A 72,089-nucleotide genomic window follows, 5' to 3' on the forward strand; every position below is an offset into this window, starting at 1 on the left:
CTGGGCTGCATTAGGAAGAGTATTGCTAGCAGGTCGAGGGAGGTGATCCTTCCCCTCTGCTCAGCACTAGTGAGGCCACACCTGGAGTCCTGTGTCCAATACTGCTCCACAGTACAAGAGAGAATCCAATGAAGGGCCATGAAGATGATTAAGAGACTGGAGCATCTCTCCTATGAGGAAAGGCTGAGAGCTGGGACTGTTTAGCCTAGAGAATAGAAGGGTCAGGAGGGATTTTATCAATGTATATAAATAGCTGAAGGGAGGGTACAAAGAGGACGGAACCAGGTTTGTTTCAGTGGCGCCTAGTGACAGGACAAGAGACAATGGGCACACAGTGAAACACAGGAGGTTCCATCTGAATATCAGGAAACATGTTTTTACTGCGAGGGGTGACTGAGCCCTGGAACAGGTTGCCCAGAGAGGTTGTGGAGTCTCCTTCCTTGGAGTTATTCAAAAGCCGTCTGGACATGGTCCTGGGCAACCGGCTCTAGGTGTGTCTGCTTGCACAGGGTGGTGGACCAGAAGACCTCCAGAGGTCCCTTCCAACTTCAACTATTCTGTGATTTTGTGAGAGGGGAGTGAGTGAGAGGCTGGGTGGGTGCCAGCTGGGGTCAACCCACCACAGTCCTTTTCGGTGCTCAACATGGGGAACGAGAAAATTATAGTTTTGATTGAGCGTGCTATAGCTATTGTAGTTGTTAATTGGCAGGCTTCTGTGCAGTTCACCAGTTGGTGAGGCGACAAAGGAACGTGCCCCAAGGCAGTCGATCCCAGGGTGGCAGGGTGTGTGGAAGGATTTGGGCAGGTGCCTAGGGCAGTTAACACCTCCAATAGCCTGGGATTTTACACCTGAACAGGCATATAATTCCATTGAAATGGAGCACCACTTAATGAAAGGGATATCCCTCGCAGCAGGATAGCAGAGAATCAGAAGGGTGAAAGTGTGGAAATTCATGAATTGTCATAAAGACAGTTAAATAGGTAAAGCAAAGCAAAATAAGGAATCCATTCATTACTTCGCATTGGCAGGCAGATGTTTAGCCATTTCCAGGAAAGCAGGGCTTCATCACACATAACGGTTACTTGGGAAGACAAACACCATAACTTCAAATGTCCCACACCGTTTATGTCATTCTCAGGTCCCACACCACACACTATCAAGTACATCCTCATTAATCACCACCCCCCTTCCCATCCTTTGATATATACACAGATATCATTCCCTTAGTCTATGGACCACCCCTGTAAAATGTCCATAAAATGTCCATTGAGTTCATTTAGACCATGTCTTTGGGCTCCATCTCTTATGGTGGACACTCAGGACAGGAGAGGTGGTGTGTTGCATAGAGTTATTTGGCACCAAAGCCAGCTCAGGTCGGGTCATTGCTGCACTTGCACTGCTTCTTGTGAAGGTCGTCCTCTGTTGGTTTGGGTGGTTCCTGCTATAGTACTTCCTATAAAATGCAACTCAAATCATGGGTTTCAACAATTTAAAGGTATATCCATTACAATCTCCACCCCTGGTCCCTTTGGACCAGGCCATAGGGTTTAACATTGTGATGAACTCCTCCCCTTGCCACTGCTCCAGTGTGGCCTTATAAATCGGCAACATTCTCTTAGGGGTATACCTGCTGCAGCGTGGACTTATCTATGGCAACAGATGCTTTGAGGTCTTCTGGCATGGCTTACCCATGGCCACAGACGTTTCAAGGTGTACCTGCTGCGGCATGGGCGTATCGGAGCAGATATCCATCCTCCAGCCAGTGGAGGTCCCCATGCAGGAGCAGGTGGATGTGCCCTGAAGGAAGCTGCAGCCCATGGAGAGCCCATGCTGGAGCAGACTCCTGGCAGGACCTGTGGACCCATGGAGAGAGAGGAGCCCACGCTGGAGCAGGTTTGCTGGCAGGACCTGTGGCCCCGTGGGGGAGCCATGCTGGAGCGGTCCGTTTCTGAAGGACTGCACCCTGTGGAAAGGACCTATGCTGGAGCAGTTCGTGAAGGACTGTCTCCTGTGGGAGGGGCCCCACAATGGAGCAGGGGAAGAGTGTGAGGAGGAAGGAGAGGCAGAGATGAAGTGTTATGAACTGACTGCAACCCCCATTCCTCATATGCCTGTGCCACTCAGGGGGAGGAGGTAGAAGAGTTGGGAGTGAAGCTGAGCCTGGGAAGAAGGGAGGGGTGGGGGGAAGGTGTTTTTAGATTTGTTCTTATTTCTCATTATCCTACTCTGTTATTAATTGTCAATAAATTAAACTAATTTCCTGAAGTTGAGTCTGTTTTGCCCATGATGGTAATTGTCGAGTGATCTCCCTGTCCGTATCTCGACCCACAAGCTTTTCGTCATATTTTCTCCCCCTGTCCTGTTGAGGAGGGGGACTTTGCATCCTAGCCTCGCTCCTTGGTCAGCACGGACCAGTTGCAAATTTCTGTAACTGTGTGCCTTCACTAGTGAACTTTTATCTCTACCAGCCAAAGAGAAGGAAGGGGACTTGGCTGTCTATGTTTATGTTTTATGCAAGTCCTATATGTAGGTTCTGTTGAAAGCAGCGCCTTGTATGTGGAAGTCTATTTAAAGGGCCATGTCAGTGTCCTGTGTGCGTGTCTCTAGGATACATGCTCAGCTTCCCTAGTGGTTGAACCTGCAAACAGGAAAGCGGCAGCCGTGTCCCTTAGCCTGGGCAGAGACCCCGGGTCCCTGGGTGCACCGGGCTGGGCTCCAGTGGCAGGGTGAGAGGGAATCCTGGGCCGGAGCTCCTGGAGGAAGTGGCCGCTCTTAACATCATTTAACATCTGGCATACTCGCTGGATCTGGTTGAGTTGTCAGTATTCCCAAGATTACATGTATATAATCCATATGTGATGGGGGGACTGATCGTTTGCTGATGTGCCTATAATGTTAAATTTGCAACCAACCTTCTAGAGCTTTATGCAGGCACCCAAATGGGACCTGTGCTAGTAGATTCTTGGGTTAATTGGAACAATTGGATTGAAAAAAAGATGTTTACAGAACGTTAGAAGAACAATAAGAGGTGTAAATGGCTCAAACTGCAGGCCTAGTGACTGGGATTTGTAGTTTGGGGAATGAAGAGAGACTTACCATAGTATTTATACGTAACAGATCACTTCCAACTATCAAATTGGCTATAAAGCAGGAGGAAACCTGAGAGAATCAGGCTAAGGCTGAGCTCTCTACAACTTGAACTTTCAAATCTGTGAAGAATCAGGTAGAAAAGGAAAATGCACAGTTGCAAAGGAAGAGCCACAACTTACAGAGATTTCAACCTAATGGAGCCAAGGAGTAGAGCTGATTATTACAGAGGAAATTGGTGAACTGCGGGGGAACAAACATCACTTAACTCTGCAAATAGTGTACCTACTGTAAGTGCAAATCTCTTGTAGCTACTGTCATTAGACAAACACGTGCCATCCTGCTTATAAACAAGAGATGGCTGGACAGGACAACCCAGGGTCAGCCACAAGAGCTTGTGTCCAAGGATGCTCAGATAAGCCCCTAATCCAAGGGGATATATGCTTTTTGGTCAGAACACAATTAAATGTATGACCCTGTTAACCCAATTCTGGATAGCAAGACTTGTAGCTTCTCCATCAAGGAAGATGGTATGCATTAGTGTGCAACAAATAGCCTGAAACACTACGTTCTATACTTCTTACTCTGTAACTAACCTGTTGTACAACTACAAGAAGTCACTTTCTTTCCTTTCATTAACTCACTTGAAAAACAAAGATGAAACCCTCATATTAGAGAGAAAACAATTAAAACAGCTTCCATCCAGCTGAGACATTTGTAAATTGCCTGTACAGTTATACAAATACATAGGCGAGGTAACTCTCCAAATGGAAGCTGTAGGATCCTTTGGGCATTCACTGGCTCCTCCTAATATGCCAACAAGATGTGCACTACACTGAAAAAATAACTCTGCAGCCACTTTACATTCCTGAAACCTCAAGGCCCCACTAAAACAAGAAGGACCTTCTCCACTCTTTTTGATACACTTCCACTGGGAAAGGCAAGATGCTAACTGCAATACAACTTGCTTAGAATAATGAACACTACCTGAGACTATGAGCTTTTACCTCAGGGTTGATGTGACCCAAAGACCCAACCTAAGCCAGCTCTTACCAGCTGAGAACATCCCATAACCGACGATAAAACAAGATTTACCCTTCAATGAAACCAGGCATATAACCACAGCCAGAACAGCAATCAACCAGAATCCAGTATAAACCCCACACACACCTGCACGGGACATTGGTTTAGAACAATGAAGATCAACACACCACTGACCATACGTCCACACCACCTGCATGGGACAAGTACATACTGAATACAACTGTACTGTAACATATATAAACCCTGCTTTCCTCTATATTGGGGTCCTCCATGCATTAAGCTGGGGCACTGCTATGCACAATACTAAAATAAGAGAATAAATTGGACTAGATGATTGTTGTAGGTCCCTTCCAACTGAGCTATTCTATTCTAGATTAGATATAAGGAAGAAATTTTTCACTATGAGGGTGGCGAGACATTGGAACAGGCTGCCCACAGAAGTTGTGGATGCCCCATCCCTGGAAGTGTTCAAGGTCAGGTTGGAAGGGGCTCTGAGCAACGTGATCTAGTGAAAGATGTCCCTGCCCATGGCAGGGGGGTTGGACTAGATGATCTTTGAAGGTCCCTCCGAACCTAACTCCTCTCCTATTGTTATTGTTATTATCATTACTATATTGTTATTATTATAATTACTATTTTACTTTATTTCAATTATTAAACTGTTCTTATCTCAACCCAGGAGTGTTTCTCACTCTTACTCCTCTGATTCTCTCCCCCATGCCATTGGGGTAGGGGGAGTGAGCGAGCGGCTGCGTGGTGCTTAGTTGCTGGCTGGGGCTAAACCACTACATTTCTGTACAGATGTAAAAAAAACCCAACCAACAAATAAAAAAAAAAACCCAGCTTTAAAGGATACTAAATACATCAGGGAAGTTTATTATTCGCTATATTGGGTGTACATGGCAAGGTTTTGATAGCAGTGGGGCTGCAGGGATGGCCTCTGTGAGAAGAGGCCAGGGGCTGCCCTATGCTGGACACAGCTGGTTCCAGCCAGCCCAGCAAAAGACTCACCGCTGGCCAAAGCTGAGCCAATCAGAGATGCTGGTGGCACCTCTGTGAAAACATATTTAAGAAAGGGGAGAAAATACCACATGGCAATGTGAAGTGAGGGGGAGGAAGGTGAGAAACAGCAGTGCTAACACCAAGGTCAGTGAAGAAGGAGGGGGAGGAGGTACTCCAGGTGCTGGAACAGAGATTCCCCTGAAGCCTGTGGAAGAGACCGTAGTGGAGCAGATAGCTCTGTAGCCCATGGAGGACCCTATGCCAGAGCAGGTGGATGTTTCCTAAAGGAACTGTGGCCTGTTGAGAGTCCACACAGGAGCAAGTTCTCCTGACAGAAACTGCAGCCTATGGAGAGGACCCACACTGGAACAGGGGAAAATGTGAGGAGGAAGGAGCAGCAGAGATGAAGTGTTATGAACCAACCGTAACCCCCCATCCCCTCTGTGCTGCTCTTGGAGTAGGCGGGGAGTTAAAAGAGTTGGGAATGGAGGAGTGAAGCTGAGCCTGGGAAGAAGGGTGGGGGGAAGGTGTTTTAGTTTTTGTCTTTGTTTCTCACCATCCTGTTCTATCTTTAATTGGCAATAAATTAAATTATTTTTCCCCAAGTTGAGTCTGTTTTGCCCATGACAGTAACTGGTAAGGGATCTCCCTGTCTTTATCTTGACCCATGAGCTCTTCCATCTTATTTTCTCCCCCTGTCCTGTTGAGGTGGGGGAATTAGAGCAGCTGAGTGCACATCTGAGAGCTGGCCAAGGTCAACTCTCCAAACCTGCTTGCTTTCTTTTTTTCTGTTGTCACCTTCAAGTCTTCATCCTCATTACCACATGCTACTGGAATATATTATTGTGCTTCATGCATTTTTTCTAAAAGCGAGCCACTGTGAAAAATTCTCTCAGTCATATCTAGAAGTCATTAAACTTTAGTAGGAAGCCTAGTAGGTTAGCATCCATACACAAATAACACTTCAATGGTCATACACCTTCAGAAATTACTTTTCAACTCATTTAAATAATAGAATTTGAATCTTCAGAAGATAAAGTATTTGGAAGCATCAAAGGCATGCAAGCAATGTTAGTCAACCTTGGCAATTACATCTGTCTTTTCCTCTCACTTCTCATTTCAAGTTAAACTTGGACAGCAAATACTTGGGGGAAGGGGACAGGGAGGAAATAGAAGAAAAAAAAATCTCATCCCTGAGCATTCATAGGAAATACTTTATTTTCTTATGATCTACAAAAAAAAGTGTGGCAACAACAACACTGCCCTGGGGATTCTAGTTTTCCTGAAGAAAACAGAAAACCCAAACAAAATATTTAGGTAATTCAGAACTAAAAAAAAAAAATTCCATAGCCTTTATATCAGAGTATTTTCACGGATTTAAATAAGAAGTACACTTCAGAAGTCTTCCTTAGAATCAGAATAAAGCACAAGCATCTACTAAGTTATCCAGCACCTTTTGCAAACTGGATAGTATTAAATCTAATGATAGCAGTCCAGATCAAGATTTAATTTCAGAAGAGAAGCAGGGTGAGAACACTGCAACCTCCAACACCAGCTAAGTGGCCCTAAGCAGTTTACAGATCCTCCCCAATGAGATGCTGCATAGAGGGTAACTCTGAGGTTCAGGTGCTCAGAAAGCAGACCAACTAGGGAAGTAGCAGGGCATTCAGATTATCTCTCATTCTTGCAGGACCTCTAAGTGGTACAAATCCACACTGTTTTGGCAGTTCACAGCTGTATCAATGCAAGCAGGTTAACAAAAGGTTATCAAGTGTTTAATATAATAGCTGTTGATATTGGGGAGAAGGGGGGACTGAATCATAACAACAGCAAAGACACTATAGGCAGACAGGAGGGAGGGGGAGAGAGCCACCACCACTGAAGTCAGCAGGGCTTGAGAAGGAACCAAACATTTATAAAGCTGCCAACTCTCACTCACTTGTTGAGAGAGGCTTCTCCTCTTTATCTGACTCTGGACGAATTGATAGTGGAGGCTAAAAGAGACACAAAAACCTCATCGTATCGCACCTCTCCATCACAGCTCGCACACATTGAGTCCACCACCTCCTCCCCGAGGCGGCACATTGTTGGGACTGCACAAAACCCACCTTCAAGAGCCTAGATGAAGAGGGCGGGCTTTGTCTCCAGGCGCCCGCTCTTGCAGGTGCGCTGGTAATGGCCACCCACTCGGCTTCCTGTGGCAGCTGGGGCCACTCCCATTGCAGTGGTAACGTCCAACCGGGAGACCTGAGCCCTACTATTCCAAGTAGGGTTGAATGATGCTGCAACAAGGCGACTCAGAAATATCAAAAGAGACTTTATGTCCCTTGGAACAGTGTTAAAGGGATCAGGATCACAGGTGGTGTTCTCCTCTATCCTCCCAGTTGGAGAAGGGGGTTTGAGAAAAAGGAGATGAATTGAACAGGTGAATGACAGGCTGCATAGCTGGTGCCATGCTCAAGGTCTCAGCTTTTACGATCTTGGGCATACCTTTGAGAAAATGGGCCTGTTGACAGCTGACAGGGCTCAACTGACCAAGTGGGGCAAGAATGTCCTGGGCAACAAGCTGGCTGGACTTATAAACAAAGCTTTAAACTAGATTTAGTGGGGGAAGGGGATGGAGTTCTAAGCACTAGAGAAGAGCCAGGGGCTGCTGAGGCATTAGGAAGCAACAGGGAAACACCTGTGAATTGCCTCAAGGGAATTAGGGCAAACTCCTCTAAAAAGGTTATGTGACCAGTAGGCCAGCTGAAGTGCCTCTACACCAATGCATGCAGTGTGGGAAACAAGCAGGAGGAGCTGGTAGCCGCTGCCCAGAGGGAAAACTATGACCTCATTGCTATCACAGAAACTTGGTGGGATGAATTGCACAATTGGAGTGTTGTGATTGATGGCTATAAGATATTCAGAGGGGGCGGGCAAGGAAGGAGAGGTGGAGGAGTTGCCCTCTATGCCAAAAATGGGATTGATTGCACAGATCTATCTTTGAAGAACAGCATTGTGCAGGTTGAGAGTTTATGGGTGAAAATTAGAGACCAAGCCAACACAGGAAATTTTGTGGTTGGTGTCTACTACAGGCCACCTGATCAAGGAGAGGAGGTTGATGAAGAGTTCTTTCTTCAACTGCAGGAAGCATCGCGCTCACAGGCCCTGATTCTGATAGGGGACATCAACCACCTGGACATCTGCTGGAAAAGCAGCACAGCGAACTGCAAGCAGCCCAGGAAACTACTGGAGTGCGTTGAGGACAACTTCCTAGTACAGGTGATGGAGAGCCTGACCAAAGGAGAGGCACTGCTGGACCTGCTGCTCACTAATGCAGAAGAACTTATTGGAGAGGTCAAGATTGGACATAGCCTGGGCTGCAGTGATCATGCCCTGGTGGAATTCTCAATCTTTAGGGGTACAGGACAGGTAAAATTAGAGTCAGGACCCTAAACTTCAGAAAGGCAAACCTTTGGATGTTTAGGGCGCTAGTGCATGGGATCCCCTGGGAACCTGCCCTCAGAGGCAAAGGAGCGAATGAGAGCTGGGAGATATTTACAGACATTTTTCTTAGGGCGCAAGAGCTCTCAATCCCAATGTGCAAGAAGACGGGCAGGGGAGGCAGGAGGCCAGCTTGGCTAAGTCAAGACCTCTTAGCCAAAGCAAAACACAGAAACAAAATGCATAGGCAGTGGAGGCAGGGATACACATCCTGTGGAGATTATAGGGACATGGCCTGGGAGTGCAGGGAGGGGATCAGGAAAGCCAAGGCACAGCTGGAGCTGAACTTGGCTAGGGACATAAAAAATAACAACAAGGGTTTCTTCAGGTACATAGGACAACAAAGGAAGATGAAAGAAACTGTACCTGCCCTGATGAGCAAAACGGGAGACCTGACTGCAACCGACATGGAGAAGGCTGAGGTACTCAAGAACATTTTTGCCTTGCTCTTCACTGGCAAGTGCTCTAGCCACACTGCCCAACTCACAGAATCCAAAGGCAGGGACTGGGACAATGAAGTACTGCCCACCATAGGAGAAGATCAGGTTTGAGACCATCTAAGGAACCTGAATGTGCGCAAGTCCATGGGGCCTGATGAGATGCATCCAAGGGTCCTGAGGGAACTGGCAGATGAAGTTGCTAAGCCACTCTCCATCATATTTGAAAAGTCATGGCAGACTGGTGAAGTTTCCAGTGACTGGGAAAGGGGAAACGTAACCTCCATTTTTAAAAAGGGAAAAAAGGAAGACCCGGGGAACGACAGGCCAATCAGTCTCACCTCTGTGTCCAGCAAGGTCATGGAGTAGATCCTCCTGGAAACTGTGCTAAGGCACATGGAAAACAGAGAGGTGATTGGTGACAGCCAACATGGCTTCACTAAGGGCAAATTGTGCCTGACAAATTTGGTGGCCTTCTACGACAGGGTTACAGCATTGGTGGATAAGGGAAGAGTGACTGATGTCATCTACCTGGACTTGTGCAAAGCATTTGATACTGTCCCACACAACGTCCTTGTCTCTAAAATGGAGAGGCATGGATTCAATGCGTGGACCACTCAGTGGATAAGGAATTGGCTGGGTGGTCGCACTCAAAGTGTTGTGGTCAATGGCTCGTTGTCTGGGTGGAGACCAGTGACGAGTGATGTGCCTCAGGGGTCCATATTGGGACCAGTATTATTTAACATCTTTGTTGGGGACATGGACAGTGGGATTGAGTGCACCCTCAGCAAGTTTGCAGATGACACCTGTCACGAATGCAGGTTTGTGAATCCTGCTGATTATGTTAATTTATTGTGAATGAGTGACTTTACACTGTTTGATTTAGTAGCAGTTTAGAATTTACTTGTAGCAAATCGCAGGATTTGATTGTAATATTTTAATAGCACTCAGTCATCAGCGATTAACAAAGTGATTAGACAAAATTGATCAAAAAAGTGACTTAGTTACAGATTCGAAGATGGCAAGGTTCACTCTATTGCTACATGGAAGTGCATAAAGGAAAATTAAGTTACACTGAGTTAGAATGATTCACAGAGGGATCGTGGATGCAGGGGATAAGGAGGATTCTCCCATTGAGTCACGAGGTTCAGAATAGACCCCCTTGCTTTCTAAAATCCTTTTCAGAGGGGAGTCTAGGTGCAGCTAGGTCCAATCTTAGTCTCAGACTTGGTCAACAGTTTATAGGAATAAGGATAAGGCAGCAGTATAAGACTCCCTTTGTAATTAAATCGTACATCTACAGACTACTTAACCCAATTCATACATGCATACACACAAACATGAATACATATATATATACACAAATAAAAATGGTATACCTGTTAAAAATTCAGTGAAATACTCACGTTGAATGTCTTGGCATTTCTCAACGGGTGATGGTTGAGCCTCAAGGAGTGAAGGGTTTCAGCCCAGGCTCCACTGTCGGTCTTCAGCAATGGACCTCCAATTTTAGCAAACTTTGAGAGTTTGCTAGCTCTGAGAGGAGTCCCGCTCAAAGGGAGATGCTGGTGCAGCCTGCTGCAGTCCAGGAGAGCTCAAAGGGCCTCACTTAGGACTGCTGTTTTATAGGATCGTGAGATGATTGGCTTTAGTCATTGTAAATCTCCATCCGAGCCACAATCCGGGTCGGTAATTACTGCTCTGTTTCAAATCTGTCAGGGGTAACTTGATTGTTCTCACTTCCCACTTCAACCATGTAAGAGTTTCTGGTACAGTTAAGGGGCACCTAACAGACGAACTCACTACACAAGGTCGCGGTCTGGCAGGAATCCCTGAGGTCGTAAAGCGGTTGAAGAGAGAAAAAGGGGGGGATGCACCACCGCAGACCATCTTGACAGATGGAGCCCAAGTCATCAACTGTTCTTATGGACATTTCGCAGAGAGAGCATGGAATGGGGGAATATTATCTGTGTATATTGTCCTTGTTTCGGCTGGAATAGAGTTAATTTTTTTTTTCCTAGTAGCTGGCATAGTGCTGTGTTTTGGATTTAGGATGAGAAGAATGCTGAGAACACACTGATGGTTTAGTTGTTGCTAAGTACTGCTTACGCTAGTCAAGGCCTTTTCAGTTTCTCAGGTCCTGCCAGCAAGAAACTGGGAGGTGGCACAGCCAGATTAGTTGATCCAAACTGGCCAAAGGGCTATTCCATAGTATATGACGTCATGCTCAGTATATAAACTGGGGGGAGTTGGCTGGGTGGGTGTACCGCTGCTCATGAACTGTCTGGGTATCGGTTGGCGGGTGGTGAGCAATTGCATTGTGCATCGCTTTTTTTGTATATTCTATTATTATTATTGTCCCTTCATTTTCTGTCCTATGAAACTGCCTTTATCTCAACCCACGTATTTTACTTTTTTTTTTTACTTTTTTTCTTCCAGTTCTCTCCCCCATCCCACTGGGGAGGGGGGGGAGTGAGCAAATGGCTGTGTGGTGTTTAGCTGCCTGCCAGGTTAAACCACAACATATATGTTAAGGGACGGGGGATGGTAGTTAATGAGGATGTATAAACCCAAGTTTGGATGTAAAGATGGTTTAACTATGTAGTATAAGTTGTAAATGTTGGTAAGAGGGGATTTCAGGAATGAGAAATAGATAGAATGAGATAGTCAGAGGATACTTAGATGTATCAGATAATGTAGGACCTGAACATGACACAAATGGTATGGAATAAGGGGTGGTGATTGTATTGGGTCTGGCTGGGATTGAGTTAACTTCCTTCATAGTAGCCTGTATGGTGCTGTGCTTTGCATTTGTGGCCAAAAAAGTGATCAAGTGGCTGTGTAGGTGCTTTGCTGCTTATCAGGGTCAACTCACCACATACACCCATCTTCAGTGTTAGGGCAGGCCTGGAGTTTCCACCTTCTGTCATTTATTGCATGACATGCCTATAGGCAAGCATTTTAAAGCAATGTTTAAAGTCACTCATAGTCTGCTTGTATTGTGTATTCAGTCTATCACTATTGTGTATACTCCTTTATTGGAAAAAAGTACATGACTCTACAACAAAGGATGAGAAAATGCTATTTATTGCTCTCCATTCCCACTTTTCCTGTGACCTTGCACCTCAACAAATAGTCTATCCAAGACAGTCTGAACGGATTTTAGGGATTGCTATAATATCAGTCCCTTCCATTAGCCGTCACACTTTGTACAGATCCTCCTGCCTTCTTTTGGGATAAAACCTCACCATTATGAGGCGAGACAGGTGCAGCATTGGGGTCCCCAGCTGGCACTACCTTCCGTAGTCCAGAGCACAACCCTATTCATTTACCTGTGATAAGACACCTAAGTCACTTGGAAATCATTTTATGCATAACAGACAATGCAGTCTGGTAGTATGAAAGGATGAAATTCTACTATGAAATGATGAAATAAACCAGCATCAAAAAAGCAGCTCACAGTTCTCTGTGAAGCAAAGAAGAAAATACAGACATGTTAAAGTGCCTGCTATTTTTTCACCAGTAACAGATACTTTCACAATTGGTAAGTGATAGATCTTCTAAAGACTAAATAGGATCCAAATAGCAGTGTTTGATTGCCCATTTATGCAATAAATTACCAGTGAAAGGAGCTCAAGAAAACAGTCCTGATATTATATAATGAATTAGGATGAGGAGGCACATTAGCTTCAACTTCAATACCATGGACTGGTGAAATAATATTCACCTGTACCATGTTTTTGTTAAAGTTTCATGTGATCTAATGATTTAACACATAGAAAAATTGGGATAACCAATTGTTGTTCTAAGGGAATGTAACCTTATTAATACTGTGGCCTAGTCAGAGGGTATTGTTTTTTTTCTTGTGTCCTTATTGACTCTTGGCCAATTATTTTTATTTTACTAAAATGGAGGAAGGAAAATGACAGTCGTATTATTCTAATCCTTTCTGGGCCTTGTAATTGCATTTGTTGATCTACTCAGAAGCAAAAAGCCCTCCCTTTCACAGTCTTTGTGCATTAGCCTGGTGTATTGGGTTTACCTGGTAAGGTTTTGGTAGCGGAGGGGATGCAGGGGTGGCTTCTGTGAGAAGACACGAGACGCTGCCCCCATGTCTAACAGAGCCAGTTCCAGCTGGCTCCAAGGCAGACCCACCGCTAGCCAAAGCTGAGCCAATCAGCGACATTGGTAGCGCCTCTGTGATAACATATTTAAGAAGGGGTAAAAAATGCTGTGCAATAGCAGCTGGGAGAGAGGAGTAACAATATGTGAGAGGAACAACTATATGGACACCAAGGCCAGTGAAGAAGGAAGGGGAGGAGGTGCTCCAGGCACCGGAGCAAAGATTCCCCTGCAGCCCATGGTGAAGACCATGGTGACACAAGTTGTCCCCCTGCAGCCCATGGAGGTCCATGGTGGAGCAGATATCCACCCTGCAGCCTGTGTAGGATGTGCAGGGGGATGTGCCCTGAAGGAAGCTGTGACCCTGTGGGAAGCCCACACCGGAGCAGGCTCCTGGCAGTAACTGTGGCCTGTGGAGAGGAGCCCATGAAGGAGCAGGTTTTCTGGCAGGACCTGTGACCCTGTGGGGGACCCATACTGGAGCAATCCATTACTTGAAGGACTGCACCTCGTGGAAAAGACCCATTCTGGAGCAGTTCGTGAAGAACTGTAGCCCGTGGGAAGGAGGTGGGGGAGTGATAGAGAGGCTCGGTGAGCACCTGGCGGCCAGCCAAGTTCAACCCACCACACCTGGCCAACAATTTCTGTAGGATGCTCCCATCTTCCTTCAGCTTTCTGAGCATCAACTGAGTCTGAATTTGGTCAGGGGCCATTGCAAGAAAATACACCCTCACTAAATCTTGCAGGTACAAGGGAGACCCTTCTGTACTTCAGTGTTGTGGCCCCTCTCCCCTTTTCCCCAGCGTTTCAGGGGAGTGCTGCCAGCTCAGCTCCTGCACCAGAGCAAGCTGAGAAAAATCCTGAGGTGATACTGAGGAACAAATTCTCAGGGCAGATTGCTTCATCTCTGGCAAAAATTACAGATGTAGAGGACAACCCGTTCCTCCTGGGTTATCCCTCCCTTCTCAGTAGAATTTGCAAAAATCTTTGCAAGGTCAACTGCCTTCACCGAGGTTCAGTGTTTCACACAGAAGGAAACAACATAGGACAATGTCATTATTTAAAAGGTTTGCATTCTTTTTCCCTTAATTTTGCCAGTTCGTCCTCTGTCCACTTCTGGAATTTGCTGTTAATACTTGGCCAGCTTACAAGTGCTTTGTGACAAACAGTTGTAGCAGGGACTTCAGTGGGAATTGGTCTTCCTAACAGCTAGCTAGAAATCTACTTAGGGAAAAAGACAAATAGTGATTTAAAGGTAAAATATGAATGTGTTTAAATCCTGATAAATCATGATGGGTTTTTTGTCCACATAATTAACACTTGTTTTGATGTTTTGGACCAAGCAAATTAAGAAATCACACAAGAGATTTTTCACTGTGGCTTGCAGTCAACCCTGATGACTTACAGCAAATAGTGTGTAAAGACTTAAAGACAGTTTTGGACCCCTGATTAACAATAATTTGAGTCTGATTGAACTTATGTATATTCCTTGATTAAAAAAAAATACATAGCTGTCAGTAATGTATGGAGTAGCCAAAACAGCCTGCCCATACCTCCTGTCCCTGGCAGTCCTTGTGTGACATATGGGCCTCTATACTTCCACCTTCCTCCTTTCCTCAAACCTCCATTTGACCTTTATGGGGACCAGAATTCTTGAATTACCAAATGCAATATAGATACCCAGTCAACAGGCATGTTTGTTGTGCTTTTTTCATAATCTGAATGGAGGTAAGACATGTTCTTATACTCACATAACACCAAAATGTATCCACTGACCAGAACTAATCCACAATATAAATTAATTAATGAGAAGTAAAAGCTAGAGAAGGAGAAACGCAACATGATTTTTCACCCATTATTGTATATCACTCTTCCCTGTTCTAAGAACAGCTCAAAAGATGTTGCAGGAACTGTGATTTGTGTTGCTCTTGTTTATACTTGCTGTTAAAATGCTTTCAGTGCTGGTTTAGTTACAATGATACCATTATGAATGCAGGATTTCATGAGGTATTGTAGAAAATGCAGTCTTACGTACTAGGGCTTGTGCCATAGCTAACAGAACAGCTCATATCACAGTGAGCTGTTTACTTCCATCTTTCTTTTCATAGATTTCAAGGATTAAAGATGATTGATCATTCAATCTCACCCTTTGTATCACAGAAGTGAGAGAATTTCAGCCGAGGATTCCTGCAGCTAGTGCAAATGAAAAGCAGTACAATTTTTCCTGGCGCACAGTACAGGTCATCTTATTTGAAGACAAAATAAAAATGGCAATTGTCTCCTCCAGGTTCAAATTGAAATATTGTGTTTTATGGTGTGGGAAGCTTGTCCAGCTGGTATTCAAAGTGCCTGTAATTGTTTGTCATGCTACTGCTTTGAAGTAGAGGATGTCAGGTTTTCATGATTATCTAACACCATTCACAGTCACATAGTCACATACAAATATATACACACTCCCCTCATGCAAGATTGCTATTCATCTCTGATATAAAGTCTCTTACTTTCTGTCGTGGTTTAACCCCAGCCAGCAACTAAGCAACATGCAGCCGCTCGCTCACTCCCCCTGCCCCAATGGGATGGGGGAGAGAATCGGAAGAGTAAGAGTGAAAAAAACCCACTCCTGGGTTGAGATAAGAACAATTTAATAATTGAAATAAAGTAAAATAGTAATGCTAATAGTAACAATATAATAATGATAATAATAATAATGATATACAAAGCAAGTGATGCACAATGCAATTGCTCACCACCCGCCGACCAATACCCAGACAGTTCCCGAGCAGCGATCCCTGCCCCCTGGACAACTCCCCCCCAGTTTATATACTTAGCATCATGTCAGATGGTATGGAATAGCCCTTTGGTCAGTTTGGATCAACTATTCTGGCTGTGCCCCCTCCCAGTTTCTTGTGCACCTGACAGAGCATGGGAAGCTGAAAAGTCCTTGACTAGCATAAGCAGTACTTAGCAACAACTAAACCATCAGTGTGTTCTCAGCATTCTTCTCATCCTAAATCCAAAACACAGCACTATGCCAGCTACTAGGAAGAAAATTAACTCTATCCCAGCCGAAACCAGGACACTTTCAAAGTGCCAGAAAGCACAATAAATCCTGTACTGGTATATATAGCCTTGTAAATAAAAAAGGATTGCATACAGTAAAATAATGCACCACAGAGCTCAAGGGAATGAAGGTTTGATTGTTGTTTTTTCCTTCCCTGCCATGGAGCCTGTAAGTCTGAAAACCAAACACATGTGGGAATCAAACAGATTTCCTATATGCATGGTAATTCTGCAAGAGCATTTAACGGCAGTGCTGCCCCAAGTGCTAAGGTATTTTCAGGATGTCAGTAGCATGTGATCTGTTTAAACTGAGGGGTGATTGACTAATGACCAACTGTCTGTTCTCTGTTTCTCAGATCCTTCCACAGCAGAGCTGCAGTATTACAAGCCAACATACTCATTTGTTGTTGAGCTTACCGATAAGCTTAGGCAGCTTAGCCCAGTCAAAATAATGGAATTAACTTGTCACAATTCTGTTCACTGTGGTCAGTGCCCTCAGCCTCTATTTGGAAAATAATTTTCCTGAAAGCAACTGTTTTCAAAGCTTCGTAATACCAGCTCTTGCCTTCTGCTAGTCTTTGTAGTAATAAAAGCCCTTATTTCCTTTTTCATTAAATAAAGTATTTCACAAAGCCAAGATGTCAATGCTTTAATAATATTAGAAAGAAAGAACAATATGTTTGGCTCTAACCTCACAGACAAAAATACCAATCAGACTTCAGAGTGTAGGAAGGAGCACTGATAACTCTTTAGGCATAAAGCTGTTATAGACCCTCGATCACTTGCTGAACCCAGACACAATCACATCTTCCCTAGTGGAAACATTATCACACTCCTAAGCTGTGTCATTGCTAGCCGTGCTGGCTATCTTCTGGCACACAAAATACAATGCATTCCTCCCCAGGGAGTTTATAATCTAAGAGAAGTTCCCCCCCAAACATTCACACACATGAGGCTATGAAGAGCTTGGTGACAATCCAAACTTAAGGCAGCTCTGCTCCTTGGTCTCTCCCCTGAAACTGGATGTTCATTCCTGGTCCCTCCACAGTGCTGTGCTCTCTTTTAGGTGTGTTGTTCTCTTTGTACAGGGTTCCTTTTTTTAAAGCCAGGGCATTTCCTTGGGCAGCTTGCAGCAAGGCTGCCAGAGTGGTTTCCTCTCACAGAGCAAGCAGCAGGTAGGCAAGGGGAACAAGAACACCTTCAAGCAGTATTGTCACAAAAATGCTTTGTATCATGAAACTACAGCCCAAGTAATTATACTTTTGTCAAAACTTCTGTTAATTTCATGGATTAGTACAAGGAAGACAGGCCATACTAGAAAGATCAAGGGTTTGTGATGACTAATAAGTTATTTAAGGAAGTCTGAAGCTCTCAGTACCTTCCTGGTTCCTGTTAGACCTGCTGCTGCTGTACAGATGTGAGAAGGGCAGTATGGAGAAGGCCAGAAGGTGAAGCTGGGTGTGAAATCAGTGCCCTGCTGATGCTGTGGCATTCAGGGCCCAGAAAGCTGCTACCTGAAGACTTTCTTGGAAAGTCAAAGTCTGCTTTTGCAAGACTATGTTCCTCCAACAGCCCTTTTGCTTCACCCTGCTGACTCTGCTGTCCTCTTTATGCATTCCTGGGTACCTTTTACCTGCTCTGCAAGGGCTTGGGTGGCTTCTTATCAAACTAATTTCCCATCTTTCAGAATTTGCTATTCATTAGTAATGCAGAAAAGCTTCCCATGTGCTACAGCCTTGTAAATGGATTTGATGCTGACAGCAGTAAATGCCTTATAATGTTCCCTTCCCAGGTAGCTGTTGTGTTGATCCACTTTAAATTTTCAAAAACATTTTCATTTCCCAAGTGAAATGTTATAGTAGGAAGATGTAGACTGGGCACAGAAATCAATGTCTGCTGCTAAGTATGCTGCTTATTTGGGAACTTTTTGGCATGAACCAGCACAATAATAAATGACGTGATGTGAGCAGCCATAAAGGTGGCCTGGTTAGAAAGGGAAAATTACTGAACAGAAGAAATGTCTGCTGAAAAATACCAACAGAAAAATTGCCTGTCAGCCTGGGAGCTAGGCCCTGGAACCAGAAACATCCTTGAAAAGTGCAGCTGGCCTCTTTGAAGTATAGCTGAGGTACCTAAAAACCAGAGACATCCTGAGATACCACCGATAAGCGAAAAACCAAGGGACTGTAATGGCAACTTATTGTCTGAAAAAGTGGAAACCATCTAGGAAAATAAAATGGGTCCGAAGGAACAGAAAGCATCATTATCTATTGGCTGTTACAGGTGAAAAATTGAAATTAACAGCATCTATTGGCTGCTTGAAGTAGTAGGTCCTACACCCTCTTATGTCTCTATGATATAAAAAGGACTCAATTTTTATCCAAAACGAAGCCTTTCTCTGAGAACTTCCCATGCTGCATGTACTTTTCCTTTCCTAAACAGGTTGAATTCTCCACACAAACTTTCTACGAGATCTTGGACTCCCACCAGGGATGCCTGGCTGACTCCAGACTCTGTGATGCGGATCATCTTTGAGGTGAGACTCTGTTATCTTATTGGCCCCCCTTTGGACCCACTTTTGGGGTCGGTTCTGTTTGTCCTCCCCTCTTTTGGGGATGGTTGGGTTCCCCTCTGGGATTGGTTTGTCCTCCCCTTTGGGATGGTTTGGCCCTTTCTGAAATCTGTCTAATTTGCTTGATACCAGTATTAGATATCCATATAAGTAATCTATCAAGCATATCTGCTGTTACATTGTTGATAAGTTGCTTCACTAATGATAAGTTTGTAGTAACCTGTAATAGTATATACCTACTTGGTTGTTGCTGTTATTGGTTATTGCTATATGATTGATTACTGCCATGCTATTGATTGTTACTATATTATTGATTGCTGGTAGTAATTTGTAATAACTTGATATATATATATCGTTAATACATAAATATTATATATTTATTAATCATAGGTATACTTGCTAGTGGTGATTTTTGTGGTGTTTGTGGTAATCTGTAATAAAGTAGAGAAATTTAGAGGATAAAGCCTCCGTGTCCTTGTGTATTACGGAATCCTATGAACCTACAGTTGTGATCTCTACACACCCACAGGCCAGGTAACCTTTTATGTCATGACAAAATGTTATCAGTTTTTGTAGAAAGCAGTTACATTATGATATTATTTACTATTTATGCAGCAGCATAAAATGGTAGGAATAACTTGTCCCCACCCAAAGTATTTTGGTATAATTTAATTGTACACAGCATGCATGTGTGAACAATTGCTGCTTGAACCAGAATTAACATTGCAGAAATCTCTTTTTATTGCTGTGCTGTTACAGTGGAGGCTAAAATATTTGCTATCCCAGTTTATTTATAAACATTCTTGATTCTTGCTGCTCAAAGAGGGATAAAGTTCTTACTTCAAGTAAGCATTTTGCATTACTGCATCTTCATTTACTTTATACAATGTCAAGCTTCCATTGCACACATGCATGCAAACATAAAGTAACTCCAAGCCCAACTCCTCAGTCCCCACTGGGTTAGCAATGCAAATTGCTAGTAAATGGTAAGAAGCCAAAAAGTGCTTTAACCCTCCAGGAGAAGGTACATGAAATTTGCATTCCATATGAATAAATAATTATATTTTTAATTTGTTACATGCTTAATTAGTCTAATGTCAGTTACAGAGGAGGAAAATATTTTTATGAGAAGCTTAAACTGTTAAAGAAGGCTACATGAAAATGTATCAAAAGCAAAGAGGGGGTTGAAGTGCTGAGCACAGCCACTGGTAAGACAAAATGGATACAAAACCTGGCAAAAATCCAGGGAGATTTCCTATACTGAATTGACCAAACCAAACACCCTGAGGCTAAGGAAGCTTCTGTCATCCTGACAAATTATAAATCCACAAATATCATAGCAAAGATATTGTATTAACTTCTGCTAATAAGTATAAACATGAGTATAATCACTGGAAAATACAGTTGGTGTTTAAAACCCAACAAAAAACAGAAGTGAAACTCAAAAAGTCTCCTGTCCCTTTGCAGGACCTGTCTAGACAGGCTACCAAATCCCCACCTGCAGTGGGTTCCTGCTGGGCGACAGAAGGAAGGGAAAGGAGCCCTGATTCTACACTGCACTCTTCCACTCTCCCTCAAAGGTGGGAGCAGGCACCAGGGTCTACTCAGGGCTCAGAAACTCCCAGTGGGGCCCTGTTGTCTTTAGCTTCCCTCTCTGCCACCACCTGAGATGCAGGTGAATGCTTGAGGGAGGATCAGGAGTATTTTTTCTCTCCCTGGTATCTGCTTCTTGGGTGATTTAGCACATTCTTCTTTTTTGGTCTCTCATGGATGTTAGCCCTGCTCTCCTCTAAAGGATATTCTTTACTCCTGCCTCCAAATCCTCTTTGTTGCCTATCCTTGTCATTACTGTTATACCCTGGGTTTGCCTGGGACTTTTTTGTCCCGCATTCTGAGCGTTTTCTTTTTGTGCACTGAATACCCCTTGCCCAACAGTTTACTCGCTGTCCCCACAACTGCCTGGAGTTTGCTCTCCAGGATAATGCCAGTTGTCCCTCTCTCCAAAGCAGTTATGTAGATACTTGCACGGTCCTTACAAGGGCACTGTGTGACCGATCAACAAACCCCTACAATGGAAGAAGGCTCGGAGGAGATGGGCACAGGGGATATGCTCATGAAGCTCAGGGAAAAATGTAGGAAGTGACTGACTGTTGCAAACTAAACTTATCTCAACATAAAGGGTGGGCTTTATTTTAGATAAAATGCTGTATCAGTTGAGTGGGTCAACTGACACTGTAAATGGTTTTCCCTGATTTAATCAAAACAGTGTGAATGTCTTCCTGAGCCAGACAGACTAGCATGGGGGAAGTGTCTATGTGGCTCAGCCCAAAACAGAGTATAAAACCTGAACAACCAACAAAACGAACTTTGAAGAGAGCAATGGCCTTGAGCTGACTTCAACCCACATATTCCTTCCCTGCAACTGGGGATGCCCGGCATTGTGACAACGTGTATAGAGACACCAGTAACGGGAATCATGTTTGCATTGTGATCCAACTGTATGTTGCAATTGCTATATTGTACTAACTGTACTTGTATTGTGATTTCAGTATATTGCTGTATCACTCTGCTAAATCAAAATCCCATGTAACATCAAATATCTACAAATAAGTGAATTTGGCATTAACCATTAAGACTCCTTGTGTGGAAAATCTAAAAGAACCTGGTCAGAGAGTATTGGACTCTTGACACATTGTGACCTTTTTTTCCTTTTTTTGTCATTTTCCCCATGATATGGCAAGAAATTTAAGGAACATTATTTTTGTTTCCTTCTTCATCTATCATAATGACTCATATAGTCCCTGTGTCTGTAGATGTTGCATTTTTCATCCCCTACAATAAGACATGTTTGCAACCCTTTTCCTTCTGACAACAGACTATTGTGCTAAGCAGCAATTTGTCATCTGCTGCTTTGGGCAGCAGTCCTGAAGAAGTGCTCTTGCACATGCTTAGAGCAATGCTGGGGGTGTGCAACTGTTGGGCCATATCCTATGTAGGGTCTGTTTCATGTTCAGAGCCCTTCTGCACATGCACATTTCTGATATGTCTGGGATGTGACGGGCTTGCTGTGGAGATGCAGTAAGTCTGGTGTGGGGCATGTTAGAAATACTGCTTTCAGACCTGTGGTAGGTCTGTCAGGGAGATGTGACTAGTATGGATAGGAAATGAAACACATGAGCCAAATGATGTGCCAAACTGCTCAGCAAGTCCATCCCAAAGAATAGGAAGTCGGACAAAAATGCCAGGAGGACTGCACGGATGAACAAGGAGCTCCTGGCCAAACTCAAATACAAAAAGGAAGCATACAGAAGATGGAAGTAGGGACAGGTAACAGGAGGAATCCTTTCACGTATTTGTACACATTGATGAGAACCCCCCTGAGCCTTCTCTTTTCTAGTCTAAACAGTCCCAGCTCTCTCAGCCTTGCCTCATAGGAGAGATGCTCCAGTCCCTTCATCATCTTAGTGGCCCTTTTCTGGACTCTCTCCAGTATGTCCATGTCTCTCCTCTACTGGGGAGCCCAGAACTGGACACAGGACTCCATGTGTGGCCTCACCAGTGCTGAGGAGAGGGAAAGGATCACGTCCCTCGACCTGCTGGCAATACTCCTCCTAATGCAGCCCAGGATACTGTTAGCCTTCTTTGCCTCAAGGGTGTATTTCTGGCTCATGTTTCAACCTGGTGTCCACCAGGACCCCCAGGTCCTTTTTTGCAAAGCTGCTTTCCAGCTGGGTGGCCCCCAGCATATACTGATGCATGAGGTTGTTCCTCCCCAGGTGCAGGATTTGGCATTTCCCTTTGCTGAACTTCCTGAGGTTGCTGTCAGGCCATTTCTCCAGTCTGTCCAGGTCCCTCTAGTGTATCAGACACTCCTCCCAGTTTTGTGTCATCTGCAAGCTCTTTGAGGGTATGCTCTGCCCCATGATCCAGATCATTCATGAAGATGAACAGGATTGAACCCAGTATTGATCCCTGGGGTACACCACTAGTTACTGGCCTCCAGCTAGACTTTGTGCCACTGATCACCACCCTCTGGGCCTGGCCATTCAGCCAGTTTTCAATCCACCTTACTGTCTGCTTATCTAACCTGTACTTTGTCAGTTTGTCTATGAGAATGTTATGGGAGACAGTGTGGAAAGCCTTAGTGAAGTCTAGGTGGACAATATCCACTGCTCTCCCCTCATCTACCAAGCCCATCATTTCATTGTAGAAAATTATCAGGTTGGTCAGTCATGACTTCCTGGATATGCAGGACCCTGGGATATGCTTTATGTTGAATAAATTACAGGATCCAGGGAATGTTCTGTTGTGCAAATAGTGCTATGCTGTTAAAATGCAGCCTCAAGTCTGCAAAGAGACCCTAAAATATTTTGTTTCTGTTTCTCTGAATGAGAAAGCAGAACAAAAATCTTCACAATATTTACTTATTTTATTTTATTCAAGCCACAACATTTATTCTTGATTTCCTGAATGCTGATGTAAGGTCTGTGTCTTGCAAGTGGAGTATTTACAGTGTCAGCCAGCTATGCAGGCAGGGGTACAGATGTGCAGGCGATTAATTTACCAAGGAAATCTGGGGGGAGGGGTATTGTGGAGTTTCTCTAGGGAGTGGAGTGACTCTAGTAGGAGTGCAGTGACCCCTGAAAAAGGCTGGTACCTCCGTGTGTGCAGGGGGGAACTGGTGCAAGCAGAGATGGAAGGAAGAGTAGAAGAGGAGCACCTGGTGGCTAGCCAAGGTCAACCCACCACACACACATCCTTTGCAGAGTAAAGAAACAATTAAATTTGAGTTCCAAAATTTTAAGCTCTTATATAACAAATATCTAAAGTATTTTGCTTTAAGTAGCTAGTATGAGGAGGTCACACTAAATGATAACATGTACTTTTTAATTTTCTGGCATAAGCATTTCTTACAGAAGCAGGTAGATTTTTGTTTCTTTTTTTTAACACTTGGCTATTTAGGAGAGAGATATATTGGGCTTGAGAGAGTCCTGCTCAGAGACTCTGCTGCCTAATGGTTAGGGGATGCAGCTGGGACAGGGGAAAATTACATTCTGGTCCCTGTACCAAGGACGAATGTCTTTCACTTAAGGCTTGTTTATTATCAACTAAATTAGTGATCCTCAGAGCAGGTGTCAGGGGCCAGGTATAAATCATAGTTGATGTAGCTAATGTTGTTGGTGTGTATACTGAATTTTTAATCATCAATAAGAGCATCTACCAGTGCTACTGTGCTGTATATTCAGGGTCATATGCAAAATGATAGGCATCAGAGAGGTTTTGGGTATCTACATTTTCTGAAAATCATGTCATACACAAGTCCTGGATGATAACTGATTACAACACATACTTCAAGTGATGGCTCCCTGCCACCCTCCCTCCTTCTGTATACCCATCTGTCCCATCCCCACCCCCCCCATGACAGATGAACACCTAATGTGTAGAGGGAAACCTGTGATTTATGTGTTTGGTCCAAAATCCCATAGTTGGTGACTGAGATATAGGGCTACATGGGAAAATGACAAGGAATTACAGATAGGAACAAGAGACGGCTAAAATGTAAAAAGCAACAGACAAATAATGAAAACTTAGGCAGTTGACATACACATATTTTAATGAAATTAGCTAAAACCATCCCAGTGAATATCGGGATGAACTGACTAAAACTCCTCAGTAGTAAACTCTGACAGCCAAGACTAATAGTCATACTATAGCAATTTCATAATACCAGTTGGCTTTCTGCTAATCAACACTAAACTGCATCTAAATGTCAGGATCTATTTCTACATGTTTATCAACAGCCATAATTTTCTTTTTGTAACCTTATGCATCAAACAACATAACTGAATTTCACTTTATGGGAGGCATTTATGCCACACTTCTCACTATGGTATTTTGAACATTCAGTTAACAAGACTTCGGAGAGGAAATAAGAGCTTCTAGATGCTGTTGCACAGTAGCTTAATTAATTTACCTCTTGACATCTAAAGAAAACGTCTCTGTCTTCGATGAGTGAAATGGAAAGAGTAAATGTGTTAATTTTTTAGCTTTAAGCTGATTCTTATTTTACTGTCACAAAGATGGGATGATACAAATGTTCTGATTTGATGTGGCTTGTGATCAGGGAAAACCGGCATCTGCAGAGGTGTCCTGGTGAATAACTGAAGTCAGTAAAACTTTTTGCTATTCTTACTTTTCTGTTTGTTTTAAAGGAAAGGGTCAGGATAAACTAACCCCTTCCTCATCAGACCTGTTTAGATATAAGCCAGTCTCATAGAGGTTGGGTTGGTTGGTTGGTTGGTTGGTTTGTTTATTTAAAGGCAGGAAAATGCAGTTGGAGAAATGCAGAGAAACAGATTTAAGATTGTATTTGGTTTATGTGGCAAGGTTTTGGTAGCAGGGGGGCTGCAGGGGTGGCTTCTGTGAGAAGCTGCTAGAAGTTTCCCCTGTGTCCGATAGAGCCAATGCCAGCCAGCTCCAAGATGGACCCGCCACTGGCCAAAGCTGAGACAATCAGCAACATTGGTAGTGCCTATGTGATAACATAGAATCATAGAATCATAGAATCGTTTAGGTTGGAAAAGACCTTTAAGATCATCCAGTCCAACCATTAACCTAACATTACCAAGTCCACACTAAACCAATCAAGGGTAGACTAGACTAAACCATGTCCCAAAGTGCCACATTACCCATTTTTTGAATGCTTCCAGGGATGGTGACTCCACCACCTCTCTGGGCAGCCTGTTCCAATGCTTGACTACCCTTTCCGTGAAGAAATTTTTCCTAATATCCAATCTAAACCTCCCCTGGCGCAACTTGAGCTGATTTCCTCTCGTATTTAAGAAAGGGTTAAAAATGCTGCACAACAGCAGCTGGGAGAGAGGAGTGAAACAATTTGAGAGAAACAACTATGCAGGCACCAAGGCCAGTGAAGAAGGAGGGGGAGGAAGAGCTCCAGACGCTGGAGCAGATTCTCCTGCAGCCTGTAGTGAAGATCATGTGGAACAGTTCTTGAAGAATTGCAGCCTGTGGGAAGGACCCACGTTGGAGGTTGTGAAGGACTGTATCCCATGGGTGGGACCCCACAATGGAACAGGGGAAGAGTGTGAGGAGGAAGGAGCAGTAGAGACAAAGCATTATGAACTGATCGAAGTCCCCATTCCCCATTCCCCTGCGCTGCTCGGGGGGGAGGAGATAGAAGAGTAGGGAGTGAAGTTGGGCCTGTGAAGAAGGCAGGGGTGGGGGGAAGGTGTTTTTAGCTTTGTTCTTATTTCTCATTATCCTACTGTCTTGGTAATTGTCAATAAATTAAATTAATTTCCCCAAGTCAAGCCTGTTTTGCCTGTGATGGTAATTAGTAAGTGATGTCCCTGTCCTTATCTTGACCCATGAACTTTTCGTTGTATTTTCTCCCCCTGTCCTGTTGAGGAGGGGGAGTGATAGAGCGGCTTGGTGGGCACCTGGCAGCCAGCCAAGGTCAGCCTACCACAAAGATATAATTGACCATCAGAGTTTTCATTCTCAAGTTGCCCAATTTGTTTCACCTACAACAGAAGACACAGAAGAATTAATGAAGGATCAGCTTATTTTGCTCAGTTTGGCACATCTCTGCAATAAAAGTTCAGTCTTACACTGAGATACGAGAGGCACTTGACACAGGGCAACACTTCTGCTGCCTTTGTGAATTACATGTCTTCATGCTGCAGAATTACCCAGTGAAATTAATAGTTCTGTTAGCATCTGGGATAAGGAAAGACAGAATCACAGAATGGTTGAGGTTGGAAGGGACCTCTGGAGGTCATCTGGTCCAACCCCTTTGCTCAGGCAGGGTCACCTAGAACAGGTTGCCCAGGACCATGTCCAAATGGCTTTTGAATATCTCCAAGGAGGGAGACTCCACAACCTCTCTGGGCAACCTGTTCCAGAGATGGAACCTCCTGTATTTCACTGTGTGCCCATTGCCTCTTGTCCTGTCACTGGGCACCACTGAAAAGAGCCTGGCTCTGTCCTCTTTGCAGCCTCCCTTCAGGTATTTATATACATTGATGAGATCCCTGCCAAGCTTTCTCTTCTCTAGGCTGAACAGTCCAAACACTCTCAGCCTTGCCTCATAGGAGAGATACTCCAGCCCCTTAATCATCTTTGTGGGCCTTTGCTGGACTCTCTCCAGTAGCTCCATATCTTGTACTGGGGAGCCCAGAACTGGACACAGTACTGTGTTCTTTTATTATAACATAAAGACAACTGTTTAGAGATTTTAAGCATTTGATTTTTAGCTTTCATTGGCATCTCTAAGAAAATGCAATATACAGCATAATAAAAATTAGACCCTTTAACTTTATGCTGATCAAGTTATATTAATCTGTTTAAAAATTCCCTTTGGCATCTCATGGAGCCATCAACACCGGGAAAGCTTATGTCGCCATTCAAAGTAGACTTATAATATCATCTGATTGGGCTGGAGAGCTAACAAAACAAGACTCTCTTTTTCAGTAGATTTAATCTACTGAAAAAGAGGGGCCCCTGCGCAAAAAAATTAATTGATATGGCAGAAAAAATATGCCAAGGAACTAAGGTAAGTGCAGATGAAAAACAGTTATACCACAAGAAATTCCCAGTTTTATTTGTAACTGAGTCTCACTTGAGACTATTATCGGCAGAGGCCAGAGGACCCCAGTACTGAATGGATGAAGGCTTGGAACTTGAGATTTTTGATGCTTGGATTCACCCCTGTTTTTCTGGCTTGAATTATTAGCAAAAATTTTTCAAAAGAAAGTGTAATAAATGGAATTACAGAATGACATAAATCAACAAAGGTGAAATCCTCAATGCATTATGTTGCTGCAAACAACTAGAAAATGTCCAGATCAAACCAGTCTGGCCTGAATCTGTGCTCTTATGGGTTATCCTTCTCTGCTTAGATCTGATACCAGCCCCTCATCATTTTTTCTTATTTTGCTCTTCTACAATTGGGATGAAAACAGGCCCTCTTCAAAAAAACCCCAAGGAATCTCAGAGTTAATTTGACTGATTAGTACTACTAGGCAGCTTTTCCACAACTGAATTAAAACTAAACTGATGATAGTACTAAACTAACAACAGAAGCTGTATTCTTAATACTTGTGGTGGGTTAACCTTGGCTGGCTGCCAGATGCCCACCTCTTCCTCCCTGCCTTGAGCAGCTCAGGGGGATGGGGAATGGGGGTTGCAGACAATTCATAACACTTCATCTCCAGCATGGGTCCTTTCCATGGGATACAGTCCTTCAGGAACAGACTGCTCCAGCGTGGGTCCCCCACGGAGTCACAGGTCCTGCCAGAAAACCTGCTCCAGCATGGGCTCCTCTCCACAGGCCACAGTTCCTGCCAGGAGCCTGCTGCAGTGTGGGCTCTCCACAGGGTCACAGCTTCCTTCGGGGCACATCCACTTGCTGTGGTGTGGGGTCCTCCACTGGCTGCAGGGTGCATATCTGCTCCACCATGGTCCTCCATGGGCTGCAGTGGGACAACCTGCCTTCACTATGGTCTTCACCATGGGCTGCAGGGGAATCTCTATTCTGACACCTGCAGCATCTCCTCCCCATCCTTTTTCCCTGACCTTGGTGTCTGCAGGGCTTTTTCTCTCATGTTTTTTCTCACTCCTCTCTCCCAGCTGCTGTTGCACAGTGGTTTTTACCCTTTCTTAAATATGTTATCACAGAGGCGCCACTAGCTTCACTGATTGGTTCAGGATTGGCCAGTGGTAGGTCCATCTTGGAGCCGGCTGAAACTGGCTCTGTCTGACATGGGGGCAGTCTCTGGTCTTTTCTCACAGAGGCCTCCCCTGCACCACCCACCTGCTACCAAAACCTTGCCACGTACACCTGATACAATACTAAGCACTTAGATCTGTCTCTTTAGCTTTGGTCGCTGCTTTGCTTTTTGATTTCAAGCCTTACAATGTACATTGTGGTTTTTTTGCTTTTTAAATTTTTTTGGAGTGGCACACTACATTGGGTCTCTTGAGAGCATTATTTGGTGTAGTATTGACATTTTGAAGATAAGCATGAAAAGAAAAAAAATGTATCCATCAGTAACTCCATGAGTGACTTTCTCAGTGTAAAGAGTTGGGCAGGAGATGAATGTCTTGTTTAGAATATGAAACCCAAATACACAATGCTATATTAAAGACATTATACATTACTATCTTTAATTGAGGCATCACATAGGTAGATAAATGCAGTACAGGAATCTAAGCAGCTGTGTAAATAAATCACTTATGAAGAGGAAAAAGTGCTTGAAGTTGCTGAATACTCCTGTTTAATTTTGTCAGTGAAGGCAGATCCCCTGTGGAAAATAGCACTGTGTTTTGGGGCAAGAAGGGGATGAAGGAGGCATTTCAACCAACCAATTTCAAGAATAGTCGCTCATGTCCTGATCCCAAACTTCCATTTGTATTGACTGGCTGATGCTTTTAGGTGATGCCTGATTACAAGATGTCATAGACAGTGATGTCTGTTTCCAGTACCAAGTAAGGGTGACTCTGTATCTGAAGCAAAGTAAGGCAGAATATGCAGATACCCTCCACTATGAATTGCTGGGTGCAGTATTTCTCCCCTTCCCTTGGCCTCTGCTATACTTGGCTCTTCCTCCAAGAGGGCTCTCACTCACTTCAAATATGTGTTTTCAAAAGTAGCTCTTTCAACCTCCCACCTATATAAAAGGAAAGCATTGACTAATAATAGCAATCCTCAGTAAAACCTCTAAAGCAATCTTTTCTAATAGCAGGAGATAAACACTCATCTATTTTTAGAAAGATGCTTCTCTATTATTAGATCAACATTTCTGGTTTCTTGCTTTTATTTTAAGAATAGCATCTGCAGGAGGAAAAAATGTATTAACAGTGTGGATTCAACAACACTTACAAACAAACTCTTTTGGATATTTGATGCAGTGTGCCATTGTCTATACAAAACTTCAAACAGCCACAAATTAATGGAAGGTGCTTTTTTCCTTTTGTCATGGCTTAACCCGGCAGGCAGCTAAACACCACACAGCCATTCTCTCACTCCCCCTCAGTGGGATGGGGGAGAGAATCAAAAAAAAAAAAAAGGTAAAACTCATGGGTTGAGATAAAGAGAATTTAATAAGACAGAAAAGGAAGGGATAGTAATAATAATGATAAAAGAATATACAAAACAAGTGATGCACAGTGCAATTGCTCACCACCTGCTGACTGATGCCCAGCCAGTTCCTGAGCAGCAGACCCTTGGCCAGCTTTTCCCCTAGTTTATATACTGAGCATGACATCATATGGTATGGAATATCCTTTTGGTCAGTTTGGGTCAGCTGTCCCAGCTGTGTCCCCTCCCAACTTCTTGTGCACTCCCAGCCTACTGGCTGGTGGGGCAAAAGTCTTAGTCCATTTTTTTTTAAAGTTAAATATCTCTGCTGTCTATAGATCTTGGACCTTTGATCTTGGCAGCTGGCATTTCTGTGGCTAAAGTGTATGAACAGAGGGAGCTGTCTCTCTTACTAGACACAGAGATCAGCAACATGTGTATCAGGTTCAGCTCACCTCTCTTTCTCAAGTGGAAGGAAATAATACAAAGATTGGGTGACCTATTGGTCTGATGGGAAACACAGAGACAGCCTGAGCTTAGCTTGAGGATTTGTAGAGGAAGCCTACCGGGAATACAAGTCTACTCCCTAAAACTTCTAGGTTTTGTAGAGGGATGTGGGTTGTTTTGGGTTTTTTTATTTTTGTTTTTATTTTTATTTTGTGAGATACAGTATCTGGAGAAAGAAGCTTGTTGGGTGAGGATAACAGGTCTGCAAAGGTGGAGGACTGGAACATGAAGAGGTGAAGCTCTGATAGATTCATAAATACTTGAGTTTGGGGTGTACTCCATCTAAACTGAAAGGGCTAGTAAATCTTAGTAAAAAGGGTCTTTCACATGGAAAGTCCAGATACATAACATACGTCAGGAAAGCACCAGAAAGGCTGAGGCCTGGGCTAGCAGTTATACTTGCTTGCTTGCCTGCCTTTTCTGATATGTAAGGTTTCTGTCTCCTCTCACTTAAGCCAAATGGTGGTGTCTGCATCTGCTGCTATTAATTTGGAGATGCAGTATTTTCCCTCACTTAATTGTGACAAAATCATGTTCATTATCCAACTATACAGGGGTGTAATCTATCTGTAGTTGTAGCTGTTATGTTTTATGAGGTTACTTGCTTTTGTTGTGATTGAATGGGTTATTATTTCCCTGTTGGTCTTCATCTGACTTCTTTATAAGATTCATTGGCTGTTCTAAGAGCTTTCTTCATGCAGGAAATATTAGTGACTATTTAAAAAAAATAATCTTTAAAAACATTAGGAACATGAAAATAAGAACTGAATCTAGGTGTCATATGTCAGTGAGTTAGTCATTATTTTTTGTAGAAGTAATATTTTATACACCCACCAGAGGTCACGGGTCTTACCTTAAATGCTGTGTTTTGCTGAGATGTGTTTGGTGATGTGCTCAGGGTGACAGTAAACAAAGGCTTGTAGGCTAGCCTTTTCATGCTACAGAAAACATGTTTAAGTGGCACTAGCATTATATTAATGCTGTCAAATGTAGTGGCAAAATCCACTTATTCATGTCCAAGTATTGTTGCCAAGTGATGTTCCCACCTTGATCTATAGGATAGCTTCAAGCACTCAACAACTGATCCACCAGAGACGTCACCTATCAGCTTTCCATCAAATGGATAGATTGCACTAAACTGTATTTATAAAATTAAATTTTGATGTTCAGTATTTGGCTCATAAGTATACTGAAGACATTTAAGTCAACCTAAGTGTGCTCAAGTGCCCCATCATAATGGAGGATGTAACTTCTACTTTCAGATGAAAACACTCGGCACCCTTATTCTAGTGTTTGCAGTCAGTAATGATGAAGAATGAAAAGGATGGCTGTGTCCAAAGAGTTACAGTCAATGGCTCAGTGTCCAAGTGGAAATCAGTAACAAGTGGTGTCCCTCAAGGGTCTGTACTGGAACCAATACTATTTAATATCTTCATCAATGACATAGACAGTGGGATTGAGTGCACCCTCAGCAAGTTTGCAGATGACTCCAAGCTGAGTGGTGCAGTTGATTCGCTTGAGGGAAGGGATGTCATCCAGAGGGACCTGGACAAGCTTGAGAAGTGAGACCATGTGAACCTCATGAGGTTCAACAAGGCCAAATGCAAGGTCCTGCACCTGGGTTAGGGCAATCCCCAGTATCAATACAGCCTGGGGGATGAAGGGATTGAGAGCAGTCCTGTAGAGAAGGACTTGGGGGTACTGGTGGATGAAAAATTGGACATGAGCTGGGAATGCGCATTTGCAGCCCAGAAAGCTAATTGTATCCTGGGCTGCATCAAAAGCAGCGTGGCCAGCAGGTCGAGGGAGGTGATTTTGCCCCTCTACTCTGCTCTGGTGACACCCCGCCTAGAGTACTGCATCCAGTTCTGGCATCCTCAGCACAGGAATGACATGGACCTGTTGGAGCGGGTCCAGAGGAGACCCACAGAAATGATCAGAGGGATGGAACACCTCTCCTACGAGGAAAGGCTGAGAGAGTTGGGGTTGTTCAGCCTGGAGAAGAGAAGGCTCCGGGGAGACCTTATTGCAGCCTTTCAATACTTAAAGGGGGCTTATAAGAAAGATGGGGACATACTTTTTAATAGGGTCTGTTGCGATAGGACAAGGGGCAACGGTTTTAAACTGAAAGAGGGTAGATTTAAATTGGAAATAAGGAAGAATTTTTTTACGATGAGGGTGGCTAGACACTGGAACAGGTTTCCCAGAGAAGTTGTGGATGCCCCATCCTTGGGAAGTGTTCAAGGTCAGGTTGGATGGGGCTCTGAGCAACCTGATCTAGTTGCAGATGTCCCTGCTCATTGCAGGGGGGGTGGACTAGATGATCTTTAAAGGTACCTTCCAACTCAAACCATTCTATGATTCTATGATGTCTGTTCTCTTTTTTTTTTCATGGATGTATTAAAAACAAGAGAAAATGACCAAGAAAATGAGCAGTGGAGCCCGGCCTACATTTAAGATGGAGTTTGTTCATTAGACATCAAAGGCATCATGTCAGCAGAGCTGACATCTTCAAAACTGGAGAGGTGTGGTGGGTTAGACTCGGCTAACAGCCAAATTCCCACCCAGCTGCTCAGTTGTTCCCCCTCCCTGGCGAGATGGGGTAAAGACAGGAAGAATACGAAGGAGAAAGCTTGTGGGTTGAGATAAGGACAGGGAGATTGCTTGCCAATTACTGTTACGGGCAAAACAGACTCGACTTGGGGAAAATTAACTTGATGTATTGCCAATTAAAATAAATATTTAATTACTGATTCGGGTAGTGGGAAACAAAAAGACAAATGTTAAAACAACACCTTTCCTTCCCCCTTTCCCAGGCTGTCACGGTCCATTTGGATCTCTCAAATTTACAGGGCAACATAGTCTGTAAATTAAATTTTAGTTTATGAGCTCATTAGAAAAAATAAAACCAGACATATCAAACAAGGGCTCAGTCCCCTTTGTACAGACTAGTCTAACACATGAATTCACTAATTCATTACTTCATTAATTCATGAAGTTTCTAAGTCACAAGTTCTTTAATTCCTAACTTCTAACTTGTGCACCTATGAACAAAATAATTACCTAGTCAACGGCAAGAGTGCTCATTCTTCCTCCTCCGTCACAGTGCAGGGCATCCGGTGCAGGTGTTCCCTGTATCACACTGGGAAGCACAAAAGCCTCAGCAGTCCAGCTGCTGTTGGATCTGCCTCAAAAGCTTTTTGGGTAAGCTGATGTATTTATACCTTCCAGCTTGGAAGTGTGGTCTATACTATTTCCATAAGTTAGTGGATTCTGAAGAAGCTGCCAGACAAGTACTATGCAAGAAGAAGGAGATGATAGATACAGGAGAGCAAACTGCAGGTGATAATGGCTGCATAATGACCTTTACCCCTTCCTGTCAATTTGTGTTCTATGAACATGTTGCTTTCACCTTGACCTAATGGCACTCCTCCCAGTATACATCAGGCCTTAGCATGAACTGTGTGTTAGTCCAAAACCTGAGCAGGAGCTGAGTGAACAGTCACACAGGCTCAGCTTCACTCTTTCACTCCAGACTCCTCTACCCACCCCCAAGCAGTGCAGGGGAGGAGGGGGCGTGGGGGGGGTTACAGGCAATACAGAGCCATTTCTCTCTGCCACTCCTTCCTTCTCACACTTTTCCTCTGCTGCAGCATGGGTTGTCCACGGACTGCAGTCCTGTCAGGAATATCCATCTGCTTCAGCATGGGTCCTCCATGGAGCACAGCCTCCTTCTCCTCCTCTAACCTTGGTGTTCCTTCTGTTGTTTCTCACTCTTTTTGTTCCTTCCTCTTCTCTCCATCCAGCGTTTTCTCACCTTTCTTGAATATGTTTTCACAGAGGCACTACAAATTTCTCTGATTGGCTCAGCTTTGGCCTGCAGTAGGGCCATTGCAGAGCCAGCTGGAACCATCTGTGTCTGGCACAGGGCAGCCCCTGGCCTCTTCTCACAGAGGCCACCCCTGCAGCCTCCCCCCCCCTCCACTACCAAAACCTTGGCACATTGTGGTGGTGCATCCCACCTCCCCCTTTTCTTTCTTCAACTGCTTTATGATTTCAGGAATTCCAGACCGCGGCCTTGTGTAGTGAGTTGGTCAGTTAAGCGCCCCTTAATTGTACCAGAAACTCCTACATGGCTGAAGCAGAGAGCGGCCCTGTCCTTATCAGAAACTCCGTATTATGGTTAACGAGGGGAGCGAGAACAAACAGCTACCCCTGACAGCCTTGAAACAGAGTGGTATCATCATTACTGGAATTCCAGCGATTACTGACCCGGATTGTGGCTCGGATGGAAATTTACTGATGACTAAAGCCAATCATCTCACAATCCTATAAAACAGCAGTCCTAAGTGAGGCCCTTTGAGCTCTCCTGGACTGCAGCGGGATGCACCAGCATCTCCCTTTGAGCGGGACGCCTCTCAGAGCTAGCAAACTCTCAAAGTTTGCAAAAATCGGAGGTCCATTGCCGAAGACCGACAGTAGAGCCTGGGCTGAAACCCTTCACTCCTCGAGGCTCAACCCTTGCCCGCTGAGAAATGCCAAGACATTTGATGTATTTCACTGAACTCGAGGGGAATTTTTAACAGGTACACCTTTTTATATATATATATATATATATGCACATTTGTGTCTGTGTGTGTATGCATGTGTGAATCAGTTTAAGTAGTCTGTAGATGTATGATTTAATTACAAAGTGAGTCTTGTACTGCTGCCTTATCCTTATTCCTATAAACTGTTGACCAAGTCTGAGACTAAGATTGGACCTAGCCGCACCTAGACTCTCCTCTGAAAAGGAGTTTAGAAAGCAAGGGGGTCTATTCTGAACCTCGTGACTCAACGGGAGGGTCCTCCTTATCCCCTACATCCACGATCTCTCTGTGAATCATTCTAACTCAGTGTAACTTAATTTTCCTTTATGCACTTCCATGTAGTAATAGAGTGAACCTACATTTAAAGTAACTTTCATTCCACTGTAATGGAAAACTCATTGAAGTCATAGTTGTAATCAGCATCTTTCAAAGTACTGAATCAGTTCCAGATTTTCCACCTAGTTCATTGTACATTGAAGCTGCAGTACATCATAAATTAAACCCTTCGATAGTTCTAACATGTACTGTTTAATGTGGCTAGCCCAATTCAATGAGAGACCTGAAGCTGCCATTTACCACTAAAGCTATTCTTCTGCATTCCTTCCCATTTATATATTTGGGGGGGAGAGGGACGAGGCAGACATATTCTACTAGTTTTGGCTAGGATAGAGTTAAATTTCTTCATAGTAGCTGGCTAAACCACCACACTGGTAGGGAGCTACCTTTTGGATTTGTGCTGAAAACAGTGTTGATAACACAGGGATGTTTTAGTTATTGCTGAGCAGTGCTTACACAGAGTCAAGGCCGCCTCTGTTTCTCAAACTGCCCCACCAGCAAGTAGGCTGGGGGTGCACAAGAAGTTGGGAGGGGATACAGCCAGGACAGCTGACCCCAACTGACCAAAGGGATATTCCATACCATATGACGCTGTGCTCATCAATAAAAGCTGCGGGGAAGAATGAGGAAGGGGGGATGTTCGGAGTTACAGCGTCTGTCTTCCCAAGTAACTGTTATGTGTGATGGAGCCTGGCTTTCCTGGAGATGGCTAAACACCTGCCTGCCGATGGGAAGTAGTGAATGAATTCCTTATTTTGCTTTGCTTGTGCGCACAGCTTTTGCTTTACCTGTTAAACTCTCTTTATCTCAACCCACAAGTTTTCTCACTTTTACCCTTCTGATTCTCTCCCCCATCCCACTGTGGTAGGCATGAGCATGCGGCTGTGTGGGGCTTAGCTGCCTACTGGGGTTAAGCCACAATATATATAAAGCTATTTTTACTTCTTGAGAATGAACTGTGTGCGCACTATGTACACTATGCTTCATTCTAATAAGTGGAAACAATTGCTATTTCATAAATACAGACCTGAAGATTATTTTCTGAAAACTTCTCACACATTTTTAACAGTAAATTAACTGAGAACTTATGCCCTGCTCAAGGAAATTCAATGTAGCAAATTTTTGATGTAGGATTACAAGTCAAGAATGTGTATGCACATTAGTGCATGAGGGCCCCCAGGGCCTTTTCCACAGAGCTGCTCCCCAACCCAGCAGTCACCAGCCTGTGTCACTGCAAGGGGCTCTTCCTTTCCAGGAGCAGGACCTTGCACCTATCTTTGCTGAAATCAAATCAATATTCCTTTTTTTTTGCTGCAGTATTTGGATTTACAGTTCTAAGTCTCGAAAATAATTTGTTATAATTACTTTTCACTAGCTACAACAATGGAGAGACTCAGTATTAAGTTTCTCCCATCTTTTCAACAGTCAACAGAGTAACGTAGGTAAATCATATACTGCAAAAAGTCCCATATCCACTGAAATGGGTAGTATTTGCAACTGACATAAAACTAGTTTGTGCTTTTAAAAAAGGCAATGCATACTTACAAATATGGCATATTGGGTATTTAATGTTTAAATTCAGACCTCTTCAGAAAAAGCTTTTTATCATTACTTGATGAAACAGTGTTTAAATCATGAAGCCACAAGGTCACTCAATCCCACTCTCACCCTGATTCCCATTCTCCTAGAACAGGTTTGTATTTTCTCCCATACAGATTTATCCCCTTTACTATAGCAAGCATAAAAGAGTTGAGTAAATATAAAACGTTCTGAGAATTTGCTTCAAGAGCAGCACACAATGTTTGTCCCTGCTTCAGCTTGCATGCATTGGCTCACCTGCCTGGCCGAGCCTTTCTGGTATCAGGTGATTTTGAAGTGTCTTGGCGTGACCACAGGGTAGAGAAACTGCATTCAGTTGCTGCAGCTGGTGCACCCAGCAGACAGCACTGCAACTCAAGGGCTGCAGTGGAGATACAGAAGGAAAAGATACTGCAGGACCAGTAGAACTTCATCACTAAACTCCCCGATTTGCAGGCTGCTGGCAGCACCTGAGGTGCCCCAGCTTCACCAGTACTAGGAAACTTTCGTCTGCTGCCAGCCCACGTAAGGTCTGACACCTCCTCGCTGATCCATAGGGGCCCGCCGCCTGCCCTGCGCAGGGTGCCCCGCAGTGGGGCAGCCTCACCTCAGCGCCTCCTCCCGCTAACGAGGCCAGCAAGAGGGGGAAACCTAGCAGGCGGATGGAGGCACTCTCCCCGAGGCAGGCAGGCCTTGGGGGGCCCCGCCTGCCCGACCCACCCGCCCTGCGTGTGGGGCCTGTCAGCGCGGGCACCGGAGCAGCGTGTGCCGCTACCTGCCCATTTGCCTGGTAACACCACAACAGAAGCAGCGACGACCCCACCACAAAGTCATTATCATTCCCTCCCCCTCTCTATATGGCTTCCTAACAGGAACCATCCGCTCCTCCCCTCCGGCGCGCCGATTAGCATAATAATCCAGCCCCCCCCCCCGTCTCTCCTCCCGGCCAATGGGAGGCCAGGAGGCGCCGCCAGCTGCCCGGGCGACAGCCCCGTGGGCTATAAATAGGGCGGCCGCCTACCACTAGCATTATGCTGCATGGCGATTTTGAAGGGGGTGGGGGCGTGAGTGATTGGTTATACTGGTAGTTGTCATACCTGTAGGGTACTCGCTGCTATGACGCTAAAGGAGCTCCACGGGCAGGAGCCTGTCCCCGAAAGCCATGACCGGTGCGGTTCGGCTGTGGCTCAGCGGTGAGTGGGCTTCGGTCGGGGGAAGGGTGGATGCGTGTGGAGCCGCCGCGCTGACGCTCTGCCCCGCGCTCCCTCGCGGCGCCGCGCTGACGCTCTGCCCCGCGCTCCCGCCTGTAGGATGCAGGGCGCTGGCCAAGCACTCCATGAACTGCTGCTGTCGGCGCAGCGCCGCAGCTGCCTCACTGCCGGCGTCTGAGTCAGCCAAGCTGATGAATGTGTGAGTATGGTGGGAGGAGGTGGTGTGGGGCGCTACCGTCAGTAGCGGGACGCTCAGGGTGGAGGGAGCTGGCTGCGGGGTGCAATGCGCCTGTTGTCATTCCCCTTGCAGTGATTCGGACCATGTAACCTTCTATGTACTGGCCACTGATGAGGAGGATGAGGGGGACATTGCTCTGCAGATCCACTTCACCTTGATCCAGGCTTTCTGCTGTGAAAATGACATTGACATTGTGTGTGTGAATGATGTGCCCAAGCTGGCTGCTATTGTGGGGCCCAGCGAGGCATCTGGGGAGCCACGAGACCTCCACTGCATCCTCATCACGGTGGGTGTCCCCTGAGAGACATGGGGTGCTCTGTACTGCCATTCAGGGCTGTGTTTTCTTGGCCTTCCTCTTTGCTGGGGGCAGGTAGAGCTTTTCACAGAGGTGGCCTGACCCCTTCCTGGTAGTTAGACCCCTTCTGGGAAAGGAAAGGGGTCTCTGCACTCACTGTAGAGCAAACTAGCTGAGTAGTAATAAGCTATGCTTCTTGTAACTAGATTTCCCCTGTTGCCTACAAGAGTAACATTTCTGCTTCCTGCATATTGAGCAGAAACTAGCTGAAAATACCTTGCTTCCTATGCTAATGCCTCTGTAAATACTGTAATAACTTCAGCTGTCAGGTAGTGCTCATGGTGTGCAACTCTTCATTCTGGCAGAACCCAAATGAAGATGGCTGGAAGGACCCAGATCTAGAAAAGCTGAACTTCTTTTGTGAAGAAAGACGAAATGTCAATGATTGGGTGCCAACCATCACCCTGCCTGAGTGATGGTGACCCAGTGTGCTGGGGAGGCTGAAACCTGTTACGTTCTCAATGTGTTGGTTCACAGAAGTGTGTAACAAGCTGTTTCCATGAATTAGCCTGGTCAAGAGAAGACTGGATCAGTCACTTGGACTGGCATGCAGTGGGCTCTTATGGAGGAGAAAGGAAAATAACTGCTCACTTCAGTAGAGAGCCCTGGTAGGCCATGATAGCAGAGGCTGACATACCATGGAACTGAAGAGGATTGAGAGTTTCCTGGTCAAATGGAGCTGTTTGGGAAGGCTGGGGGAAGTGGGCCAAAATTTTACATGACTGAACAGAATATTCTGGTTAGAACTGTTGGTGCTCTCTATGAAACATGGAGAGAAGAGTTTGAATACTTGAAGTCTGTCTGATTAAGAGTCTGTAATAGTCCATCAACAGGCCTCTGGGCCACTCTGTAAAACTTACTTGAATAATGCAGTCATTTCTACTGAAGTATTTGCTGTTGAAGCTTTCATAATAAACTTTTTCCCAGTTCCTGGGAGTGTCTGCTTACTGGGTAGGAAAACACATCAAAAACATTGATGCTGATTTCATCAATGCTATGGTCTAAGATATACTCAGAGTATTTGAGCTCCATTATTATTATCTTCTGGGCCAACTGAATGAAGAGCAATGCTTTCAAAGTTGATAATTCAACCTTTCACCCTCTTGCGAACAGCTCACAAGACTAAGAAGCTGCATGCTTAATCAGCTTACTGTAATAGATAGTTCTTGTAGTCTAGTGAAGGAATGCAATACAGGTTGGAAATACGGGTTTTATAATACAGACCTTGAGTAAGCTGCATTATTAGCTGGTAAACATGACTTAGACTCATTCAGAGCTTAGTGTTTGACAGAAGCAGCTTAAACAAGGGCTGGTAAACAAGGGCTGGTCTTCACAACTTCAGGATTTCAAATATATCTAACACTTGTTTTGATTAGAATGATGTAGTTAAACCTAAAACTAGCCAAAAGTGCATAAACGTCACATTTGTCATAAGCTGCTGTCTGACTTGCCATATGTTGTAACAATAGAAGCTGTCATTCCAGTTGATGGTTTTGTGACACTTAATTGCATGACAGCTACAAATAAAACTTAAAATGACTTAAGGATTCTTGGAGATCCTGTTACAGAAAGTGAATAGGGATGAACTGATCTTCCCTTATGCTAAAAGGGAAAATATCCCTAGCAATTTATTTACACTTTCTGTGTACGATCTGCATTAAAAGAGCTTAGTAATGAATCCCTTCTCCAGAGCCTAAGAAAGCTAAATTCTAATTTTGTTGATAAATGCTAAAAATAATCAATTATCACAACTATGTTTCCTCTAGGCTGGTTTGCAGTGATTGACAGTAGCATGTGCTGAAAAGTGACCATTTCCACATGGAGTAGCTTAAACAGTTACAGTTTCTGGGGAAATTGCTTACTCTGGGTTTTGTTGTTCTTGATAAGGGAAGTTTAAATTCAATTCTAGCATTCCTGGAATGTGTTCTGTTGTTTGGGTATTTAGTATTGATCCACAGTTGTTACTATGTGGTATGATACCATATCATGATGACATAATCAGTTTAAACTGAAGCAGAAAATTATACATGATTCAGACCTGTAAACATTACTTCTTGCACTTAAAGGACTTGCTATGCAGCCTGCTTTTCTACCTAACCTGTGCTTGTCAACTGGTCTCTGCTCTAGGATCTTGAGAAAAGTTGCATAGAGCTAAGAAAAACCTGTTCCAGGAGCTGTGGTAGACACTAATAGAAAATGATTTTAAGGCAATTGCCTTGATACATAGAAAATATCAAGTCTGGATGCTTTATTATGTTTTTTTATGTGAGCAAATGCAGGCTTTTTATTTTCAATGGTTTGGTAGTTAAGCAGAATTTTGTTCTTTGCTCAGGGCCTAATCGGTACTCACAGCCAAGAACAAATTAAAGTGAACTGTCCTGAAATCAACATTTCTGTAAAGTATAAGCGGTATATTACAGCCTTGAGTAGTTTGAACAAATGACTAAGTAAGACTGAAGGAAATTCTCAAGCAGGTATAACAAAGTATAGTGGAAAAATAAAGTGACCAGTTGGCCTGAGGCCATAAGCATAGATAGTTGTACCTGGTAGAAAGTTTAACCTTCTAGCCCTTATGGAATAAACATACTATATAGCAAGCAGTTCAGTTAATGAAGCAACACCAAAATACCATTGTAAGGATGTTGTCTCTAGTCCTTTAGAAGATGGAAGGCTGACCTTGGCCTCTCCAATAGTCCTAGGAAACAGTATATTGTGCTTCATGAGAGGTATGCTATTTCTTATTTGTCCTGGTTTTGGCTGGGATAGAGTTAATTTTCTTCCTAGCAGCAGGCATAGTGCTCTGTTTTGGATTTAGTAGGAGAAGAATGCTGATAACACACTGATGTTTTAGTTGTTGCTGAGTACTGCTTATGCTAGTCAAGGACTTTTTCAGCTTCCCATGCTCTGCCAGGTGCACAAGAAACTGGGAGGGGGCACAGCCAGAATAGTTGATCCAAACTGACCAAAGGGCTATTCCATACCATATGATGTCATGCTCAGTATATAAACTGGCGGGGGTTGACTGGGGAGCAGCGATTGCTGCTCGGGAACTGTCTGGGTATCGGTCGTCGGGTGGTGAGCAATTGCATTGTGCATCACTTGCTTTGTATATTATTATATTCTTAGTATTCTCATTACTATTTTACTTTATTTCAGTTATTAAACTGTTCTTATCTCAACCCAGGAGTGTTTCTCACTCTTACTCCTCCAATTCTCTTCCCCATCCCATCGGGGTAGGGGGAGTGAGCGAGCGGCTGCGTGGTGCTTAGTTGCTGGCTGGGGTTAAACCATGACAGTCCTTTTTGGTGCCCAACGTGGGGCACGAAGGGTTTGAGATAATAACAGATTAACCAGAGTGTATTAAGGAATCTGTTACCAGTTGCCGGTTACAATATTAGTTCATCTGATCTGCACCTTGTTCTTTTTTTTGCAGTACATGTTAAAGCTTGGTGTTGGTTTGTGTAGTGTGCTATGCTCTGCAGTGATTCATGATCTTTTGCTTGGGAGATTTGTTATTAAAACACTGACCTTGCTTGGTATTTGGATTTCATGCAGAACTCATTACTGTACTTCGGGTACCACCTCATGGAGAGAATTAGCAATTATACCTCTTCCTCTGAGAGGATTTTCATGGAGGAAATACAGAATGGCACCTTTTCTACCTTCTCCTATGATGTTTCCTCCTTAATTACAACAACTTTTCAGTATCTGGAACACCCCTGGGCAGTTAAGATACTTCTATTGATACTTCTTGGGAATATTGTTTTAGTTTTGACAAATGTTAGCAAGCAATTTAAGAATATCATGCAGAGATCTGCCCCAAGGCTGGAGAGTTATGAGTGGCAGGGTGTGTGGGATCGTATGCGCAAGTACCTAGGGCAGTGGGCACCTCCAGCGTTTTGGAACTTCACCCCTGAACAAGTGCAGAATCCTGAAGAATTAGTGAAGTATTTGGAAAAAGTATGTTGTCACCCTGGCAACTCCAAAGAGACACAAATCATTGCAACATGCTTGGGGCTGGCCCATGCCTATCGAGCAGTGGTCAACAGTATTCAGTACCCTCAAAAGAAAGAGAATGTGTCTGGATCTGATGACAAAACAAGCACTGCGGCTACTCAAACCTCCGCCCCAGGCACTATGGCTACTCCAACCCCCTCTACAGGCACTGTGGCTATTCCAACCGCAGCCACGGGCACTGTGGCCACTCCAACCACGGGCACTGCAGCCACTCCAACCCCCATGACAGGCACTGTGGCTACTCAAACCCCCTCTAACATGCGCTGCGGCCACTCCAACCCCCACCACAGGCACAGCAGCCACTCCAACCCTGGTGACAGGCACCGTGGCTAAAACAGAGAACCAACCCGTGCCAGTATCAATTGCCCCTATACAGAAGAAAAAAAATACACAAGAAAATCGGCTCGTTTCGTAAGGGATGAAGATGAACCAGGGCCATCACGAGAACCAGAGGAGGAAAAACCCATAAATGAGATGGTAACCACCTGATCCCTATCCCTGAGTGAGCTGCGAGATATGCGAAAAGATTTCAGTCGTCATCATCAACTGGCTGCTCCGATGCTGGGATAACGGGGGCAGTAGCCTGGATTTAGAGGGTAAGGAAGCCAAGCAGCTGGGATCCCTTTCTAGGGAAGGGGCCATTGACAAAGCGATTGGAAAAGGGGCACAAACCCTCAGCCTCTGGAGGCGACTTCTGTCAAGCATGAAGGAAAGGTATCCCTTCAAGGAGGATGTTATATACCGCCCAGGCAAATTGACCACCGCAGAGAAAGGTATCCAGTACCTGAGGGAATTAGGCGTGCTGGAGGTGATTTACAGTGACCTGAACGATGAGCGGTTGATTTTGGTAGACTCACCACGTGTCCAGGGTGCTTTGTCAGGTACATGGTGGAGCTAGAGGGAGGGAACAGTGACTTCTTTTGTCTGGGAAATCTGTGCCCCACATACCTTCCCAGGAAACAAAAGTGTCTAGGACAGAGGCACTAAGGGTTCATAGAGCTGGCAGATACTGTTCTAAGTTTTTCCACAGGACCTACATCCTAGTCATTCTGTGCGGTCTTCATAGACTAGCTTGCTTTGTTGCATGGTGGGACACATCAGGGAGCTCTGGGAGAGAGACTGAGATTAATAATAAATAACAGTAAAGGTGGCTTGCCAGAACATGAGCCAGCCTAGTGACATGGCAGGAGGTACAGGACTCCTGTGTCATGTTGTTTAGAGTCATGGAGTGATGCTTCTGGCTCTGCATCTGAAGGTCTGTGATGGCAGGTGTTACAGTAGATGTGCTGGTTGCTGTGCTGGGAGTTGGAAGGAAAAAAAGGAGGTTGTTGAGGGAATTTTTAAAATGAAAAAGAGAGTATGGAGTAAAAGGCATGGTGTGTGCAGCTCATAGGTAGATGATCTCTGTGGGGATGGGAGAAGGCGGGGATGTATGGGTCCTCAGCTGAGGGCAGTTTTTAACTAACACTTCTTGGAAAGCAGGGCGTCAGCATGCATCATAGTTGCTTGGGAAAACGAACACCATAACCACAAATGTCCCCCCATCCTCCCCCTTTTCCCTGAACTTTTATTGCTGGACACAATGTCATATGGTATGGAATAACCATTTGGTCAGTTTGGGTCAGCTGTCCTGCCTGTATCCCCTCCCAACCTCTTTCCCACTCCCAGCTTACTCACTATAGGAGGGGGGGAGGGGTCACAGGGCAGAGTGAGAAAGAGGAAAATTCTTGACCCTGTGGAAGCACTGTTCAGCAATATAAAAAAAAAAAATGGTGTGTTATCAACACTGTTTTAGGCACAAATGCAAAGCACAGCAATATGGGCTGCTATAAAAAAAGTTAACTCCATCCCAGCTAGATCCAGTACAGTTGTGCTGTCTATATTTCTGAGTGTACTTAGTTACATATAAAGTTTAATTTTAAATTTCTTGAGCAATGGGTTGTATTGGGTTTACGTGGCAAGGTTTTGGTAGATGGGGGGCTGCAGGGGTGGCTCCTGTGAGAAGATGCCAGAAGCTTCCCCCGTGTCAGATAGAGCCAGTTCCAGCTGGCTCCAATACGGTTCCACTGCTGGCCAAAGCTGAGCCAATCAGCAACAGCGGTAGCGCCTCTGTGATAACATATTTAAGAAGGGGAAAAAACTGCTGTGCAAGAGCAGCCAGAGGAGAGGAGAGAGAATATGTGAGAGGAACAACTGCAGACACCAAGGTCAGTAAAGAAGGAGGGGGAGGAGGTGCTCCAGGCACCGGAGCAGAGATTCCCCTGCGGCCCATGGAGAAGACCATGGTGAGGCAGGTTGTCACCCTGCAGCCCATGGAGGTTAACAGTGGAGCAGATATCCACCTGCAGCCCGCGGAGGACCCCACGCAGGAGCAGGTGGATGTTCCTGAAGAAGGCTGTGACCCTGTGAAAGCCCACACTGGAGCAGGCTTCTGGCAGGAGCTGTGGCCCTGTGGAAAGAGGAGCCCATGCTGGAGCAAGTTTTCTGGCAGGACTTGTGACCCATGCTGGAGCAGTCTGTTCCTGAAGGACTGCACCCCATGGAAAGGACATGTGGTAAGGACCCACGCTGGAGCAGTTTGTGAAGAACTGCAGCCTGTGGGGAGGCCTCATGTTGGAGAAGTTTGTGGAGGACTGTCTCCTGTGGGAGGGACCCCACGCTGGAGCAGGGGAAGAGCGTGAGGAGGAAGGAGCAGCAGAGAACCTGTGATGAACTGACCGCAACCCCCATTCTCTGTCCTCCTGTGCTGCTTGGGAGGAGGAGGTAGAGAAAACCGGGAGTGAAGTTGAGCCTGGGAAGAAGGGAGGGGTGGGGGGAAGGTGTTTTAAGATTTTGGTTTATTTCTCATTACCCTACTCTGATTTGATTGGCAATAAATTAAATTAATTTCCCCAAGTCGAGTCTGGTTTGCCCGTGATGGTAATTGCTGAGTGATCTCCCTGTCCTTATCTTGACCTACAAGCTTTTTCATTATCTTTTCTTTCCCCTGTCCAGCTGAGGAGGGGAGTGATAGAGCAGCTTTGGTAGGCACTTGGCATCCAGCCAGGGTCAAACCACTACACTTACTGTGGTGTGTTATTTAAAGCAAATTGCAGCGTTAATTGTGGTAATAAATCCATGCAGGCCAGATCCAGGAGGGCCCTGCAGAGAAGGTGCCGGAGCACACTCTTCTCCCAGAAGTGCTGATGTTAATTTTCTAAGCCTTGGTTGGTTAAGGACATTTTGCACGAACTGGATCCCCACCTTCCAAACCTGCATTTCCCTCCCCTTAGGCCTGCATCTTGTAATGTTACCTCTGCTGCTGCAGAGTCCTTGTATGCAGGTGTATCTATGTAGCTTCCTTGTGTAGGATCAGAAAGGACCAGGTGAGTTCTTCCAGGCTTTGCAAGGACCTGTATAAGATTTGGTTACCTGTCTAGGTTTCTGCCATGACAGAGTCAGTACCCCTTTGCTGGGAGATGAAATGAAAACAGGAAGAGATAGCAAATATGTCACCAGCTGTTGCTCTCTGAGGTTCTAAAGGTGCAATGGCCACAGGGGTATTTCACCCCCAGGGCTGCCGAAGTGATCAAGCCAACCAGCTTTCTTCCCCTTCCCCAGGGGAAGGGCCCTCTTCCCTTCCCCATCCTCTTAGAGCTCCCCATTGCCCAGCCGATTTTTCTAAACTGAATCAACCATTTATCCACTGAGAGTATAAAGTGGATAGACTTCCAAGAACTGTCTGAAGCTATAGGGAAAATCAGAAGACTGAGGGAAATTTAAGAAGCAGCAGTTCTTTCAACAAGCTAGAAATAAAATTTCTGCTAAGTGCAGTAGAAAGCAGCCACCTGATTAAGCTTTTACAGTAATATTTTAATCTGCCATGGGCATATTATTTACTGAAATGAAAATATAGCCTGTGGTTTAGGTTATCAAATACACTTAGATAAGTGATGGGGAATGTATATCAGTACAATGTATACAGAGCAATGTATATCAGCTGGTAGGGCTGCTACTAATAGCTAAGGTTTCTTAGCAGCAGATGATTTCCTCTCTTAGGGCAATTATGCAGCCTAAGTACCTGTAATGATCATCCCTGTTAAAATTGTGCTGTTGGCAACACTTCCTTATTTTTGAAGAGAATGTCTCCTTACCAAATTTCTGCTCCCAAGTACCAGAGGTGGGCTCCACATATTTGGAAAACACAAGTAATGTTAAACAAGATAGCATATGATTATCTGAATTTCTTCATTGGTGCTTTTATTGGTGTCTAAGCTGTTATTTTTAAAAATCATTTATAAAGAAGGTGGAAAAGATATTATTTTAGATATGTGATCTATTCCTAAAAGATTTAATGTCCTTCCAGTTACTTCCAGATGCTTTTGGTGAATTTTTATTTTTCAATGATTTTTTTTTAATTTATTTAGTTCTTTAGGATACCAGTTGGATGTACCAATGCTAGACTCTCCTATGCTGTATTGCAGCAATATTTTAAACTAAATTGGACAAATCACAGAAAAGTCATAGGGTGTGTTGTGTATTGGCAGGATGGATTAGATAATATAACACATCTTTGCCACTACTGATTTTTGTGGTTTTCTTTAGACAATATCTATGGGGTTTTTTTGTAGCAGGTAATTATTGTAACTATATATAATCATTCAAAATTATGTTTTAAAACATTTATGTAAGTGGAATGGTAAGGCCCTTGTTTTTTGGTTTATTTGTTTGTGGTGGTTTTTTGGTGGTGTTTTTTTTGTTTTTGTTGGTGGTTTGTTTTTTTTTTTACAGAGTTCAGCAAAATGCATAACCATACTGAGTCAGCAGGGTCACCTAAAGCAGGTTATCCAGGACCATGTCGAGATGACTTTGAATATCTCCAAGGAGGGAGACTCCACAACCTCTCTGGGCAACCAGAGTGCTCAGTCACCTCACAGTAAAAAAGTCTTTCATGATGTTCAGATGAAGCCTCCTGTGTTTCATTGTGTGCCCATTGCCTCTTGTCCTGTACTGGGCACCACTGAAGAGAGCCTGGCTCCATCTTCTTTGCACCCACCCTTCAGGTATTTGTACACACTGAGAAGATCCCCCCTGAGCCTTCTCTTCTCCAGGCTGAACAGTCCCAGCTCTCTCAGCCTTTCCTCATAGGAGAGATGCTCCAGTACCTTCATCATCTTCGTGGCCCTTCGTTGGACTCTCTCCAGTTTTTCCATATGTCTGTTGTACTGGGGAGCCCAGAACTGGACACCAGTGCTGAGGAGAGGATCACCTCCCTCGACCTGCTCGCAATACTTTGTCTAATGCAGCCCAGGATACCATTCACCTTCTTTGCAGCAAGGGCACATTACTGGCTCATGTTCAACCTGGTGTCCATCAGGACCTTTTCTGCCAAGCTGCTTTCCAGCTGGGTGGCCCCCAGCATATATTGAGGCATGGGGTTGTTCCTCCCCAGGTGCAGGACTTGGCACTTTCCTTTGTTGAACTGCATGAGGTTCCTGCCCATTTCTCCAGCCTGTCCAGGTCCCTCTGGATGGCAGCACGACCCTCTGGCATATCAGCTACTCCTCCCAGTTTTGTGTCATCAGCAAACTTGCTGAGGGTGCACTCTGTCCCAGCTTCTGGTCATTAATGAAGGCATTGAACAGGATTGGACCCAATATTGACCCCTGGGGTACAGCACTAGTGTCTTCCCTCCAACTGGGCTTTGTGCCACTGATCACCACCCTCTGGGCCTGGCTGTTCAGTCAGTTTTCAATCCACCTCACTGTCCACTTATATACTTTGTCAGGTTGTCTATGAGGATGTTATGGGACACTGTGTCAAAAGCCTTACTAAAGTTGAGGTAAACAACATCCACTGCTCTCTCCTCATTCATCAAGCTGCTCACCTAATTGTAGAATGATATCAGGTTGGTTAAGCATGATTTTCCCTTGGTGAATCCATGCTGACTACTCCTGATCACCTTATTGTACTTCATGTGTTTGGAAATGGATTAGTTGCTCCATCACCTTCTCAGGGACTGAGGTGAGGCTGACTGGCCTGTAGTTCCCTGGGTTCTCCTTCTTGCCCTTCTTGAAGATGGGGTGACATTTTCTCTCTTCCAGTCTTTAGGAACCTCTCCCAATTGCCATGACCTTTGAAAGATAATTCCAAGTGGCCTCACAATGACATCAGCCAGCTCCCTTAGCACTGATGGGTGCATCCCCTCAGGTCCCATGGATTTATATATGTCCAGTTTGTTTAAGTGCTCCCTAACCTGGTCCTCCTCCACTGAGGATGTCTTCCTTGCTTCAAACTTTTCCTCTCGTCTCAGGGGTCTGGGATTCTTGAAGGCCAGTCTGACTGGTAAAGCCTAAGGCAAAGGCGGCAATGGGTACCTTGGCCTTCCCCCTGTCGTTTGTCACTGGTTTCCCTGCCCCATTCAGCAGTGAGACCATGTTTTTCCTAGTCTTCCTTTTGCTGTTGATTAACTTGTAGAATCCTTTCTTGTTGCACTTCACATCAACTCCAAGTGGGCCTTGGCTTGCCTAACCCCATCCCTGCAAGATCAGACAGCAACTCTACTCCTCCTGGGTCACCTGCCCCTGCTTCCACCTCTTGTACACTTCCTTTTTATGTCAGAGTTCAGTCAGGAGCTCCTTGCTCATCCATGCAGGCCTCTTGCCACCTTTGCTTGATTTCCTACTTGTCGGGATGGACCTTTTTTGAGCTTAGAGGAGGTGATCCTTGAATATCATCCAGCTCCCCTGGACCCCTCTTCTCTCCAGGATTGCATCCCATGGAATTCTTCCAAGCAGATCTCTGAAGAAGCCATAGTCTTCTCTCCTGAAATCCAGGGTTGTGGTTCTGCTTTTTGCCCTGCTTCCTCCTCTTAGGATCCTGAACTGCACCATGTCATGATTGATTTTTTTGATATCATTCACAAAAGTATCTGTAATTCTCAAATGTTAGTCTGACTGCTAAGTTTCTGATAGTGCTTACCTTCAGTCTGGGATTCCTTGGTCAGATGTTTTGTTATTCTCTGTGACTGTGTTCCTCTTTAAAAATGAATCATACAACCACAGAACAAAGAAAACACATGTGTCTGAGGTGACTGTTTACTATAATGGGTATTTGATGTGAATAATCCATGAACCAATGACAGACTAAGGCTTGGTCATGTGAACTCTTTACCAAATACTTATGGATTACTAAGATGTTGCAAGAAGATAAGTCCAATTCATGAAAGTAAATTCTGCCCAGCTCTGTGAAGAACATATCTATAGGGCAGAACAAAAACATGGCAAAATCACTGATTTCATGGTTTTCCTTTGTGATTGGTTACCTTATTTTGCATACAGCTGCTGCATGTCTATGGGTTCATCTGCTGTTCAGTTTATAGTATGCTAAAGTGTTCAGGCTGTTTCTGTATATGTTCTCCCACTTAGGTATTTCCAAATATATCCTCATTTCCATGTTATCAAAGAGTCTTTCAGGTTTCTAGAGTAGTATGCCATGTTGGAAACTTTGGAGCTTTGATTTTCACTTCTCCAGCACTGTTTAGAACCTTTTTTTTTCTCTTCCTGCTCATAAGCCTAAGAAGTATGAAGTGACAGTGCTTCCATGCTGGTGCGAACATAAATAAATGGAATTATGTGCAGTTCTGGCCTATATTCTCTGGGTCCTACTTTATACAGCTTGAGTCTAGGCAGAAATATGAATAATATTGTAATGCTGAGAATGTGAGGCTTATAAGAAAGTAAAGGATCATGGCTTAAAAGTGAGATTTACTTTGGTCAGATGGCCAGCGCAAGTCTATTCATGACTTGTGTTCTGCTTAAACTCTTTTAAATTGTCATTAAAGTGGTGCACAGACATTAAACTGATCTTCTCTACATTGTGAATGTCAGCAAGCAAGGCCCAAGAGAAGAATTTCTGGCGTAATGTTGAACTGCTGTGCAAGAGCAGCCAGAGGAGAGGAGTGAGAATATGTGAGAGGAACAACTATACAGACACCAAGGTCAGTGAAGAAGGAGGGGGAGGAGGTGCTCCAGGTGCTGGAGCAGAGATTCCCCTGCAGCCCCTGGTGAAGACCATAGTGAAGGCAGGCTGTCCCCCTGCAGTCCATGGAGGCTAACGGTGGAGCAGACATCCACCTGCAGCCCATGGAGGACCCCATGCTGGAGCAGGTGGATGTGCCCGAAGGAGGCTGTGACCCCATGGAGAGCCTGCGCTGGAGCAGGCTCCCGGCAGGACCTGTGGACCTGTGGAGAGAGAGGAGCCCACGCTGGAGCAGGTTTGCTGGCAGGACTTGTTGACCCCATGGGGGACCCACGCTGGAGCAGTCTGCTCCTGAAGGACTGCACCCCGTGGAAGGGAGCCATGCTGGAGCAGTTTGTGAAGAACTGCAGCCCCTGGGAAGGACTCACGTTGGAGAAGTTTGTGGAGGACCCCCTCCCGTGGGAGGGTCCCCATGCTGGAGCAGAGTGTGAGTCCTCCCCTGAGGAGGAAAGAGTGGCAGAGATGACGTGTGATGAAATGACCACAACCCCCATTCCCCATCCCCCTGCGCTGCTCAGGGGGAGGAGGTAGGGAAAATAGGGAGTGAAGTTGAGCCCGGGAAGAAGGGAGGGGTGGGGGGAAGGTGTTTTAGTTTTTATTTCTCATTACCCTACTCTGATTTGACTGGTAATAAATTAAACTGATTTTCCCCAAGTCGAGTCTGTTTTGCCCGTGATGGTAATTGCTGAGTGACCTTTCCCTGTCCTTATCTTGACCCATGAGCTTTTCATTATATTTTCTCTCCCCTGTCCAGTTGAGAAGGGGAGTGATAGAGCAGCTTTGGTGGGCACTTGTCATCCAGCCAGGGTCAACCCACCACATTGGGTTACAAGTATCACATGCTTTTTGAGTGTTATATAATGTTTATTTTTTAAAAATTATACAAAATATATAACTTTTTTGTTTCTGAGCAATATCCATACATGCCTTCCTTCTCTACCCTTACTCTTCTCCTCTACAAGAGTATATAACTACCATGCAGTATACTTCCTGAATAGGGAACATCATTTTGTGGATGGCATGTAATTTTCACACAGGTGGGGGTGTCTTGGAGTTCTTCATCTTCTCTTTTGGGTTATAATGGCAGTTTATTAGGATCTTAGTGAAATATCTACCTGATAGAAGTTGATGGGTCAGTATGTGATATGCCTGTGTAGGATAGCGGATGAGAGTGCTATTTCTGTGGGATCTGTCAGTCCCCAAAGAGGCCATTGCACTGCGAGGACTGTGTTGTCCATAAATTTGTTTTACTGTGTCTTTTGGACAACTGTTGATACTTCCTAGAAATTATGGCAAGCAAAAAGCCTGGTAGAAGAGGCATTGCCCTTTTGCAAAGCTAGAAAATTTCTGTATATAGCTGAGGGAAGCACTGTTATTTGTGGAAACAAAACCCCTCCACTCACTTTCTGAATTTAATTTTCAAGATTTCTGGTTATCTTACATAGTGTTGCAGGAGAAGCATTGAACTCCTTTAATTTGATGCCTTTAATAATCTGACCCTGACAATGTCATGCAAGCTTCAACAAATGTGAAAGCATATAAAAGGGCTTGGGAGAGAAAGCAGAGGGCCTTTGAAAAAGGATCCCACTGCCATTATGGGAGATAGTAAACCTTCTACAATCCCATTACAACACATGAAATAGCTTTTAAGGCAAAGAGAATTTCAGTACACCAGAGCCTGGTACATCTTTTCCTTGTGTAGACTCTAAGTGACAATGCTCATGGGATAATAAGACACACTGCTGGCCAAGGTGGGCTCACTCAAGTTAGCTCCCCCATCATATTCAATTGTTTGCAGGTATGATTCTTCCTTTAACCCGTACATGCAGCCCCATTAATGATAGCATGAATTATTTACCCAGACTGAGGGCCAATATACTTCTATTATAGGTTGGAGGGAGAGGAAAGGATTGAGATAGAAAAGAAGGGCAGGGCTTATGATACCAGATCTATGTGGCAGGATTAGTAAAGAAAAGATGAGGCACCAGTGCTCATTTTGCTGAGGGGATATTTTCTGTGCAATACTTGTGGAAGACACCACTTGTGCTTTCTCTTGCATTTCTGCCTTTTGTGTGGCCCAGCCCTTCAAATTGATCCCAGAGTTAGCCCTTGGTGAAAGGTTATGCTCTTTATGTATTTTTACCTATCAGAAAAGCATAAAGGACAAGGTTTGCATTTTTTTTTCTTTCCCACTAGCTTCCTGCTCTCCCAGTGTTGCATTCTGTGCTGCATCTGGTAGAACATTATGTTGCTGTTACAGCAGACCAAATGCAAACTCTCTGACAGTATTGTTGTTTATCACTTAATCAGAGTGCATTCGGTATTTGTGAAGGGCCTCTTAGAAATCAAATTTATACTTATTAAAGATCTTGACTAATCTGGAAAAGGTTTGGAGCTGAATTTATCTGTTGGCATATAGAGAGTTACACCATTCACTTTTACTCTGGTGAAGTCTTAAATAGGCTCTTACTGTGTCGCTGCCAAAAAATCCTCCAGACAAAATGCTGCAGCCAAGGGAAGAGGGTGGTGAGGCAGTGGCAGGGGAGAAAGCTAAGTTAGGACAGTATCCTGACAGCTAGAGGATTATAGGATTGTGAGATGATTGACTTTAATCACCAGTAAATTTCCATCCGAGCCACAATTCGGGTCGGCTTGTTGTTGGAATTCCAGCAGCGATGATACCACCCTGTTTCAAGGCTGTCTGGGGTAGCTGTTTGTTCTCATTCCCCTTGTTAGCCATAATATGAATGTTGATAAGAACAGAGCCGCTCTCTGCTCCAGCCATGTAGGAGTTTCTGGTACAATTAAGGGGCGCTTAACTGACCAACTCGCTACTCAAAAGCTGCGGCCTGGAATTCCTGAGATTGTAAAGCGGCCGAAGTGAAGGGGAAAAACAGAACAGAAAAATAGAGGGGGGGGGATGTACCACCACATTACTGTAACACTCCGTTGCAGTTTTGCAATATTAACTGTAAAACTGCCGCTTTGCCCACTGTGAAGGTCTGTTTAACTCTAAATTGAACTTCATTTGTTTGCTTGTGGTTCTTGGACCCATCCAAGGATTATCAAACAGGGTCAGCAGAGAAGGGTGGCATCCTCGTTCTGCCCGGTTCACCTCTACTTGGGGAAAGCAGACAGAAACAGAGGCAGGGAGGAAAGCAGAATCATTTTCTAGGAGCTTCATGCAGGCAAAGATCTTTTACTGTTGAGTATACTTACATAGCTCTTGAATTTACTGAATATACTCTAATAGAAAAAAAGATATAAATTGTAATCTGACATTCGTTGCCATTGCTGAATCTTGGTGGGACAAATCCCATGACTGGAGTGCAGCTATCAATGGCTACAGGCTGTTCAGAAGGGACAGATGAGGAAGGAGGGGCGGAGGGGTTGCCCTCTAAGTCAAGAAATGGATAGAGTATGAAGAGCTGTCTCTGAAGAATAGCCATGAGTAGATTGAAAGCTTACGGGTACGAATTAGAGACTGAACCAACAAAGGGAACCTTGTGGTTGGTGTCTACTACAGGCCGCCTGATCAAGGGAAGCCTATTGATGAAGCCTTCTTCCTCCAGCTACAGGAGGCATCACGCTTGCAGGCTCTCATCCTGCTGGGGGACTTCAACCACCCTGACATGTGCTGGCAAAGTAGCATGGCGAGCTGTAGGCAATCCAGGAGACTCCTGGAGTGCATCGAGGATAACTTCTTAGGCCAGGTAATAGACACCCCTACCACAGGGGATGTGTTACTGGACCTGATGGTCACCAATGCAAGTGAGCTAATCGGTGATGTCAAGACTGGAGGCAGCCTGGGCTGCAGTGATCATGCACTGATGGAGTTTGCAGTCCTGAGGGATATGGGTCAGGCAAAGAGTAAATTCAGGACCCTGAATTTTAGGAAAGCAAACTTCCAGCTCTTCAAGGAATTAGTCAATAGGACCCCCTGGGAAACTGCCCTCGGGGACAGGGGAATGGAACAGAGCTGGCAGATCTTTAAGGACACCTTCCATAGAGCGCAAGAGCTCTGGATCCCCAAGTGTAAGAAATCAGGCAGGGAAGGGAAGAGACCAGCATGGCTGAGTCGAGACCTGCTGGTCAAACTAAAGAGCAAGAGGGAACTGCACAGGCAGTGGAAGCAGGGACAGGTATACCTGGGAAGAGTACAGGGACATTGCCCGGTTGTGCAGGGATGGGGTCAGGAAGGCCAAGGCAAGGATGGAGCTGAATTTGGCAAGGGACGCAAAGAATAATAAGAAGGGCTTCTACAGGTATGTCAACCAGAAAAGGAAGGTCAAAGAAAGCGTACCCCCCCATGAACACAACTGGCAAACTGGTAACAACAGACGAGGAGAAGGCGGAGGTACTCAACAACTTCTTTGCCTCAGTCTTCACTAGCAACCTATCTTCCCACACCTCTTGAGTGGATGGACCGCAAGATGGGGACTGGGGGATCAAAGTCCCTCCCACTGTAAAGGAAGATCAGGTTCGAGACCACCTGAGGAACCTCAATGTACACAAGTCTATGGGACCTGATGAGATGCACCCCAGAGTCCTGAGGGAATTGGCTGATGTAGTTGCCAAGCCACTCTCCATGATATTTGAAAAGTCCTGGCAGTCAGGTGAAGTCCCTGGTGACTGGAAGAAGGGGAATGCTGTGCCCATTTTTAAAAAGGGAAGAAAGGAGGACCCTGGGAACTACCGACCTGTCAGCCTCACCTCTGTGCCTGGGAAGATCATGGAGCAGATCCTCCTAGAAGCTATGCTCAAGCACATGGAAGACAGGGAGGCGATTCAAGACAGCCAGCATGGCTTCACCAAGTCTTGTCTGACCAACCTAGTGGCCTTCCATGATGGAGTGACTACATCAGTGGACAAGGGAAGAGCTACGGATGTCATTCATCTGGACTTCTGTAAGTCCTTTGACACACTCCCCCACAACATTCTTCTCTTTAAATAGGCGAGATATGGATTTGATGGATGGACTGTTTGGTAGATAAGGAATTGGCTGGACAGTCACATCCAGAGGGTTGTGGTCAATGGCTCAATGATCTCCGGATGGAGATCAGTGATGAGTGGTGTCCCTCAGGGGTCCGTATTGGGACCAGTGCTGTTTAATATCTTCATCAAGGACATAGACAGTGGGATCGAGTGCACCCTCAGCAAGTTTGCAGATGACTCCAAGCTGAGTGGTGCAGTTGACACACCAGAGGGATGGGATGCCATTCAGAGGGACCTGGACAAGCTCAAGAAGTGGGTCCATGTGAACCTCATGAGGTTCAACAAGGCCAAGTGCAAGGTCCTGCACCTGGGACGGGGTAACCCCCAATATCAGTACAGGCTGGGGGATGAAGGGATTGAGAGCAGCCCTGCGGAGAAGGACTTGGGGGTACTGGTAGATGAAAAGCTGGACATGAGCCATTAATGTGTGCTTGCAGCCCAGAAAGCCAATTGTATCCTGGGCTGCATCAAAAGAAGCGTGGCCAGCAGGTCGAGGGAGGTGATTTTGCCCCTCTACTCTGCTCTGGTGACACCCCACCTGGAATACTGCATCCAGTTCTGGCATCCTCAGCACAGGAATGACATGGACCTGTTGGAGCGGGTCCAGAGGAGGCCCACAGAAATGATCAGAGGGATGGAACACCTCTCCTATGAAGAAAGGCTGAGAGAGTTGGGGTTGTTCAGCCTGGAGAAGAGAAGGCTCCGGGGAGACCATATTGTAGCCTTTTAATACTTAAAGGGGGCTTATAAGAAAGATGGGGACATACTTTTTAATAGGGCCTGTTGCGATAGGACAAGGGGTAATGGTTTCTTACTGCTGTTAGGTGTTTTCTTTTGATTTTCTGACAGGCTTTGCAAATGCTAAGCAACACATTTCAAAACTGGGAGGACAGGATAATGTCACTGATCTTGGAAGAGGGTAACCCTTTGCGGATCCATGTATGAAAGCTTTGTCATACTGTCCCACACTGTGTGTGATTCTGGAATTAAGTCTGCCTGTTTGCATGGGTATTTACATTTTTTTAATTACCATAGTACCCAAGGAATAGCAGAATGATTAATTGCTTCTGCCTAGATAACTAGAAAGGGTTTTCTGTCTTTCCTTGGAAGAGGTAGCATGGCTGTCAACAACTTCATACAAGATCAGGTCTCCCAGCTCTCAGAAGTTTATATTGTATTATTAATTCTCCCCATTGTCTGCTTCTATAGGTGAAGACTAACTCTGTAAATGGAAAGTTAGAGCTAACCATCCCTGTATCTGTACAAATGTATATGACTCAGATTTGTTTCGTGGCTCATGTAAGTTTAGCCTCCAGATGGTGTTTGTGACTTACCTTGTCAGTGAGATTCATTCATTTGTGCTTTCTTCAATAGCAAAGCCAGTGTAAGAAGACATCAGTCCCTACCCTCACCATTTTTTCCACCAGCCACCCTGTGCCACACTTTGACCCACTGTCAGTTGCACAAATGCAATTGCCTGGGAGTCAGCACTCTGTGCTGGAGGACTAAACTGGTCTGGGTTGAACCCGCAAAAAAATTAAAATAAAAGCAAATATCCCAGTAGTAGCAAAAATAAAGGGAGTCAGATTAATTTCCAGATTCACTCCCAGTGCATTGGCTGTATGATCAATTGAGTTGCGCCCAGAATAAACTTAAAATTGTAGATCATGATTATTTTGAATAATGCTGTTTGAATAAAAAAAAAGAAAAAATCAGGAAAGGTGTAAGAAAATAAAATGCAAACTCTATGGTGCACAGAAGGAAAAACTGTTTGAAGAAGAGGGCCTAAACAGTGTTGCTTTGAATATTGAGACCTTTTGCTGCATACTGCATTGCAATTGTCAACTTTACTAATCCTGCAGCTCCCAAAGAGCATTTCTGTACAGTGAAAGGTCCAAAGAGTGCCTGATGATGGTCTGCACAAAATGAACTGATCAGACGATGCTGGCTCCTCCTTGTAACTAAAAATACTTTTCATAGTGTCTGTCCTGGTTTCGGCTGGAATAGAGTTAATTTTCTTCCTAGTAGCTGGCATAGTGCTGTGTTTTGGATTTAGTAGGAGAAGAATGCTGATAACACACTGATGTTTTAGTTGTTGCTAAGTACTGCTTATGCCAGTCAAGGACTTTTCAGCTTCCCATGCTCTGCCAGGCGCACAAGAAACTGGGAGGGGGCACAGCCAGAATAGTTGATCCAAACTGACCAAAGGGCTATTCCATACCATATGACATCATGCTCAGTATATAAGCTGTGGGGAGTTGGCCGGGGAGCAGTGATTGCTGCTCGGGAACTGTCTGGGTATCGGTCGGTGGGTGGTGAGCAATTGCATTGTGCATCACTTGCTTTGTATATTATTACTACTGTTATTATTATATTATTATTACTACTACTCTTTTACTTTATTTTATTTCAATTATTAAACTGTTCTTATCTCAACCCAGGAGTGTTTCTCACTCTCACTCCTCCGATTCTCTCCCCCATCCCATTGGGGCAGGGGGAGTGAGTGAGCGGCTGCATGTTGCTTTGTTGCTGGCTTGGGCTAAACCACGACAGTGTCCTAATATTATTTTTTCCATGGATGCAATTGCAGTTGCTGTTTGATCAGTAATTGCATGCATGACCATGAACAGGAAGGAAAACAGACCATAAAGACAAGGAGATGTCAGCTTGTTTAAGGCAGAGTGCCTGGTTTAAGTGTCCCATAATCACTTGGTCCATGCCAAAGTGTTCAGCTACAAGTTCACTTTCAGATTGTGAGCATTTCTCTTCCAAAGAGGTAATGTCTTAGAATTGCACAAAAGCGTTACAAATGAGTTTGAGAAATCCAGCCATAAAATTACACCTGCTTTAAAGTTATTAATTTTGTTGGGATGTTTACCAACATCTACTTTCTGACCTTCCCCAGAGTGTCTGAGGAACTACTTTGTCAAATCCAAACAGGTTTCTCCAGCCAGCTGTGGCCATGCCACATCTGGGGAAAGAGCAGCTGGCAGCTGTCAGCACCCCAGCCAGCAGCCCTGTTTGCCAGCATTGTTACTTTGTTAGTTCTGAAGATCAAAATAATGACAAAATTGGAAGAATAAAATGGTATTTTCACCAACTTGGTTAAGAAAAAAATAATTTCTCTTTGATGCTTTCCAAAATTCAGGCTTTATTTTAGGTGGGATTCTTGTCTAGGCTGCCCTCCTTCTCCCCAGGAAGAGACAAAGCTGAGGTGCAGCCTTCATTAGAGGGCCAAAAGGCAGGGGTGGTCAGGGAGCAGCAGAGATTGGTTTGCTGGGGAGAGCTCAGGCCACAGTGTTTGGAGCAGAGCGGCTCCAGCTGATGGCAAGGCTGTACTTTCACCTGTTTCTTAGCCATTCATCTCAGACATGATGTATTTGCAAGTTTAAGCATATAAAGGAAAAGAAAAGTTGTTGTTTAACATAAGATAGATAATTTCCTTTGAATCCTGTAAAGCTGGGCACTTTTAAAAACCCAATGAGGCATTAGATGGCTCAGTTAGGTACTTAACTGTGTTTAATAAGCTGACTCCAAAATATCATCTCCTGCATAGCCACCAGGCTTCTGCAATTATTCATCCCTGAGAAAGATGCGACAACTGTGTAGATGGACGTGTCAAAGAACAGAAAAAGGGAGCAGGCTTTTCACACTGTCCTGTCTCCTGCCCCTGCTGACACATTGGCTTTTTTGCTCAGCCATATTCAGGGGTGCCAGAGAAGCTGCAATAGAGAGGATGAGGTGAAGCATGCACTCTGTGGGGCATCCGGGGGCCAAATGAGGAAATTTACTTTTGCTCTTAGGGGCAATTGTCTCAATTAACTTGTTATTTTTACTGCTTTCCTCGTGGACCAAAGGCACGCAGCAGTGCCATGGGAGGAGATGCATGGGGGGATGCATGGGCCTTTGCGGGGCTGGCGGTACCTGAGGAGCACCTGCCAGGCTGGACTGCCCAGCAACCAGGCCACTCCATCTGCTGCCTCCCATATTGAGCCCAGCGGGTCTCTGGCACAAGCCAACTTTCATTCTTCTATTCACCAGTTCCCCTTTCAGCTTCCTATTGTTATTTGCTAATGGCCTTACAATAGGCCTGCCTGTTGCAGTGAGGCCAACCGGGAAAGCCTTAATCTCTGCTTCAAATTAAAGGGACTCCTCTCAATTAATAATGCTGCCAGGAATGCACTGCCTGATACATGTGCATGTATAACACTCTTCAGGCCTCAGCAGCTGTGATTAGCTGAGGCTTGAAGTGTCCTGTCACAATATTTCATTCTGCTCCCCTGCCACCCCCTCTCCATCTGCAGGGTTGCCACATGGCCCATCTTGTACTGCCTTTACAAGCCCTTGTGCCAATCATGTGGCAAAGATGCCCCAGATAGGGTGACAGATTGGACTGGGGTATTTTAAGGCTAGACTGGGGCCTGGGGGCACTCACTAATAGCTCAGTTCACCACAGATTACCATACCGAGGAGCAAGGGAGGAGAATGATGTCTCTCAGCTCTTAGTGGAGCTGCCTCCTCACAGGGCAGAAGAACCAACCTGCATCTGAACCCCGCACAAGAAGGGTTGCTGACAGCTTCGAAGCTGGATATGTTTTATTATTTCCCACAACTTGAAGGGCTGGCAAAAAGCCGTTTGAAGAGAATCTATTTTGTGGCATGAAAAGAACCCCCTGACAGCTAGCTGTCTTGAAACTTGCTTCAGCAGTGCTGTAAATGAACAGCCTTTCTGATGCGACTGCGCTTCAGTTCTGATGTGTTCATTATGTCTGCAGCTACATCAGGAAAAAACAGTCCATGTTATAGGGTCATTGGAGTTCTCCAGGCCTAAGCAGTCATAGGATCATTATAGCAAATAAGATAAAGGCACTGCCAGCCTGACAACCACCTTCCAGCCAGAGAATTTTTTTCTTTCTAATAACGGGAGAGATGATAACTATAAATGAAAGAAGATAATAACTTTGTGTTTCACTTGGTAACATTCCCCTGTGTTCACTATACAGTAAGTTGTCTGGTCAATGTATCTCTTGCTGAAAAGTCCCTTATAAATATCAACATGAGAACAGAAAAATAATTGCAAAATGTATTTTATATAAGTTATTCAGGACATACTATTAAGAGGAAGCACAATCAAAAAATGGAAAACTTTTAAATTGGCAATTCCAAAAATCAATGTCAGAATCTCTGTAAAAGAGACTTTGCATTCTCCCTTTCTGTGGTGGTAGTATTGCAGCTAGCATTAACCCTGCACAAAATCCAATTTTAGCTTTGGTTCAAAACTGAGCTCCTTCACAGTTTGTCAGTTGTTGCTCAAGGCACAAACTAAGGCCCTGCCATCCTGTCTGTCCTGAGCTTCCCTTTGCCAGTCACATGCACCATAATTTTTCCTCTGTGAGCAGCATGAGAGGCACAGGTCCTTGTGGGTGCCCTATTTTGTGTGTTTGTTCAGATGCCCAGTATTAGAGACCATAGCTTCAACATGTGCCTCTAAGATGTTTCTTGCCTTTCCTGGATAGCTGAACTACTTCAACTTCTGCTGCTGCTGCCAGTAAGAATAACAAATCACCTAATGATAGTATCTCTTAATACTTCTAATGTATTTTGTTTATGTGGCAAGGTTTTGGTGGTGGTGGGGCTGCAGGGTTGGCCTCTGAGAGAAGAGGCCAGTGACTGCCTCGTGTCAGACACAACTGGTTCCAGCCAGCTCAGCAACAAACCTACCACAAGTCAAAGCTGAGACAATCAGCGAAGCTGGTGGCACCTCTGTGATAACATATTTAAGGAAGGGCAAAACGCTGCATGGAAGTGTGAGGAGTGAGGAAAAAAAGTGTGAGAAACAACCCTGTGGACACCAAGGTCAGAGAGGAAGGAGGTGCTCCAGGCACCACAGCAGAGATTCCTGTGTACCCTAATGGAAGGGTCTACCATGGACCAGGTATTCCCTGCAGCCCACCAAGAGGACCATGCCAGAGAAAGTGGATAGTTAGAGCTCACAAGGAAACCTTCGTGGAACACCCCGAGGGAAATAAGGGATGTTCCACTAAGAAGGTGACATGGCCAACAGCCCAGATGAAATGCCTCTACATGAACGCACACAGCATGGGGAACAAACAGGAGGAGCTGGAAGCTGCTGTGCTACTAGAAAGCTACGACCTGATTGCCATAACCGAAACCTGGTGGGACGAATCCCACGACTGGAATGTGGCTATCAACGGCTGTTCAGAAGGGACAGGCGAGGAAGGAGGGGCAGAGGCGTTGCCCTCTACGTAAAGAAATCAATACAGTGTGAAGAGCTGTCCCTGAAGAATAGCCATGAACAGGTCAAAAGCTTATGGGTAAGAATCAGAGACAGAGGCAACAAAGGGAACCTTGTGGTTGGTGTCTACTACAGGCCGCCTGATCAAGGGGAGCCTGCTGACGAAGCCTTCTTCCTCCAGCTCCGGGAAGCTTCACGCTTGCAGACTCTCGTCCTGCTGGGGGACTTCAACCACCCCGACATTTGCTGGAAAAGCAACACGGTGAGCTGTAGGCAATCCAGGAGATTCCTAGAATGCATAGACGACAACTTCTTAAGCCAGGTAATAGACACAGCTACCTGAGGGGACGTGATACTGGACCTGATGGTCACCAATGCAAGTGAGCTCATCGGTGATGTCAAGACTGGAGGCAGCTTGGGCTGCAGTGATCACGCATTGGTGGAGTTTGCAGTCCTGAGGGATATGGGAAAAGCAAGGAGTAGAGTCAGGACACTAAATTTTAGGAAAGCAAACTTCCAGCTCTTCAAGGAGTTAGTCAGAAGGACCCCCTGGGAAATGGTCCTCAGGGACAGGGGAATGGAACAGAGCTGGCAGATCTTTAGGGATGCTTTCCATAGAGCACAAGAGCTCTGGATCCCCAAGTGTAAAAAATCAGGCAGGGAAGGGAAGAGACCAGCATGGCTGAGTCGAGACCTGCTGGTCAAACTAAAGAGCAAGAGGGAACTGCACAGGCAGTGGAAGCAGGGACAGGTGTCCTGGGAGGAGTACAGGGAAGCTGCCCGGTTGTGTAGGGAGGGGGTCAGGAAGGCCAAGGCAAGGATGGAGCTGAATTTGGCAAGGGACGCAAAGAATAACAAGAAGGGCTTCTACAGGTATGTCAGCCAGAAAAGGAAGGTCAAAGAAAGTGTACCCCCCCGATAAACAAGAATGGCAACCTAGTATCAACAGACGAGGAGAAAGCGGAGGTACTCAACAACTTCTTTGCCTCGGTCTTCACCGGCAACCTCTCTCCTCATCCCTCCCGAGTTGATAGACTGCAAGATGGGGAGCAAGGGGGTAAAGCCCCTCCCACTGTAAGGGAAGATCAGGTTCGAGACCACCTGAGGAACCTCAATGTACACAAGTCTATGGGACCTGATGAGATGCACCCCAGAGTCCTGAGGGAATTGGCTGATGTAGTTGCCAAGCCACTCTCCATGATATTTGAAAAGTCCTGGCAGTCAGGTGAAGTCCCCGGTGACTGGAAGAAGGGGAATGTTGTGCCCATTTTTAAAAAGGGAAGAAAGGAGGACCCTGGGAACTACCGACCTGTCAGCCTCACCTCTGTGCCTGGGAAGATCATGGAACAGATCCTCCTAGAAGCTATGCTCAAGCACATGGAGGACAGGGAGGTGATTCGAGACAGCCAGCATGGCTTCACCAAGGGCAAGTCCTGCCTGACCAGCCTAGTGGCTTTCTATGAAGGAATGACTGCATCAGTGGACAAGGGAAAAGCAATGGATGTCATCTACTTGGATTTCTATAAAGCGTTCGACGCAGTCCCCCACAACATCCTTCTCTCTAAATTGGAGAGATATGGGTTTGATGGGTGGACTGTCTGGTGGATAAGAAATTGGTTGGATGGTCGCATCCAGAGGGTCGTGGTCAATGGCTCGATGTCCACATGGAGACCGGTGACAAGTGGTGTCCCTCAGGGGTCCGTATTGGGACCGGTGCTGTTTAACATCTTCATCAATGACATAGACAGTGGGATCGAGTGCACCCTCAGCAAGTTTGCAGACAACACCAAGCTGAGTGGTGCGGTTGACACACAAGGAGGACGAGATGTCATCCAGAGGGACCTGGACAAGCTTGAGAAGTGAGCCCATGTGAACCTCGTGAGGTTCAACAAGGCCAAGTGCAAGGTCCTGCACCTGGGTCGGGGCAACCCCCAATATCAGTACAGGCTGGGGGATGAAGGGATTGAGAGCAGCCCTGTGGAGAAGGATTTGGGGGTACTGGTAGATGAAAAGCTGAACATGAGCCAACAATGTGCTCTTGCAGCCAAAAAAGCCAACCATATCCTGGGCTGCATCAAAAGAAGCGTAGCCAGCAGGTCAAGGGAGGTGATTCTGCCCCTCTACTCTGCTCTGGTGAGACCTCATCAGGAGTACTGCATCCAGCTCTGGAGCCCTCAGCACAAGAAGGACATGGACCTGTTGGAGCGGGTCCAGAAGAGGGCCACCAAAATGATCCGAGGGCTGGAGCACCTCTCCTATGAGGCCAGGCTGAGAGAGTTGGGGTTGTTCAGCCTGGAGAAGAGAAGGCTGTGAGGAGACCTTATTGAGGCCTTTCAGTACTTAAAGGAGGCCTATAGGAAGGATGGGGGCAATCTTTTTAGTAAGGCCTGTTGTGACAGGACAAGGAATAATGGATTTAAACTAAAGAAGAATAGATTTAGACTAGACATGAGAAAGAAATTTTTTACCATATGTGTGGTGAAGCACTGGAACAGGTTGCCCAGAGAGGTAGTGGAGGCCCCATCCCTGGAAACATTCAAGGTCAGGTTGGATGGGGCTCTGAGCAATCTGATCTAGTTAAAGCTTGTCCTGGTTTTGGCTGGGATAGAGTTAATTTTCTTCCTAGTAGCAGGCACAGTGCTGTGTTTTGGATTTAGTAGGAGAAGAATGTTGATAACACGCTGATGTTTTTAGTTGTTGCCGAGTGCTGCTTATGCCAGTCAAGGACTTTTCAGCTTCCCATGCTCTGCCAGGCGCACAAGAAACTGGGAGGGGGCACAGCCAGAATAGTTGATCCAAACTGACCAAAAGGCTATTCCATACCATATGACGTCATGCTCAGTATATAAACTGGGGGGGGTTGGCTGGGGAGCAGTGATCGCTGCTCAGGAACTGTCTGGGTATCGGTCGGCGGGTGGTGAGCAATTGCATTGTGCATCACTTGCTTTGTATATTATTATTATCATTATTATAGTTATCATTATGATTACTATTTTACTTTATTTCAATTATTAAACTGTTCTTATCTCAACCCAGGAGTGGTTTTTTTCACTCTTACTCCTCCGATTCTCTCCCCCATCCCATCGGGGTAGGGGGAGTGAGCGAGCGGCTGCGTGGTGCTTAGTTGCTGGCTGGGGCTAAACCACGACAAAGCTGTCCCTGCTCACTGCAGGGGGGATGGTCTAGATGACCTCTAAAGGTTCCTTCCAACCCAAAGCATTCTGTGATTCTATGAGCTAGGGGTCTCACAGAAAATTGGATTCTCAAGCCATTAAATAATTTCTATGGCTTTTTCGGCACCTTTTCCAATTTTCCCTCACAAGAAATGACATTCATGTGCCTGGTTGTGTTCTGCAGGAGGAAGCCCTGCTGCCTTCTCCTCCATCCATTTAGGATATAGTCCAGGTGCCATCGAGACATGGTCACGCATATATACAACGCTTGGGTCCAGTCGTGGGAGGTGATGAGTTTTCTCAATCAGTTCAGCACAGCCTGAAAACAGTCTTGTCCTTCCCAGGACAAGGAGGCTCAGGACACTAACACAGTCTTTATCCAGATGCGTATCCTCTCTCCTGCCCTCCCAGCTCACTGTGAGATTGGCAAGAAGGGCCATGCTGCTGTGTGTTCCCTTGGCCGAGCTGGCTGAAAAACCTGCTGCACCTGGCAGTGTGTCTCTCCAGGGGCCAGGTATGCATTAGGGGACTCTCCTGGCCTCTGCTGTTCTCCTTCTGAAACAAAACTCCTGTAATGGGGTACAAAGCGTGGGGTGATGGATGAGCAACCACGCTGTGGTGTAGCAGATGGGCTTCCTGGGTGTGGTCCATCGGGCATCCACCATGGAGAATCTCTCTTTGTTTTTTGTGTTGTGCTTTGCTCCCCCAAGAAATGACAGCTTCTCTGCAAATAATGGTACTTCCAGAGAAGAAGCTCTTGAGTGGCCATTCCCATCTGGTACTCGGGCAAGGAAGAAGCAGCTATTGAACAAGTGCATTGATGTACCTAGCCTGTCCAGGCCTAATGTTTATTTTTATTAGCAATAAGTAGCTGTGAGTGTCTCTGAATGTCTCTTCTAGATAATGAAAGCTTCACTTAAAAAAAAAAGGCAACAAATAACTTTAAGGAAGTTTTATGACCAAACTGGGAAGCACTGTTGTTTTTGCGGCTTGCAGACCCCAAGGAGAAGTGAGGACTAGAAGCACTCTACATCAGGCTCAGGCTGCCTCAGTTCCATCTGTGTTCAATTAAATCCTGGCCAGCTAGTGATACCCATCATTGTGCCTGCTGCCGAACCCGACGCTGCTGCTGCAAGAGGTTAGATGTGACTGGAGTCTGAGGCGAAAGGTAGATGACTGAGGCAGCCAGCCCTTGCCCATCTATTTGACCTGGACCAGGGTGCTGCCCCAGAGCTCCTATTTAGTTATATATAAACCTTTATGGTCCAGAATGGAGGTGCTAATGGTGGTCGCTAACGATTTTAAGTGCTTTTAGATATTAGATGCTGCCAATGCATGCTGAATTAATGAGGCATAGGGTGCCTGAAGTTGGCATATGGTGGGATTTGGATCTGCTTATGGCTTGTGGCAGTACAGGACAGGGAAGGCATCAGGCAGAGTTGCCTGTGCAGGGATGCATGGCCCCAGCCCTGTGCCTGTCCTTGCTGTGCGGTGTTTCATGGTGTTGTCTTCTAACATGCATGCAGGGATGGTGACTGGTGCCAGGCAGCCAGCACTGAGAACGTGCTTTGACTCTGCTCTTTGAGCTTCATTAGCAGCCTCCAGGCACACATCTCCAGCCAGGAAATCAAAGGCAGTAAATACATCCAGACTTTCAAAGGAAGGTTAGTGTCATGGTTTAGCCCCAGCCAGTAACTAAGCACCACGCAGCCGCTCGCTCACTCTCCCTACCCCGATGGGATGGGGGAGAGAATCGGAGGAGTAAGAGTGAAAAAAACCACTCCTGGGTTGAGATAAGAACAGTTTAATAATTGAAATAAAGTAAAATAGTAATCATAATGATAACTATAATAATGATAATAATAATATACAAAGCAAGTGATGCACAATGCAATTGCTCACCACCCGCCGACTGATACCCAGACAGCTCCTGAGCAGCGATCGCTGCTCCCCGGTCAACCCCCCCCAGTTTATATACTGAGCATGACGTCATATGGTATGGAATAGCCCTTTGGTCAGTTTGGATCAACTATTCTGGCTGTGCCCCCTCCCAGTTTCTTGTGCGCCTGGCAGAGCATGGGAAGCTGAAAAGTCCTTGACTGGCATAAGCAGTACTTAGCAAAAACTAAAACATCAGCGTGTTATCAACATTCTTCTCTTACTAAATACAAAACACAGCACTATGCCAGCTACTAGGAAGAAAATTAACTCTATTCCAGCCGAAACCAGGACAGTTAGATACTGTGAGATACACTGGAAAAGACTGTGTTTGCAGGCTGCTGAAGGCAGCAGGGAAGGAAGAGGCAATGCTGAGTGCTCTGCAAGACCTGCCCCTGGCTGAAAAGCCATCAGCCTCAAGGTTTGTTTTTTATCTTGGAGCCCCACCAGAGGGGTTGAGATGTAGTTTACTGGGTCACTCTCAAGTCCCACCTGGACCTCTGAACTCATGGATCTATTAGAAAATATCTGGGCTAAGGGATAGTCCTTAGATCTTGGTCTTCTGCAGACCTTGTGGCCATGCTGTAAGGTCCTCCCTTTGGGCATTTGGAGAAGGGAAAGATGGGACAGGGAAGAAGCTTTCTTTGATGTTGAAACACTTTATTTTTCAGGGAGGGGGGATAGGTATTTATTCACTTTTGATGGAGCCAGGGCAAACCATTTGTTTGATGGATTAGGCAGTTAGTTTTAATTTGTCAGGTTGCCTAGGGTACAGGACAGGCAGGTTAGCTGGAGCAATTGTCTCTATACAAATGGAAAGAATAATGTCCTGAAAAGACAGCATTAAGGGGACTGCGCTCTCCTCTGCAGACCGTTCCACAATACTTACCCTTTAAATCCCAGTCAAGTCTCTTGAGGAGACCTGAGTTAGCAGTTAGATGTAAAGGCTTGTGTGGCCTTTTAGCTGCAGACTAAATACTGCTCTAATAATGCAGCCTTTGACATATGCAATGCTGGTTTTTTTCCCCTCATAGAAATGGTTTGATAAAGGCTGTTTATTTTTTTGTGCTGTTGCTAATACCTCAAGCCTCTGTTATCATGAGTTGCCAGGTGTAACAGCAATATATGTAAAAACAGGCCATTAACTCAGTGACTTGCAAGGAGAATATTATGAGTCTACTCCTCTTTGGCCAGAGAGTTTACACATTACTGGTAATGTCTGGCTCATTTGGTCCCCAGTTGAGGTTAGGATGGCTTAAGGGTACATGAGGTACACACGTATGTTAGTGTGAGGAGAGGTACAGTCTGGACTGCCAGGGATGATGATGACTACCAGCTTCCCATGTGCATCTTTGCACCCAAGGGAAAATGTGGGGTACTTTGCCCTCCTGTGAAAGGATATGGTTGCAATTACTTTTGTGGAGTAAACACATCCACAGCTCAGCAATGTGGCTGACTGATGTATGACTGGCCTCTATCGCTCTGCTTGCGAATGTGGTAGAACTCTTCTAATTTACAGCAGCTTCTCCTCCTGATTTATTTACGAACCCAGCCTCTAGAGAAGATTGATTTTTTTGATACAGAACTAGACAGTTTCTTTTTTTTTTTTTAACAATACAGGTCTGTAAAACAAAAGTTTGACTTGTTTTTTTCCAAGAGTGAACATTTCCCAAGTGCTCATGTTGTCATTGCTAGGGATTCAAATAAAATCTGAGGAGCAAAAAGGCACCGAGTGCTCATGCTGCTGAAGAGGTTGCAGTGGTCGGCCTGCCTAAGTGATGCGGATGCACCTAAGATATAGTTTGCTTCCACGATTGCCCACTAATTCGTCAGCAGCTCCTTCTACAAAGCATCTCCATGCCTCTCTGCAGTGATGAGAAACTAACTGCTTCAATTCCCAGTAACTTACCACTTTGATTCCCAGTAGTAACAATGCAGAAACAGATACAGCAGTACAGAGAGGGGCAACGTGAATCATAGAATCATAAAATCGTTTAGGTTGGAAAGACCTTTAAGATCATACAGTCCAACCATTAACCTAACACTACCAAGTCCACACTAAACCAATCAAGGGTAGACTAGACTAAACCATGTCCCGAAGTGCCACGTCTACCCGTTTATTGAACACTTCCAGGGATGGTGACTCCACCACCTCTCTGGGCAGCCTGTTCCAATGCTTGACCACCCTTTCCGTAAAGAAATTTTTCCTAATTTCCAACCCAAACCTCCCCTGGCGCAGCTTGAGCCCATTTCCTCTTGTCCTATCGCTAACTACATGGGAGAAGAGACCAACACCCACCTCACTACAACCTCCTTTCAGGTAGTTGTAGAGAGCGATAAGGTCTCCCCTCAGCCTCCTCTTCTCCAGACTAAACAACCCCAGTTCCCTCAGCCGCTCCCCATAAGGCCTGTGCTCGAGACCCTTCACCAGCCTTGTTGCCCTTCTCTGAACACGCTCCAGCACCTCAATGTCTTTCTTGTATTGAGGGGCCCAAAACTGGACACAGTATCCCAGGTGTAGCCTCACCAGCACCGAGTACAGGGGGACAATCACCTCCCTGCTCCTGCTGGCCACACTATTCCTGATACAGGCCAGGATGCTGTTGGCCTTCTTGGCCACCTGGGCACACTGCTGGCTCATGTTCAGCTGGCTGTCAACCAGCACCCCCAGGTCCTTTTCGGCCAGGCAGCTTTCCAGCCACTCTTCCCCAAGCCTGTAGCGTTGCATGGGGTTGTTGTGACCCAAGTGCAGGACCCGGCACTTGGCCTTGTTGAACCTCATACAGTTGGCCTCGGCCCATCGGTCCAGCCTGTCCAGGTCCCTCTGCAGGGCCATCCTACCCTCCAGCAGATCGACACTCCCACCCAGTTTGGTGTCGTCTGCAGACTTACTGAGGGTGCACTCATTCCCCTCATCCAGATCATCGATAAAGATATTAAACAAGGCTGGCCCCAAAACAGAGCCCTGGGGAACACCGCTCGTGACCGGCTGCCAACTGGACTTAACTCCATTCACCATTACTCTCTGGGCTCGGCCACCCAGACAGTTTTTTACCCAGCGAAGACTACGCCCATCCAACCCATGAGCTGCCAGCTTCCCAAGGAGAATATTATGGGAGACGGTGTCAAAAGCTTTGCTAAAGTCCAGGTAGATGACATCCACAGCCTTTCCATCATCTACCAGGCGGGTCACCTTGTCATAAAAGGAGATCAGGTTGGTCAAGCAGGACCTGCCTTTCATGAACCCATGCTGGCTGGGCCTGATCCCCTGGTTGACCTGCATTTGCCTGTTGAGTTCACTCAAGATGAAACTCTCCATAATCTTTCCCGGCACCGAGGTCAGGCTGACAGGCCTGTAGTTCCCCGGGTCCTCCTTCCGGCCCTTCTTGTAGATGGGCGTCACATTGGCAAGCCTCCAGTCATCAGGGACCTCCCCTGTTAACCAGGAATGCTGATAGATGATGGAGAGTGGCTTGGTAAGCTCTTCTGCCAGCTCCCTCAGTACTCTTGGGTGGATCCCATCTGGTCCCATAGACTTGTGAGCATCCAGGTGGCAGAGCAGGTCATTAACTGCTTTCTCCTGGACTATGAGGGCTCCATTCTGGTCCCCATCCCTATCCTCTAGGTCAGGGGCCTGAGTACCCTGGGGATGACCGGTCTGGCTGTTAAACACAGAGGCAAAGGCGGCGTTAAGTACCTCAGCCTTTTCCTTGTCCTCGGTGACAATGTTCCCCCCCACATCCAGCAAAGAATGGAGATCCTCCTTGGCTCTCCTTTTATTGCTGATGTGAAGCAGGCAGTGAGAGGAGTTTGCCCCAGAGGTGATGGGCACCTGCACAAAGGGGAGCTCACCCTGCGATACGTGGGCTGCTGCAACACCAAAACCACCCTGCCTGCCCTGGGACTTTGTAAACCAGCGAGCAGAGGCATTCACCATGGCATGCTGAGGGGACACCTTATCACTCTCTACAACTACCTGAAAGGAGGTTGTAGTGAGGTGGGTGTTGGTCTCTTCTCCCAAGTAGTTAGCAATAGGACGAGAGGAAATGGGCTCAAGCTGCACCAGGGGAGATTTAGATTGGATATTAGGAAAAATTTCTTCATGGAAAGGGTAGTCAAGCATTGGAACAGGCTGCCCAGAGAGGTGGTGGAGTCACCATCCCTGGAGGTGTTCAAAAAACAGGTAGACGTGGCACTTTGGGACATGGTTTAGTGGGCATGGTGGTGTTGGGTTGATGGTTGGACTGATGATCTTAGAGGTCCTTTCCAATCTTAATGATTCCTAGTTTTTACTTTCATTAAAAAATAATCCAGCCACCAAGCCAGGAAACATGAAATTGCTACTCTACCCTTAATTATTTTAGTGGTGGACTTGGTAATGTTAGGTTAATGGTTGGACTGGATGATCTTAAAGGTCTTTTCCAACCTAAATGATTCTATGATTCCCTGAAGGAATTGCGGCCCATGGAGGATCCACCCTGGAGCAGGTTAATCTGGAAGGACTGCAGTCTACCGAGAGAACCCACCCTAGAGCAATGGAAAAGTATGAGGAATGAAAGAACAGCCAGCCAAGGTTAACCCACCACAGTCTTTTATCACTGCCAAACATGGGGCTCAAACCCACAACCCTGAGATTAAGGGTCTCATGGATCTACTGACTGAGCTAACTGGGCTCCACTGTGGCCCAGCCCACAGGCTACAGTGGAGCCTAATACCTGCTTTAGCATGGTCTCTTACATGGGCTGTGTCGTGGTTTAGCCCCAGCCAGCAACTAAGCACCACGCAGCCGCTCACTCACTCCCCCTACCCCAATGGGATGGGGGAGAGTATCATTATCAACATTCTTCTCCTACTAAATCCAAAACACAGCACTATGCCTGCTGCTAGGAAGAAAATTAACTCTATCCCAGCCGAAACCAGGACAGTATCCACCCCTTATTCTATACCATCTACGTCATGCACAGG

At 45.3% G+C, this 72,089-nt stretch overlaps 1 protein-coding gene across 1 annotated transcript; it reads left to right on the forward strand.

Annotated features, from left to right (window-relative positions):
• Positions 1-38,038: 38,038 nt before the first annotated feature.
• Positions 38,039-39,142, forward strand: LOC142596507 (growth arrest and DNA damage-inducible protein GADD45 gamma-like). Its single transcript, XM_075725646.1, is given in 5 exon segments — positions 38,039-38,091; positions 38,233-38,307; positions 38,309-38,332; positions 38,444-38,657; positions 39,032-39,142. Coding segments are annotated over 5 exon segments (477 nt in total).
• The last annotated feature ends 32,947 nt before the right edge of the window (positions 39,143-72,089 follow it).

The sequence above is a fragment of the Pelecanus crispus genome, chromosome W (assembly GCF_030463565.1).
Source record: "Pelecanus crispus isolate bPelCri1 chromosome W, bPelCri1.pri, whole genome shotgun sequence".
Classification (NCBI taxonomy): domain Eukaryota; kingdom Metazoa; phylum Chordata; class Aves; order Pelecaniformes; family Pelecanidae; genus Pelecanus; species Pelecanus crispus.